Here is a 72,089-nt window from a genome sequence, read left to right as displayed (position 1 = left end):
GCACTGCAGAAATAATCCATCTTGGCACTGCTTGAATTGCCATGGCGCAATGCTATGGAATTCTAGTAATTGTAGTTTTGCGAGGCATTTAGCCTTCTCTGTCAGAGAGCTCTGGTGCCAAAATAATTCCCAGAATTCCATAGCACTGAACCATGGCAAGTTAAAGTGGTGTCAAACTGCATTATTTCTGCAGTGTGAGTGCAGCAGATGTCACATTTTTTGAGAGACACAGAGAGAATAATTATAAATGTTCTCCTTTGCCCACGGATTTCTTTTTTGGTCTGTACTGTACTGACCCACACAACATTGGGTATCCTGAAACAATGAAAGCCATTGTGCACATAGGACAATGCAAGATCATTTATCCAAATGGCTGGGTGGAGGTTTATTCAAAACATCTATCTGCTTAATATAGATGCTTTAGTTCAGGGATGGATGACTTCCAGGGATCAAGGAGCCCCACTGATCTTCCCCCTAAGCCTCTTGGCAGCTATACAGCAGTTACTAAAATCTGGCAGCAGCCATAGATTTTTTGGTACTGTCACCACCATAATGCAGTGGCAACTACAGCGACTCTTCATAATGTAGGAGGACACGAGAATACTCTAGGTCCTGCCTACCCTGGATTGGGACAGCTCAGAGTATCCTGCTTCTGGAGCTGCCTTGACCCTCCTCAATTGCAAAGCCCTCCATTTTGAAAGCAGGCAGCTGCTCGCACATACATCCCACACATCCCCATGCATCTGCCACCAGAGCAGATTGCTTCACTCTGAAATCAGGCCCAGTCATGGTCATATGGCCAGGTGCCTCGATCTGACCTCAGAGTGAGTGACTGGAGGCAGCAGTGGATGTACCAGACAACTCAGTGGGATGTATTTCAAACAGCCACCCATCATCAGAGTGGAGGGTTCCAGAACAACTTGTGAATTTTTAAAATCCAGGTGAGGCAGATAAAACCTAGTTCTGGTGCTGAGTGGGACAAATGTTGTCTGGTCTGTTCGCACCAAAACTAGACTTTGGGCCATTTGTTATCTGGTCTCCCCACCAAGGGAATGGAGCAGAAGCTGTTGTATTTGGCCATAGAGTTCTCAGAGAACAGTCTAGAATGCCTTGTTCCTATCCAAAAAGCAATATACTCCCTTGCTCTCTAGTGGTAGCATATGAAGGGCAGTGGGGCTGCAAAAAAGAATGGGCAGAGATTCTATCCAGCCCAAGAGTTTCATGTTTCTTGTCCCTGCTATGTGGTGATGTACCACCACATTGGCTTCAATTTATGGTCATCTTATGATTGAGAGATCTCCAGGAGACCTTATTTTCAACAGCCCAGCTCAGGTCTTACAAACACAGGGTCAGGGCTTCCTTGAATGAGTCAAGTTACCCTTCTTCCTCTTTTCCTACTGTCTGCTACATTACTAAGCATTCTCATCATTTCTGATGTGTCATATTGCCCCTGTTTTATAGGAAGACATGTTTGCCAATAAGACACAGTGAAGACAACAATGATTGACACTGTTTAGGAGGAAGCATGGGTCTTATCCTTCTAGGAATAAATAATTATAAATTATCAATCAATTCACTGAAGCAGGAGAGCAGAAATAGGTTTTTAATTAGGAGAAAAGCAACATAATGAAGCAGCATAATTGAAAATGAAGCAGCATAATTGAAACAGAAAAGAGTCTCAGTTGTTTCAAGGAATTTGACAAATTTATCAAGGCTGTGCTGTGACTTTGCTTTTACTTGGGGATAGGTTACTATGACTCTTCTTTGAGCTGAAAAGTTAGAATGTGCTGACACAAAAGAATTGTTCCTGATTAGCAAAGGCTCTCAAAATATGCAGTTGTTACAAGAGCAACCTTTTGTGTGTTTCCCAACCACCACAAGGCGGCAGTGTTTTAAAACTCTAATTTCCACTTTGCAATTTTTAAAAATAACCATTCTTTCTCTTTTTGCTAGAAGTGAAATACTAATTATGAAACTTAAGTACAGTTATCATTATTACACGACACTTTTTAAATTTCTGTAGGCTTCATATAATTTTATACTATATTAGTAAGACGGTTTTAATTGTTTTTCAATTTTTATTACAAAGTTTTTAAATGATTTTATCTATGAGCTGACTTGGGCCCCTTTCCAGGAGAAAGGCAACATAGAAATGAAATCAGTAAATAGCATTAACAACGAAATAAGGCAATTTATTAAGGATGTTTTTAGAAAGGAACTCAGTGAGGCAGGGCAGGATTTCTTTAAGGAGTGAGAACTATGAAAATGTCACCATCATGCCACCATCCCCGGAGGAAGACTCTCTTTTATATATACAGTTGGAAGGTTGGTTTTGGACAGCAAGATGCTTGGTGAAATCAGTACTGGTGAATATTACCTAAATAATACTACCTGGTGATTAAATCTTTTGGTAGGGAAATTACTATATATACTTATCTATAAGGCTAAGAATTTATGCTGATAAATTGACCCCAAAATCCCAGGTTGACTTATTTACAGGTCAGCATGGGAATGTGATAGCAGCTCTTTCAGATTTCCCCATGCAGTCAGCAGAGCAGTTCATTTCTCTCTTGCGCCAAGCAGAAAGAGTCCTGAGTGATGTATTGCTGTTAAGCAAAAAGAGACCCTCTCCTGCCCACGCTGGACACCGCTATCTAACTGAAGGCTGAAACCAAAGTTGAAACAAACGCTGAAACAAAAAACCTCAGTCACAGTCTCTCTTGCTGTATGCACACATATACACACTGAAGGAGCCTCCAAGTTTTACCCTCAATTTATCCATGGGTCATGGCAAAATCCATAATTTTGGCCCCAAAACCTGTCCTCGATTTATACATGAGGTCAAATTATAGTTGAGTATATGCAGTGCCCCACCAGGCAGTTAACTTCCTTGTTAGGAGAACTGTAGGTAAATGGCCCACAATGGATTGATCAGAGACGTAGCTAGGATTTTAGGAAGGGGGGTCCAGACTAAGTGCCACCATTATAATGGAGCTTGGGTGCAGTGGCACAGCAGCACACACCATTCATTTTTCCCTTGGGAAGGGGGAGTCCGGACTCCAAGAAGCCCCCCCCCCCCTTGGCTACATCCCTGGATTGATGCAGGAGATTTTCAAAATGTGAGAGACTTTTGGAGCAAAAGGCACCCTTTATTTATTTATAATTTCTGAGCCTGACAGGGCTTCCAAGCACAATGGATAAAAACTTATAAAACAATATGCAGATAAAAATGGTGAAAAACAAACTGGAAATACTTTAAAAAATAAAATAAAACCAAACGGTTTACAAGACATTAAACACTAATGTAGCCACATGAGCTGTTGGCACATGCAACAGCGCCTTCACTGAAGAACTGAAATTTTAGGTAGCTATACATGGGATGGTGTGATCGGGGCAGAAGGTATATCAGTATCTGCTGTTAGATTTCAGGATGCTTTGTAGTAGATCAGACTAGGATGTTTATCACACTATGCTCTTAAAGAGGTACTATTCCAGTGTGACTCCTCTAGCTGCCTCCTGTTGCATGCTGGGATTGGCAGTTTTAAGGAGGGGTATTTAGAATTCTCAGGCAGAGAAGTTCAGCTCCTTAAAACTGCCAATCCCAGCATGCAACAGGAGGCTGCTAGAGGAGTCACACTGGAATAGTAGCTCTTTAAGAGCATAGTGTGATAAACATCAATGTTACTGTCTTCAATTTAGCTACCAGTAGCAAGAACAAAAGCAACACGAATTTTCCTTCTAAATTAGGTAGCTGAAAAAGAATGTCTGGAAGAAAAGTTGATTTTTCTATGAAAGGACTTGTGAACTTGGAGTAGATTTTTTAAAATTCCAGGAATCAGAACACACTCTGAGGCATCCTGTGCATTAATTCTCAGTTTATGTCTTCCGTGCTCAAACCATGGTACAACACCATGTTGTACCTAGATCTGTTTGGTGGGTCATAGGGCTCTAACAAGAAACAGAATAAACTCTACAAGACCACTAATAATCTAGGGGTGTCTGTGTAAGAAAACTGGAGGGACTATAATTTGAATGAGAGGCATGAGTAAAAGTGCACTAAGTTTCACGTAAGAATGGTGTCTGTCTGTGAGACTATTTAAGCTGTTTCTCCACATTCTCCTACCATGTTCATGTTCTCTCTTGTATTGATTGTAGTACCACACTCACTTTTTGCAAGAAAGAGACAGCAACAGAAGGACTTAAACTACCTGAATGGGAGGTGTGCAAATTCAGATGTCACAACATAAATTTGGGGTCTCTATTATTATTTCATTTATTGATATTTATTCATATCCCACTTTTCTCCTATTACGGGGCACCAAACAATTTAGAACAAAAACTGACTAAAACTAACCAGTTATATGGATGGTGTCCGCATGGGTCAGAATACTCTGGGAGCAGCCAAAGTATTTTGGCCCCAAAGCTGCACTGATGTCCTCCCATTACCTGAACATTCCTATTGTGACACCAGGCAGCTGTTTGCACACCACCACTGGCAAGGTTCAGAAATGGACAGGTGGTGGTGGTGGTGGTGGTAGTGGTGGTGGTGGTGAGGATGTTCCTTCTGGCTCCTATAAACAGTGAGTGCAAAGTTACAGCAAAGGAATCACCAGGAAAGTCAGAAATGAAAGTCAGAAATGAAAGCCAGAAAATACCGGATAAAATGTTGGACCAACAATAATTATGACAACTACAGAAACTGATCCCCTTTGCAATGTCTATAGGAATGCTGCTGCATTCAGTTTGGAAGAGATTTCACAGTAAAATGTTCAAGTGAGTGGTGGCCATACTGGATTGGTGGGTTGGATTGGTGGGTTTGAAACTTTGCAATCAACCAGTCCATCTGCACCTCGCATTGCCACCTTCAGCTAAAGGAAAGAAAAAAACCTGGAACTTCTGCATTGTACCATCGACTGCTCAAAAACCAGAAGGAGCATCGCCCACCACAATTATCCTTAATTATATTGTCCCTCATATGTGGATTTTAATTGTGCTGCACTCTGAGATCTAGTCTTGATTTAAAAACAGAGTACAACTATACATAAATATATGATTCAAATAGGGAGGAGAGACATGGAAGATCTAAATGTTAAAAATTTCATGAACTATTGAGGTTTATGGATATATTGAATTATGTTTGAGGCATACTGAAGCACTTTGGACAAAGACAGAAAGCTACTAAATGTAAAACAGATTTTGAAATATGAAAGCCATCTGTAAAAAAAAACAAAAAAAAAATAGAAATATGCTTTCAAGTATTGTGAGTGAGATTTGTGTCCATTTGTCAGTCTCCTGGCTGCTACACTGAGAACTTTTTCCCTTGAAAGTAACACATCTAGGGACTGTTAACATAAAAGACACTGTAGTCCTGGATGATTCACAAACAATATAAATACGGTGATTATAGCAAACCCAATCCTTAGAAAGAATTCCCCCACACACACCAGAAAACAAGAATGTAGCTATTTATTCATTAAATAATGCTGATCCTACATAAATGTACACAATTACCCAATTGTTTGTTATCGTCATGTTCCCTTGTGATGAAGTTAGAGTTAGAAAACATTGGCAGATTAAATTCTCAGCCCACTGAGATTTGAAAACTAGAAAAATGTGCCAAGCAAATGCATCCTTTAAAAAAGATTAATAAACAACAGCTACCACTACCAAATGAACAACAACAAGCAGTTGCTTTATGAATCTGTCAGTTTTCAAGTGACAAACAGAGAGGTGAGAAAACAACTTTGCTTTTCCCAAGCAAGAGCCTTTAGTCTATTAGAAGGTTTCACATTTGATCTGGTGGAATCTCAGCTAAGCCTTCAAAGAACTGGAATCTAGCCTCTTACAGCTCATGATGGAGAAGCTAAGTAATTTTAAATCCTGGACATAATGATCTTACAGGAAGACCCTTGACATGCACATGTGTATTACTTCTCCTTACAGATTTCATGCCACATATTCCCACTTCACAGCTTGCAAATGATCCCACAGTCTCGATGTAGATTAAAACCCCAATAATGTGTGTGTATGTTGGGGACAGACTGAGGACCTCGGCAGTTTCACATTTTAAACTCACTTACATTTCATTTAATACTCAAGCCAACGCACTATAGAAATTAAACTGAGTTTGCTTCTGCTCCTCTGATACTAAACATATTTACTTGAGAATAAGTAGTACCACTTTGTTGTAGAAAAGGAAAATACATGTTAAAGTACATAACAATGAATGAACATTTGGATCCATGTATCAGGTCATGGGTTGTGGGCCCACAAAAATATATGCATAGTGTAAAATACTATGCCAGAACAGATCATGGATATTTTAAAAGGACTGCTGTCTTTTCTCCCTGCATAGCACTTTGTATGTAATTTTAAAATGGTACTACCAGGAAGGGGATAAGGTGTTTCATGGCAACCACGCAGAGAGTTAAATATAGATTTTAATATTAACTTCATCAAATCTAGTTGACCTATAATGTTTAACAACCAAACAAGTACCAACAGCAAATAAAATATCTAAGTGGTTTCCTTTTACAACATCTTCAAATACTTCTAATCATTTATATAGCCCTGTAAGGCTATAAAGAAGTATGAACTACAGACAAAAGGTAATCCTTATCAGTTATACTTCTTAAGTTCAAAGACCTGGACCATGATTAGGTTCAAAGAACTGGAGCACATGGTTCTGAATATAGCAAACAAAATCTGATTAATTGTTTCTGAGTCCTGTTTCATCTGAAGCTTAAACAATAAGAAGAGACTAAAAGGATATTTCAAGTATGACCTCTTTTATTGTAGTAGTTTACAGACAATTCATATATATACATATATATAGTTAATAGTTAATCCAAGCCAGACAATTCTAAAAATACTAGATATTTTGAAGCATGCTTTACTTACAATTGTATTATTTATGGAAAGAGTTATTTTTTTATAAAATTTATAACATTTTTATAACATTTATAATATTTTACTATAACTGTCTTTTAGGTAAAAATCCACACAGATATTGAGAAGCTGGAAAATATCCAGAGGGTGACCAAAATGGTAAAAGGTATAGAAATCATGCCCTATGAGGAGCAGCTAGGGAGCTGGATATGTTCAACCTTCAGAGGTGACATGAGAGTCATGATTAAATACTGGAAAGAATATCATATTGAAGAAGATCAAGCTTATTTTCTGAAGCTTGAGAGATTGGAGTCCAAAACGCATTGCAGAAATAATCCAGTCTGAGACCGCTTTAACTGCCCTGGTTCAATGCTAGGGAATTTTTGGAACTGTAGTTTTGTGAGATATTCTCTGTCAGAGAGCTCTGGTGCCACAATAAACTACAGTTCCCAGAATTCCCTAGCACTATGCCAGGAAAGTTTAAGCATCTCAAATTGGATGATTTCTGCCCTGTGTTTTGGACCTAGGATACAGAGCAGTTGATTCAAACTACAGGAAAATAGAGTCCACCTAAACATTAGGAAGAATTTCCTAATGGGCACTTGGTATCCAAAGGTGTTGGGTTTCAGGATACTCTGTGGATACCAAAATCTGTTGTTATTTATTCCTTTAAATACAGTGGATAGTAAAATGGTGTTCCTTACATAAAATGACAAAAATCAAGGTTTGCCCATTAGGATATATATAATATTTTCAAGCCATGGATGTTTGAATCCATGGATAAAGAATCTGTGGGTACAGAAGGCCAGCTGTAAATACTGCTTGACAGTCAAATACATTGTCTTGGAATGTGGCAGAGTCTCCTTCTTTGATGGTTTTTAAACTGAGGCTAGATGGCCATCTATCAAGAGTGCTTTCATTATGTATTCCTGCATGGCAGGAGGTTGGACTGGAAGATTGTTGTGCTCTCTTTCAACTCCATGATTCTGTTAAAAGGTTTTTAATATTGTACTTCCATCTATGCTCAACCTGTGTGTGTGTAAAGAAACAAAAATACCACAAAATGCCAGTATACTGCCAGTGACTTCACTCTAAATAAGACCACAAGGTTAAGCATTGCACCCCTGAAACATCTGAGTGTTCTGAGAACTGGAGCATGCAAAGCAATATACATTTACTCAGAATTTCAAAAGTCAGCTCTTATAAAATGCTACGTTGGAACTGATCCAACCCTCAGTAGATCAGCCTGCCCATTGAATAAGCAAGGAAATGATCAAATCCAAGTCAGATGACTTCATGTATATTCATAAACAAAATCACATGGATCACCACAGCCAGCAAGATGAAATGCATTGTGGGTAAGGAATCCCAGCTTTTCATAAGCAAGTGGTTTGGGGTGAATCAGCTGTTGTTGTTTCAGTTCAACTCATTACCCTGATCTGCTGCCTTCTTACTCGATTGATTGACTTACCAAAGCACTTTTGTAAATCTCCTAAATTAGCTATTTTTCTTTTCTGCATGAAAACCCCCCACAGTAAATAGCAAATCTCTGTGTACATTTACTGAAATCTATGGAGCACATGATCCATTTATAGACTGCATGGGATTCCTACAGAAAAAAATCAGATCAGACATGGCAACAAAATAATCTCATTCTTGGATCATTCTGTAAAATATAACATTTTAAAAAATCTTTTAAATTTTAAGCAAGAACTTTGTGCCAATATTGATGCTATTTGTGTGTATGTGTGTGTTATTGCTCTCATGTTATATTTGCTATAATCAAAGATTGGCACCTTCCTTAGCAAACACATGAAAAAAGGTGCAGGAGTTTCACAATAACGTAATACAGCTCGGAATGCATTACTTTTGAAAGCTGTCCAACTGGAAGTCAGCCACTATAAAAATGAATATATATTCCAGTCAAGAGAGACCAAATTTACAATCACTAAAGAAAAACACTGTTCTTCACTGTATTTTCAGGGGAATGAGTGGAGCATCCGTACTTTCACTGTTCATTTAATTCCATTAACACAATACCAAAGTGATATAGAATCATAGAATCATAGAGTTGGAAGAGACTGCAAGGGCCATCCAGTCCAACCCTCTGCCATGCAGGAAATCTCAATCAAAGCATCCCCAACAGATGGCCATCCAGCCTCTGTTTAAAGACCTCTAAGGAAGGAGACTGCATTACACTCCAAGGAAGGAGTTTGTTCCACTGTTGAACAGCCCTGTCTGTCAGGAAGTTCCTCCTAATGTTGAGGTGGAATCTCTTTTCCTGGAGCTTGCATCCATTGTTTCAGGTCCTATTCTCTGGAGCAGCAGAAAACAAGCTAGCTCCCTCCTCAATATGACATCCCTTCAAATATTTAAACAGGGCTATCATATCACCTCTTAACCTTCTCTTCTCCAGGCTACACATTCCCAGCTCCTTAAGTCCTTTCTCGTAGGACATGGTTTCCAGACCCTTCACCATTTTAGTCGCTCTCCTTTGGACACGCTCCAGTTTCTCAATATCCTTTTTGAATTGTAGTGTCCAGAACTGTACATAATATTCCAGGTGGGGCCTGACCAAAGCAGAATACAGTGGCAGAACACTAATTCCTGACCGTGGGATCACCCCCAGTATTTCTCTAAGTTTACTGAAATCAGCTCTCCTAAAATTTAGAATGTGTGTCTATGCTTGGTTTCTCCTTTCCACTGTATAACAAACTCCAAGAGAACATGGTCACTTCCACCTAATGATCCCACCACTTATGGTATGGACATTCCAAGTTAAGAGATGTTACACTTATGCCCTGCTACATGCCATACATCTTGTTAATGAAATGAAATGCAAGAAATTAAAGTTGACTTTGCAATGTGATGGAGGTGATGGAAGAGGATTTTGTGATGTGGTGGTGCTGATGATGGAGGAATACAAAGAGAAGGTGACATTTTAAGGCATTATCTGATTACTCACTTTAGTGCACTTCACGCACTAAGGCCATTATCAGAAGCTGACTACATCATTAAGATGACATAATTACAGTGACATTGGCCTGAAACACACAGGCCAAATAAGGCAGCTTCCGGTCACTTTGAGAGCATGGCATTCAGATGACACACACCTCCAAATTGGCTGGGTATTGCTCCTGCACTATGTTCCAGTCTTTTGGCAGTGCCAGTTTGGGACCATGGCAGCAGCCCACTTCAGGAGTGGATTGTGTGGATGCCACAGTCCCAGCCTTATTGTGACTCTTTACTGGCCATGTGCTTCGGTCCATTATTACATACTTTCTTCCCTTTATTTGTGACACAGTTATTGAAGGCTGGCCACCACCAGACTACTCAATAAGGAAACCACAGTGTTGGCATATTGTTTGCTTGCTTTTAATGCATTTAATACTTGTTCTTTTCATATTTTAACACATGGCTGGATGTCATTAAAGGCAGAAAGCACAGGAAGTCATAAAGCCAATGGAGAGTTTGGTTCTGAATTACAGAGACTAGAAACAGCACGACTGTCAAAACCTCCACCCTCAGAAGGGCTTATTATTACCAAAGGTTAACTGGCTACTTCAGCCTTGTGAAGGCTTTTTTTCTGTAAGACTGGCAATATATACTCATGTATAGGTTGACTGTATATAAGCTGAGAGCAGGTTTGGGGGCCAAAATAATAGAATTTTATATAAGCTATGGATGTTGAGAGTAAAACTTAGAGGCATATAACAAAGGATGGAAAGGATGGAACAAAGCAACATGATGCTAAAGACATTACGAAATTATAAAATTCAGGCAGGCACAACTGTGCTCACCCTAAATGCTGGCTGGATGAGGGAGGAATTACAGTAAATGGTGGCTATGAGATGGGGCAGGAGGTGATCATGCATAGGTTAGGCTAAAAAACTGTGCATAAATCCAGAAGGGAGCAAAGGCAAAGCAAAGAAAATGGCAACTACATTAGCAGTGATTACAGCCTTTAACTTTCATGTGAGAACTTGGTCTGATTTCAGCCCAGAAAAGGTGACCATGGCCCGATCCAGACAGGCCTATAGTCGCCCCCGTCACGTGCTAGGGGTTGGCTGAGGGCGCACCGCCCATACGTGCCTCACCCCTAGCACGTGACGAGGGCGTCAAAATGGCGGCGCCCTGTACAGACGGGCGCCACCATTTTGATGCGACGGACGCCTAGCATCCTTACATCCCAGCACCATAATGATGTTGCAAGTGTGCCATTGGCGGACCGTGGCATCATTATGGCAACCCAAAAAGAACCCGCTTTTTGCGGGTTCTTTTTTCTCCACAAGGAAGCCACACGGTTTGTCCGCTGCAGCTTCCTTGAGGAGCAAAACAAGGTTTTGACAGACTACCCTTTTTGGGCGGTTTGTACCCTGCCAAACATACACAAATTCAAATTCTTCAAAGCCCGATTATTTTCAGCACTCATTGGAGGGGAAGCACCAACCAGCTGCCACCGCCATTATTTTCTTGCTCAGGCATTAAAAAAGGGCAGAAGCAATGCTGTGGTAGAGAGGAGCCCTGGTGGCGCAGTGGTTAAATGCCTGTACTTCAGCCATTCACTTGAAAACACAAGGTTGTGAGTTCAAGACCAGCAAAAGGACCCAAGCTCGACTCAGGCTTGCATCCTTCCGAGGTCGCTAAAATGAGTACCCAGACTGTTGGGAGGCAAATTAGCTTACTTGCTAATTAGCTTACTTCCTGTTCACCGATATGATCTTTGGAATAGCGGTATATAAATAAAACAAATTATTAATTATTATTCTTTTAGGTTCTGCCAGGACACACATTGAAAACAATTTAAAATCACCTTAATTTTTTTAAAAAAATACATCACCCACCTATTAGAAGTCTCCTTTTTCATCAGCTAGTCAATTGCTGAAAGTCATCCTGTGTCTTGTGAACAGGATTAGAGAAGCCCTTGGCTACATACCCACAGCCAAATGTGAAATAAAAGGAGCCCTGGTGGCGCAGTGGTTAAATGCTGGTACTGCAGCCACAATATTGTGTGTTTGATCACAGGGCTCTAAAGTTGACTCAGCCTTCCATCCTTTCATAGGTTGATAAAATGAGTACTCAGCTTTTTGGGCGCAATTGGCTTACAGATTGCCAATTGCTATAAAGTGCTGAGTTCACTATTAAGTAGTATAGAAATGTAAATGCTGATGCTATTGCTAAATAATTATAGCATTGCTGAAATCGCTAAAGGACCCCAGTAGATCTGTTGCAATCATTTTGCATTTGGACACAGGAACATAGCCAGATGCTTTCCTAATCCTGCATATCCTCCACAAGGCATGAAATGGCCACGCAGGTGTGTGGGAAGCTTAAAATTATAAAGGTAGTGGACATGGCTCAGCCAAACAGGGGTCCACATGTGGAAATACTATGCTGAGCCATACAGGATTGCAGTCACAGTCTAAAAAGCCACACTTAGACATGACAACCCAGCAGCCCAGTCTTCTTGTTCATTGAGAGGGTAGGGCACCTCCTCTTCCATTTTCCAGTTCAAGGCAACTGGCAGTTAGAGCAGACTGTTCTTTCTAGTGGGGAAAGGTAACTGCTCTGTTGATAGGTGAAGGCTGGTAGATTTTGCCCTTATTGTAATTTTCTTCATGGGAAAAAGGAGTCCCATCTCCCAGTAGCCTGCTGAGTCCCCTTAACAATGGACAACATTGCTGTCAACTTCAGAGTAATGTGCAGTTGCAGCTGTGTATGCCAGCTTCACCCAAAACAAGATGCACAACTCTCAAAGCAAGACAAATTATTTTTAATGTATGAGGCAAGTTATGTCAGACTGAAAACTCCTGAAGGGCCACATATTCTCCACCTTTGCCTTAGGTATAGAACAGAATATATGCTAATGCATTCCTACCACTGCAGTGACCAAAGGGAGATTGTAAGGATGCCTACAGAGAGGGGGAGCAAGTAGAGGTGATTGTTGCCATTATGTCTGCACAACCTAATGCCATCATCCTTGCTACACTGATCAAGGAGACACAGCAAGCTAGAAGATAGCCTGTTGGATGGGTCTATCTCTACATCTCCCTGGTAGGAGCAATAACAATGTGGGGAGAAAGCTTTCTATACCCTGTAATGGACTGCTCCCCTCTTAGAGGCCCTCCTGGCACCAATGCTGCAGTGATTCTAGTACCAAGTCTAAACATAGGTTTTTATTAAAGCCTTCCAGGCTCCACTGATTTTATTCAATTTGCACATATGTTATAGTTTATGTTATTTTAAACTGTTTTATCTGGTTTTAATTGGTTTTAAATTTAAATTAAATTTTAAAATTTTGAAAGGTTTAATATGCTTTTATTCTTTTACAATTGTCCTTAGAGACCTATCACACAGGAAAATAAAGCCAAAATGGAGTTAGAAAGTAGCAGCTTTGTCTGTACTTTACCACATGACATCATAGCACTTCAGTTCTCCTTTGGTGGGAGATGGTTATAAAAGTGTATTTTTTGACGAATGAATTTATCTGGCACAACAAAGATGCTCATTTACAACCATCTCCCGCAGGAAGAGAATTTAAGAGGTATGATGCCATGTGGTAAGGCACAGAGAAAGCCACTACTCTCCAGCACTGTTTGCATGCTATTTTCTCTTGCAATAAGATTCACTTTGTATTAAATATTTCTAAAGTGATTTTGTTATATTCTGCCCTGAGATCCTCAGATATAGGACAGGGCAGAAATATTTGAATTACAGTATTATTATTTTTAAATAGTCTTCCACAAAGAGGGGGCATGAAAGTGTTCAGATGTATGGTGGCTCACTCCCAGAAGGAAACACTTGTCTAAACCATCCTCTCAGTTTTTCTTTTTTTAATTTAATGAAATTCATGTGACAAGAAGGATTGGAGGGAAAAGAAGGGAGTGAGAACTGAGTGGTCAGGGAGGGAATCAACTTCAGCAGCAGTAGTGGTGTGTAATACTGATGCACATCTGGACACCAGTGACACTAGAGCATGTTAGCACTGCATGGAGAGAGGCAAAGGTGAACCTCATTGCGAGATCTTCTCACCAAGAAATCTCTATGATGAAACAGGCTGAAATAGAACAAACGGCAGGACTAGCACACAGAGAGACAGAAAGGGGCAACAGTGGGAAATCACAACAGAGATCTGATCAAGGGCACAGTAGAACTCAAAAGATGGGATGTCAAGCAGCAGACATGTTCAATAATAACATGGTCTGAAGCAGCAATACACGTATTATAGGAACATGGAATATGAGAAGCATGACCCAGGGAAAGCTGGACATAGAAAAAGGGAAATGGTATGCATAAACATAGCAGTACTAGAGGGGAGCAAAATGGGCAGGAATGGGTTATTTTGACTCAGACAACTACACAAATGAGGAATAACTTTTCTGGAAATGAAAAGACACAAAGAAACAGGGTGGTTTTGCTACTAAAAGAGTGCAGTTGCAAAAGGATACAATGCAAAGGATACAATGCAAAGTCAGAAGCATGTCAATAAGGCTTCAGGAAAGACCTATAAATATTACCAGAATTCCATGGGATACAGAAACAGCTTTTTAAAGTGGTGTCAAACAGCATTATTTCTACAGTGTAGACATACCCCATGTTGCTCAATGAGACAGAGAAAGAATGCCACCCACCATTTCTGCTCCCAGGGCCAATCCCAAGGTGTATAGCAGCCTTGTGGCAGAGCTGCAAATGGTGCCTCCCACCCAAAGGAAGGGCCACACACAGAAAACAAGGGTGGCCAAATTGTTGAGGCACCTGAGGCAGAAAAAAGCACAAATGGTTCCATGCCCACCGGTTAAAACAAGGCAATATTCCTCAGTTAAATGACGAGTCACATGATGGCTTTAGAATCAATAACAACATTAATAGCCTTTCAAGTTTTAAATATAAGGAATCTAACATCTCCACTTCCTTCTGTTTTGATTAACTAATGGTTTTAATGATTTATTTTATATTTTATCATTGTTATATTTAGATATTTTGTTATATATGTAAAATGGGGAGATGAAATTATTTGTATTATATTGTACTGCAATAGAGTTGTATTTTATGTGTGTATTGGTTTTTATTATTGTATTACTGTATTGTATTTTACTGTATTTTATGGATTTGCTTTTGTAACTTGTAAACCGCTTTGATCCTTTGGAAAGGCGGTATATAAATAAAATGCATTATTATTATTATTATTATTATTATTGAAAGCTCATTGCCACATTTCTTCCCCCGCTGCCTTCTTGCGTCTGTCCACACTTTCTCTCTCTGCTGAAAGGATGGGCAGAACGGGGCCAGGAGAAGAGAACAGCCTCCCAAGCAGCTGGACCGGCTCTTGTGGTAAAATGCAAACACAGAAACGCTAACTGCAACCCGTGTATGTGTGTGTATGTGTGTGTGTGAATGTTCTCAGAAGCTAGCTAGTGTGCTGCCCTGAAAGGCAGGGCATTTGCCAGCCCTCAGGGGAGCCACAACAAAGAACAACAAGGGATGTTATCAGACAAGGGGAATTGGAAGTATAATCCAACGGCAATCTGAACGCAATCATGGGATTTAACGTTATTGTGTGATAGACTACCACACACAATTTTGGGCAATGGCAAGCTATTTTCAGGCAATGGGAAGTCAGTTCAAATGCAATTCGCATTCATGTAAATTTGCTGAACTAGTGAATTCACATGAATGCATTCTGGCCCCACTTTCTTTTCACTTGAAATGAAGAGAAATTCCTCCCGTGTGATAAACTCCAAGGTCTCCCTGGGGAGTGCCAGGCCTGCTCTGTTGTTGTTACTGTTGTGTGCTTTCAAGTTGTTTCCAATTTATGGAGCTTTTGTTGGCAAGTAGTGTTGCCAACAAGCCTCAAAGATATTCCCTGGAATGTTTTACCAAAATCCAAAAATCCCCGGAATTCCCCAATATTTATTATTATTATTATTCAGTCAAAATCCCCAGAAAGAAATTGATAAAATTCCCCGGATTCTGGGGAATTCCCTGGAAATTGGCAGCACTCCTTTCTTCAGAGGTTTGTCAATGCTTTCCCCTGAGGAGGCTGAGAGCATGTGACTTGGTGGCTTTATTGATTCTATTTTATTTTTATCCCGCCTTTCTCCCAAGTTGGGACCCAAGGCGGCTTACAACACACACACCCCTCAAAAACCTATTAAAACAGCACTTTAAAAACAATTAAAATAATCGACTGAAAACGTGACTGAGTGGTCTCCCCGAGTGCCCAGGCTGGCCAGCCACGCCTTGCTGCCTCCGGGCAAAGGTTGCAAAGGGGCACCACCCTTTGACTAAGCCCTGCCTGTTGGCCAGCAAGCGGTGCCTGAGGCAGGCGAGGCGAGGCTGCTGCTGTTGTTGTTGTGTCCAAGGGAGACCCAGCCCCTGGGGATGGCCGCTTGGGGCCAGGAAGGGCGGAGTCCCAGCCAGTGGCCTTCGCCTTCTTCTTCTTCTTCTGCTTCTTATGCAAGGGCTGAGGCTGAAGCAAAGCTGGTGGGGCGCGCCTTTTCGCTGCTGCTGAGGAGAGAAGCTGCTCCCGCCTGGCCTTTGCGGGGCTCCTCCTGGACTGGACTCTGAGAGAGAGAGAGAGCTCATCCTGGGCGCCTTCCTCCTCGTTCCCGTTCTCTTTCTAGGACCAAGCCTGAGCTGTTCCACATCTTTCCTTGCTTTGGAGAGAAAGGACTTTGCGACCTGTTGCTTCTCTTTGGCACCTACAGCCTAAGCCTCCTTTGGACCTTCCTTGGGGCGCTTTGTGGGGTGTGTGTGTGTGTGTGTGTGTGTGCCACCAGGGTGCCCCTCTCCTCCTCCTTCTCCCTCCTGGTTTTCATTTTTCCCGCTTAGAAGAGAAGACCTTTGCGACCTGTTGCTTCTCCTTGGCCCCTAGACTCTCCCAGCCCCTTCCCTGTGATCTGGAGCTTGGGGCCCTTTGGGTGTGTGTGTGTGTGTGTGTGCCAGGGTGCCCTCTCCTCCTCGGTGCCCATGCTGTCCCCGTGGCCCTGGGCGTCGGGCGTGGCGGCGGCGGCGGCGGGGCTGCTCTCCCTGCACTGGCTCCAGCGGCTGCTCTTCCCTTACTTCTGGCTGGACCTGGGCTTCCTGCTGAAGGCCCTCCGCTACGGGCTGAGCGTGGAGGCCTCCCGGCTGAGCGGCAGGGTCTGCACCGTCCTGGACAAGTTCGTGGCGGCGGCCCAGGCGCAGCCCGACAAGCCCTTCCTGCTCTACCAGGGCCAGGCGCACAGCTACCGGGCGGTGGACCGGCGGAGCAACCGCGTGGCCCAGCTCTTCCTGCGGGAAGCGGCGGGGCTGAGGCCGGGGCAGGCGGTGGCCCTGCTCATGAGCAACGAGCCCGACTTCCTCCACCTCTGGTTCGGGCTGGCCAAGCTGGGCTGCGTGGTGGCCTTCCTCAACTCCAACCTCCGCTCCAGGGCCCTCCTCCACTGCCTCCACAGCTGCGCCCCCAGGATGCTGGTGGTCGGGGCAGGTAAAGGATGGGCCTCCTTTGGATCGCCTGCTCTTCTCTGCCCTGGCATCGAGATGCACCCACACTGCAGAGATAACCCTGTTGGGCACCGCTTTATAACTCTTTGTCTGGCTGTTTGCTATGGAATTCTGGGAGTTGGAGTTTGTTGTGGGGCCCGGAGCGGAGCAAACTCCAACTCCCAGAATTCCATAGCCTTGAGCTAGGCTAGGTTTGTTCACGTTGCCTCCCTCTGAGGCTGAGCGAGTGGCACTTACCCAAGGTCGCCCAGTGCGTTTCCATGGCCCCATGGCATTGATCTTTTTTTGCTTTTCAAACCCTGGTTTAAAAGAGTCATAGTGCTCAAACTTATTATTATTACACTCTCCCCTCCATATTTGTGGCTTTGATATTTGCAGCTTTGATTATCCACAGATTCGATTAATATGTTCTCTCTAGGAAAATCTAGTCCCTCCAGTGCAACTCTATGGTCAACTTTAACCAAAAGTTGCACCCAAGGACCTAGAGATTCCTAGAGAGCATACTCTGCTAGGCATTTGTAGCTCCTCCAGTCCAGTTCTATAGTCAGTGTCTGACAGACATTGACAACAGAGTTGCCCTGGAGGAGCTAGAGATTCCTGGAGAGGTGTCCTCCTCTCAGGTAGAAACATGGTGTTTTTGTTATTTGCCTCACGGGAGTCATGTGCCCCTAACCTTAGTGAATATGGAGGGACAAGTGTATTGTTATTATTGACCTTTATTTATATAGCACTGTAAATGTACACCGCACTGTACATACAATCGATTAAGACAGGTAAAATAGATGAAATAAGCCTGCCAGTGGTGTATGACACCACATTAAGGGAGCTGTTGGCCTTCCAGAATTTCATGCTCTTTGGGGCATCAAAGGGGTATTTTTCAGACAGTGAAAAATAATCTAGGATTAATCCGGGTTGAATCTCCGTTGTTTGCATGCATCCTAAATGCACCCGATTAAGGTTGTTTGGGGGCTTCAAACAGTAGCGTCATGGGGAGAGGGGGTACGGGCCGCACCGGGTGACACACCAGAAGGGGGGGACACCCAATCAGCCCCCCTGCAGCATCTGTATGCACCGCCCCATCCACATGCACACATGCTACCCCCCCTGCCCCACTCACCTCTCCACCTTGCCTGCTTTAGCCTACACTGGCCAGCATGTGCCCACTCCGGCCAGTGTGCGTGCCCAGGAACCATGCATGAAGTGATGTACTAGAAGTCCCAGCCCCTGCACTGGGTGACACACGGTGCAGGAACACCTCTGGCTCAACACCCCCCCCCCCCCCCCCACACACACACTTAATCTGAGATAGATGATGCCAGGTTTTTCCTCAAGTTTTTTTTTTTAAGATCTGTATCATCAGTAGTGTGAATAATTGATGTGAATAGGCCTGGGATAAAACTCTGCATGCCTTGAACGTATTCCAAATGCATTCGCATCATTGATACCATCTTTATTTGAATTCTTGCATGTGTGAGCAACCAAACTTGCAGAGACACGCATTAATGCAGTTACAAACCTGGAATGTTTTTTTCTATTGCTGCAGCCTAAAATCGCACTGGCCTTTTTAGCTGGCGCATCGCACTGTTGACTCATGTTCATCTTGTGATCTATGTGGACTCCTAGATCCCTTTCACACATAGTTTCATTCAGCCAGGTGTCCCCCATCCTAAATCACTGCATTTCATTTTTCTGTCCTAAGTGTAGTACCTTACATTTCTCCATGTTGAATTTCATTTTGTTAGCTTTGGCTCAGCTTTCTAGTCTATTCAGATCATTTTGAATTTTGATCCTGTCCCCTGGGATATTAGCTACTCTTTCTAATCTGGTGTCATCTGCAGATTTGATAACTATGCCCCCAATACTGTCATCCAAGTTATTGTTAATAAAGATGTTGAATAGCACTGGGCCCAGGACACCCCGCTGGTCACTTCTCTCCAGGATGAAAAGGAGCCATTAGGTTCAGCCAGTCAACCAGTTACAAATCCATGTAACAGTTGCCTTGTCTAGCCGCATTTTACAAGCTTGTTTGCAAGAATGTCATGGGGAACCTTGTCAAAGGCCTTACTGAAATCAAGATGTACTATTTACACAGCATGCCCTTCATCCACCAAGCTGGTAATTTTATCAAAGAAAGAGATTAGGTTTGTCTGGCATGACTTGTTTCCCTGAAACCCATGTTGACTTTTTGTGATTATGGCATTGCCTTCTAGATGTTCACAGAGTCTCTGTTTAATGATCTGCTTGATAAGAGTTATGCCATCAGCAACCTAGTTATATCCCTGCCCCAGAGTGTTTTGGACTACATAGCATACCAACCCTAGTCAACATGGCCAGTTAAAGGTTTATGGGAGCTATAGTTGCAACCATCTAGAGCAGTAATTCTCAAAGTGGGCAATATGGCTACCAGGAGGTGGTGGAAAGATCCAGGGGGGCATTGAGGGGGAAAGGGGCAACAGAGAGGCCATGAGAGGAAAAGGAGATGGCAGGGGGGCTTTCAGTCAAAGTATCAGTGACAAGGGAAACCAAACCTCTTTTCACACTGCCTGCTGATCACTTTATGAGGTGTTTTCTCCCACTTTTGACCTCAGGTGAGCTCACTCTCTTAGCTGTGTATTTTGCTAGTAGTGATGGTTGGGAAATTCTCATGGGTACAAGACATTGCTTCTGAGGCTTGGAGCAGTACCATTTTGGGACAGGCTCTCTAACTCGAATGAGGTGTTGGAGTATGTGGTGATAGTGGTGGGGAAAGTGGTGGCAAAATGGAGCTTTCGGATTTGGGATCCTGCTTAAGCTTTGAGAGCTTTGCCAAGACTTGGCTGACAGATTGGAGTTGCACTGCTGTTTCTGCTTTCTTTCATTGGTCAGGCTAAGAGAAGAGGTAGCCAAAGAAACAATTATTTTGGTGTGGGAAGTGAACACTTTAAGCTTTTTGGGGAAGGAGGGAAAGAAATATCTGGGTCATTTCTTGGAAAGAGTCCTTTGTCTTGGAGTGGCAGGTGCTGGGCCATCATGGACGAACGGCTTCTCAACTACTGGTACTTGGTTGCTCTCAGGGTAATCAGGTGGCAAAGGGAGCAGTTACAGAGATTGATTGTTTTGAATGACCTAATATTAAGGGATATGTGGGGGGGGCACTAGGGTTGTCACTCAGGAGGAAAGGGGGCGGTAGCCCAAAAAGGTTTGGGGAACACTGATCTAGTGGGCACTAGGTTAAAGAGAAAGTGGTTTATTTATAGTCACATATGGATATGAACAGATTTATTCTAATACATGATGCTGATTGAAGCAAGCAAGTGGTAGTTTATTCAGCTTAAGAATCTACGTTTGAACATAACATGACACCATAAGTCAATAAATATGCATTCTGTGCCATCAAACCTGTGTTTGCCAAGTTAATGTGTAAAGGATGATATTTATTTATTTGTGGTATTTATACCCCGCCCTTCATCCCTAAAGGCTCTCAGAGTGGCTTACAATTAATATTATATTTAATTAGACAGTTCCCTGCCTTCAGGCTTACAATCTAAAAAGACATGACACAAATTATTTGTAAGTTGTTTGCTGACAAGTCAACTTCAACTTATTGTGTCCTATGAATGAGAGACCCCAAGGAGCCCTGGACATCATCTCTCCTAGACCTGGCAAAATGGAAGGAAAAATTAATGGTTAGAAGGGAAATGCTTGCTATTAATAAGTAATACAGTTGATAGAGATACTACAATTAGAGTTACAAAGCATTTGGGGGGGGCATTTAGTAGTGACTAAGCATAAATGGTTGGACATTGGGGAAAAGCTATTCACTTACCATTTTTAATTTCAGTTGAAGTGCAATCGACCTCCTGCTCAACAATTGATCTACAGTACATGATGCAACTATATCTTCTTCAGCAGCTATACTATCGCTGAAGATGGTCACTTAGCCTGTACATAAATGCTTCCAGAAAGTCTTAGCCACCTTGTGAGGCAGTCTGTTCCACTGTCAAACAGTTCTTACTGTTAGGAAATTTCACCTAACATATAGCTGAAATCAGTTTCTGTCCAGTTTCATCCCAATAGTTCTGGTCCTGCCTTCAGGGGTAGAAAAAAAATCAGCAAATGCTTAGTGAAATGTGGAAGATGATATAGATTGAAGCCTGATGCATTTGGTTTCCTGCCCATCATGGGTTCCAGATCCATCCATAACCTCTTAGGAATGCTTCTTGTGAAGTCTGTAAATCTGCAAAACATTGGTTACACCATATGCATGTCTTGGCCTATTGCAAAATTCTCAGGCATAGATAGATGAGTAGAAACTGCTTTACAGCCTTTTTACCCTTCATGCGTACAGCCATTTAAGAACTCTTTCATTTTCATGGGTAATATGTTTTTCTGACATAGTTGACAAATGTTGATAATTTCATATTGTCAAGCTATCATTTAGTAGTCATGCAGAGAACTGTAGTTAACAGCAGAACTTTTTTATTTTAGCACCCATAGGCAAGGCTCTCTCAGAGTTTAAGTATATTGCATTTCAGTTATCCTGATCATCTCTCAGAATACTTCACAGAAGACTCATTTTCAGTATGGTAGTTCATTCCATGTCAAATGTTGTTAATTTCATGTGCAATTCTGTGTGCCATTTGTTGGCCATGGTGAATGAATATGTGCCTGTTTTCTATGTGTACATGTGACAAGAAATGAAAAATGGATGGTGAATACCATCTGTGTGAAACAATAAGTTATAGATTCCTTCTTGGAAGTACACATCTGCATGATTCTTAGTGATTTGAGTCAAAGTGTTTAAAAATAACTTAATGGGTGCCACATATTATAGGTATTAAGAAGTTCAGAAACTAAATGTAGAATAACTTTGAATGTTCTAATTAATTTATATATATATATATATATATATATATATATATATTTAAAAAGTACAATTTAGCTAAATGGATTTACCCAAAAAATACTGGAAATGGTTTTATAACATCACTGTTGGGGTTATTGCATCTGAAATTTATACTGAAACTGCAGTATAAATGAATGACATCCGGAGTACTACTTGAACCAGCTATTCTTTTACAGTTATTAGTTCATTTTAAAAGCTTCAGTTCTTCCTTTTAAAAGCTGTACTTGCCTGCATCTTACCAGATGAATATAACTGTCTTAAATTAAAGCTTGATGGGAGGAATTTCTTCCACTGATGAATTTCATATTGTAAAATCAAGGAGATGTTCAGTGCTTTCTAATGTCTGTCAAAAATGAGACTAAATAAACGAAATGTGCTCTGAAGCACAAGTATTTATATTCTTTAGGAAGTGATGTGTGCTATAGAAATATAATGACTCTCTTGAATTGTCTGATGAGGTATCAATAAAATTTAATGCCATGGTTAGGAAGATAGAAACTACTATTAATATCTCTATGAACTGGCATTCTTTTTATTGTTAAACAATGCATAAGAGTATTTCATTGTTAAACAACACATAAGAGGGTATGATTGGCATTAAACCTTTGTAAATAAATCTGGTTGTGCACTGTATTGCACTGTAAACATCACTGAATTTATTTAACCAAGATATATGTAAAGTATAAATAAATACAGCCGTTTCATGTGTGAAGTTAAATCAAAGCATAGGATGACAGGAGTGCTCATGCTCTCCTTACTCCTTCCACATACACAAGAAGATTGGAAACATCTACTTCTGGTTTTAAACTACCCACATCTTCTTTTATGTCATGGATTGGGGGCACTGTGGTTAATTTAAACTATGGTTAGTAAATTATTTGGTCCTGGATTCCTGCAATAAATAATAATGTCAGCTAATTAAGGTTGATCTAAGTTTGGACACAAAAATAGAATTCTGCTTAGGCAAAAAAGTGTGTCTGATTTCCTCATGGCCAGAGCAGTGCAGAGAGAAAAGTGTATAGGCTTGAAATTTACTGTGTCTCGTTTCCTTACTGCAGTGTTAGGAATTGTGTAGCCTGTGGTGTGCATGTGACCTGTGGAGGGGCTCCAGCCTCTCATCACCAACTAATTTTGGCCAATAATAGTTAATTGGATCTTCAGGGACATAGTTCTCCATGGAATTAACTCCTTTCACCAAGAATTGGCTGCAAACAGCCCTTTATAAAAACTGGAAGTGACCTTCTGCTTTCTGGAAAATGCCTGGATGTGCCCTGTGGGATTCAGGGGGGTTAAAATGAGGCAGTTGTTGCTTCCAGACCCTTTGGTCCACCCACCCTGTCTTAATGTTACAAGGCAAAGTGAGCCATTACTCTTTTCCTCCAGTCCAGAACAGCCTTCTCAAATAGCTGTGCTATCTAGGGATGGAATCAATTGTTCAACACATCTAGTGGGTCCCAAGTTGAGGAAGGTGTCTCTGGCACAATCAAGAAATGTTACTGCACAGGACTAGGATAGGGTTGCCATCATGGAGGACCTCCAAACCGGGACAAATGTAGGACCAGGTTTGAAAATGTAGGACTTTTTTTTTTTTTAATTTCCTGGCTAGGAAATTAAAAAAAAGTCCTACATTTTCAAACCCTGTCCTCCTCCTCCCGGCTTCGGAGGACGCCTAGGCTCTCTCCCAAGCCGGGAGGAGGAACAGGGGCCGCTTGGAATCGCGCCGCGGTTCCAGTGGCCTCTTCCTCCTCCCGGCTTCGGAGGACGCCTAGGCAGCCTCCCAGGCCGGGAAGGGGAGCGGGGAAGCTTGGCACCGTGGCGATCGCCACAGTGCCAGGCTTCCTCCTCCTCCTCCCGGCCTGGGAGGGAGCCTAGGCCGGCTCCCAGGCCGAGAAGGGCGGGGGGAAGCCTGGCATCGCGGCGATCGCCTCGGTGCCAGGCTTCCTCCTCCTCCTCCCGGCCTGGGAGGGAGCCTAGGCCGGCTCCCAGGCCGAGAAGGGTGGGGGGAAGCCTGGCATCGCGGCGATCGCCACGGTGCCAGGCTTCCTCCTCCTCCTCTCGGCCTGGGAGGGAGCCTAGGCTGGCTCCCAGGCCGAGAAGGGCGGGGGGAAGCCTGGCATCGCGGCGATCGCCTCGGTGCCAGGCTTCCTCCTCCTCCTCCCGGCCTGGGAGGGAGCCTAGGCTGGCTCCCAGGCCGAGAAGGGCGGGGGGAAGCCTGGCATCGTGGCGATCGCCTCGGTGCCAGGCTTCCTCCTCCTCCTCCCGGCCTGGGAGGGAGCCTAGGCCGGCTCCCAGGCCGAGAAGGGCGGGGGGAAGCCTGGCATCGCGGCGATCGCCGCGGTGCCAGGCTTCCTCCTCCTCCTCCCGGCCTGGGAGGGAGCCTAGGCTGGCTCCCAGGCCGAGAAGGGCGGGGGGAAGCCTGGCATCGCGGCGATCGCCACAGTGCCAGGCTTCCTCCTCCTCCTCCCGGCCTGGGAGGGAGCCTAGGCCGGCTCCCAGGCCGGGAAAGAGGCGGCGGCTGCTCCTCATCGCGGCGATCGCCGCGGTGGGAAGCGGCCTGCTCCTCCTCCCGGCCTGGGAAGAAGCCTCGGCCGGCTCCCAGGCCGGGAAGGAGGCGGGGGCCGCCCCTCATCGCGGCGATCGCCGCGGTGGGAAGCGGCCTCCTCCTCCTCCCTGGCCTCGTGGAGGCCTTGAGGACCCCGCGGCCGGAGCTCCGACCGCGGAGCTGCCTCGAAGGCCTCGCTGGGGCCCGGGAGGGAGCGTCTCCGCGGCTGGAGCTCCAACCGCGGAGAGCCTTCCCAGGCCTCAGCAAGGCCTTGGAGCCGCCGCGGGGCCTGAGGTGGCCGCGGTGGGCGGGGCCGTCCCGGTTTGGGTGCCAAACCGGACCGGGACCGGGACAGCACCGCCCAAACCGGGATTGTCCCGCCCCCCGGCGGGATATGGCAACCCTAGACTAGGAAGATCAGGGAGTTAAAGTGGACTGCGTCCTTAGTGACTCCTTTTGAGTTTTGTTGAACAAAATAATGGATCTGGCCTTCTTCTCCTCTCCCTGCTAATATTACCTTGGCATTGATAGCCTTTTACTCTTCAGATATAATAGCATAAATGTATCATATGAATCTGACATTATATATAATCTGTTGTATTTTTTGTTTGTTTGTTTCAAAGATATGCTTGAGACCTTAGAGGAAATCCTTCCAAGCCTCCAAGAGGATATTAGGGTTTGGGTGATGACAAAAGAATCCAGTTTGCCACGTGTTGAGACCATTTTAGACAAGCTGGAAGTTTCGTCTGATGAACCTGTACCAGATAGTCTGCGTATTGCTAACAACCTAAAGGATCCTTGTCTCTACATTTTTACCTCAGGAACAACAGGTACAACATTCTACAAAGTCATCTAGGTTTGAAATGTACAGTCAGTGTATTAAGAAGAAAGGACCATGTTTTTCTGTACTGTATATAGCATTAACACATAGTGTACACTGTGGGTGCTATCTGGGGGGGGGGGGGGGAAGGATTTCTAGAAAAGAACAACTTCCTTCCAAGTGCAGTTGTCTGATGGATCTTTCTTTACATTTTCTCTGGATATTATATTTGCTCACTTAAAAATTAACTTCATTTTTTAAAAACTTAAGCACTGTGGAAAACTATTCACTTTACTTTGTAGTCATTGTTTATTAATGCTCAGACCATAAGCCATTCACATAAAAAAAACAACCCAAGCTGGTATAATGAAAAAAAAGTTTTACTTTTTACATTTTATTGTGTGCACTGCAGGTATATTCTCCAATTATGTAACATACATCTAGATTATTATTATTATTATGATTATTATTAAGCTTTATTTATATAGCGCTGTAAATTTACACAGCACTGTAGAACAAGGCTTCATGAGCTTTACAGTCTCCTTTCTTAACATGTTGTTATACATTTGTTATGAAATGCTTGTTGTTCAAGCTTGCTTGGTTTACAGGTCATTGTGGAGGATGAAAATAGGATTAAGGTACTAATTAGTCTTTTAGTTTTTGAACAGATGGCTAGGTTTATTACCACAAGTACAGAAGCTAAGATGCTAAGATCTTTTTTTTTTCCCATTTGGAAACATGTCTTATCAGAGGAAATTAAAACAGAACATCATCATTAGTAATTTCTCACTAACTCAAAAATCCATGTGATCCATGGAAATTGGAGTATTAAAAAATACTCCAGTTTCACAGCATTAATTAAATTGTTAATTAATTTTAAATAATGTATAATTAATATAAAATTCTCTGTTCTCATTAACCAAGATACTGGTTAAAAAGAAATCCAGACATTTTCAGAAGAAAAATGAAAAATGCAGTTTAACCCCCATCCCTCAAATTGAAAATAATTTTATTATTTTATGAACATAAACGTCATTACATATGTGCTTGGCATAAAATTATCATGACTCGTATATTAAATTAGAGTTTATTCACAATATAATTACAGATCAAACTTTTTTTAATTTATTATTATTATTATTATTATTATTTTCTACCAATCGAACTACAAGATAAGGAACACTTAAGTAAAAGGGACACTTAAATGATAAGAAACTTTTTTTGGTTTTGTCAATATATAGAGATGCCAGAAACCCCTCCCCCCAATAAAAACAGAAAGAACCATCAACATCAGTAAAAAATAATTTTTTTTGTCTCCACTAGTCTCTGTAGTGTCAAGCAGACATAACATACTCATTTCCATAAAATGTAGTGCTAAAAGGAAACTAAGGCCCGAAAATATAGTGATCTTGTATTTACATAGTTTTACATAAAAGTATTCATCTTACATAGTTTTTGAAATGAGTTCTCAGTAGTAAATACCTTGAACATCTTGTCTTAAATATTTTATTCATCATTCATTATTCTAAAAGATAGCATTTTTCTAGAGGGGAAATGGGCAGGTATATTTTCCCCTAAATCAGTGGTTCCCAACCTGTGGGTCGGGACCCCTTTGGGGGTCGAATGACCCTTTCATGGGGGTCGCCAAAGACCATTGGAAACCACCTATTTAATTACAGTTATGAAGTAGCAACAAAAATAATTTCATGGGTTTGGGTCACCACAACATGAGGAACTGTATTAAAGGGTCGCGGCATCAGGAAGGTTGGAAACCACTGCCCTAAATGTTCTCTTTTTTTTTTTTTGAGGCCTTCATATCTCTTTATATATTTAACCCTTATGCACTAATCCTCCGGAGTCAAGTTTTGTTGAATAATTCATATAGAAGAAGAGTTACAGTGCAGGCATTCTGCCATATTATCATCAGATCGGTTGTATATATTGTTCACAACTGTCAGGCATTTGCTATTACAGCATTCTTTTATTGTTGTTGATGTTAAGGCCTTCAAGTTGTCTTTGACTCATGATGACCCTGTGGATGAGACATCTCCAAGATTCCCTGTCCTTATCTGCCCTGTTCATGTCCTGTAGGCTCAGGCCTATGGCCTCCCTTATCAACTCTAACCATCTGGCATGTGGTCTTCCTCTCTTTCTATTGTCCTCTGCCTTTCCCAGCCTCATTTTCCTTTTTTAAGGATTCATGTCTTCTCTGTAAAATTAACAGTCTCAGTTTAGTCATCCTGGGAGAGTTCAGGCACGATCTATTCTAGAGTCCATTCGTTTGTGGTTTTGGCCATCCATGGTATCTCAGCACTCTTCTCCAGCACCACATCTCAAATTAGTTGATTTTCTTTCTTCTTTTTCTTCGTAGTGAAGCTTTCTTCACTGTTTTACATGGTGATAAGGAATACAATGGCCTAGACTATGCTCACTTTAGTGTTCAGAGTTATACAGTCAGCCCTCCTTTATATTCTTTATATGCGGATTCAAGGGCCAATGCACCGTGCTGGCGGCGTACTAGGGTTAAGGCACTGCGCGGTAACCACAGTTTCCCTAACCCTAGTACGGCGTGGCACTATAACAATGGTGACACCCCATGTATACGGGTGCCACCATTGTGACATGATGGACACATAGCGTCTGCACATTGCACTGTGCTAGTTTTGTCATGAGTGCGCCATTGATGCACTCAGAAATAACTGGTGCAGCACAGGGCACCGCAGGGCAGCCACACGGTTTGACAGCTGCGGCTTTCCTGCGGCGGGGGGGGGGGGGGCGCTGGCAGGCCTTCCTTTTTGGGAGATCTATTCCAGGCCCATGGTTTGAAAATATTTAAAATAAGTATAAAATCCAAATAATATAACTTGATTTTGCCATTTTATATAACGGACACCATTTTACTTTGCCACTGTATTTAATGGGACATGAGCATCAGTGGATTATGGTACTGAGGTGGGGCCGTGGAACCAAACTCCTGTGGATAACAAGGGCCCACTATATCTTTTCCCTTTAGGATCTTGTCCATTTCTTTCATAGCTGTCCTTCCCATTCCTAGCCTTCTTCTGATTTCTTGACTGTAGTCTCTGTTCTGATCAATATTTGATCAAATTGCTCCAGGTCCCTGTTGCTTTCTGCTAGTAGTATTGTGTCATCTGCGTATCACTAAAGTTAAGAATGTTCCTTCACCTTTTTCCCCCCACTCCTCCTCTCTCTGACTCTAAACCTGCTCTGAGAACAATACTTTCTGCATAAAGGTTGAATAAATAGGGTGAGAGTATGCAACCTTGTTTTACCTCTTTGCTAGTTCCCAGAATTCCCTAGCATTGATACAGGGCAATTAAAGGAGTCTCAAACTGGATTATTTCTGCAGTGTGTTTTGGACCTCAGACAACAAATTGTGTTGTTAATCAATGGAATGTAGTCATATCTCAAGTTTTGTGGCTAGTACCCATATTCTACACACTGCAAAGAAAGTATTCTGAAAACATGTTTATATCTAAATCCTAGAACATCAGCAAGTTTGAAATATATAAACATGCAATTGTGAATGTGACTCAGCTCAGGTTCAGCAACTCAGGAGTTATGGGATGGCTACCATTTTCTTCACAAAATGCTGGGAGTGAAGTGTTGGGTTCTTTTTTTTTACAACCCCCATGTTAGCTATTATACCAGTCTGAATTGCACTTGAAGCTTCTATGAACCATGCAAGGATAAACATACAGCTGAATGTGTTTATATAAGGAAAGTACCATAGGGGAAAATAACTTCATGGTCCAAAACAGACAAGCTGGAAAAACTGTGGTGGGGCTGCGCTGGTGCTGTTCACATGGAGGCCTCAGCAACTGCACATGCCCAGTCCCAGTCTGGGCCACTGTTGCTGTTTTGAACAAGGCAGGCAAAAAGAGAAGTTTTTTATCACTCCTTTTTAGCCTGGCTCTTTTCCGATGATATGGTTATGGCATGGTTTCCTGCCGCAATCATGGTGTGCGTCATCTAAACACTTTGTCCCAAACACAGTGGGAAACTGCCTCATTTGGTCCACCCAAATCATGCCCATGAGAAACATTCATGGAACTCACAAGTACTTTGTCCTTGCAAAAAATTCTGATTGCACTATTATAATAATTAATAATTTGTTTTATTTATATACTGCTATTCCAAAGATCATAGCGGTGAACAGCAAGTAAGCTAATTTGCCCCCAACAGTCTGGGTACTCATTTTAGTGACCTCAGAAGGATGCAAGCCTGAGTCGAGCTTGGGCCCTTTTGCTGGTCTTGAACTCACAACCTTGTGGTTTTGAGTGAATGGCTGCAGTACAGGCATTTAACCACTGCGCCACCAGGGCAATCACTATTGGGATATACAGTACTTCATGCTAGAGAGCCAGCATGGTGTAGTGGTTTGGGTGTTGAACTAGGGTCCAAATTTCCAGTCAGCCCTATGCACTAGGTGACCATGGGCCAGTGACATGCTCAGCCTCAGATGAAGGCCTTGACAACCCCCCCTTTGAACAAAGCATGCCACAAAAACCCCATGATAGGTTTGCCTTAGGGTCGCCATAAGTGGAAAATGACTTGAAGGCACACAACAACAATACTTCATGCTATTCAGACTTTCCCCCAATACATCACCTTTCAGACAGTATCAGGAATGACAGAAGGCCAGTTACAGACCGGCACTTGGGACGTCCACAGGACGTCCCATTTTAAAAAAGGGGCGTCTCTTCTAGACGCCCCTGGCTCTAATACGGACTCTGTCCGTACAATATGGCGCCAGCCGTTCCACACAGCCGGCGCCATCTTTACGTATCGGACGCTGTGCGTCTGAACGTGTCGCGGCGCCTGTGACGTTGCGAGTGCGCCAGCGGTGCCTCGCGACGTCATTAGGGCGCCGCAGAAAGAAGCTCCATTTTGGAGCCTTTTTTTTGCTCCGCAAGGGAGCTGCATGGTGTGGCTGCGATGGCTCCCTTATGGAGCAAACGGCGGCGGCGGCAGACCGCCTCAAAGCGGCGGTGTATAACCCGCCTGAGTGTTGGAAGAGACCACAAGGACCTTTTAGTCTAACCTCCTGCCATGCAGGAATACACAGCTAAAGAACCTTTGACAGATGTTCATCCAATGTCTCTTGAAGGATCGCCAATAATGAAGAGTTCATCACACTCCAAGGCAGTCTATCCCACCATCAAACAGCAGTTACAGCAAACATGTTTTTCCTAAAGTTTAGGTGGCATCTCATTTCTTGGCATTTAAATCCATTAGTTTGTTTTCTAGTCTCTAGAATGGCAGAAAACCATCTTCTACATGACATCCCTTCAGAAATTTAAAGATAACTATCATGTCACCTTTTAGTCATCACTTCTGCAAGTTAAACATACACAGATCTTTTAGTCATCCCTTATAAGGCTTGGTTTCCTGACCTTTGATCATCTTGGTTACCCTTCTCTGGACCTGTTCCAACTTGCTGAGATCTTTCTTGAAATATAGTGCCCAGAACTAGACACAGGATTGCATGTAATTGATTAAATTCTCTTTCATCCATTTTGGGGAACAGTTATATATGGCGGCTGTTTGCATTGTTTTTTCTATTGGGTATTGTATAATATTGTAATGTTTTATATTGTTTTATGCTGGTCATCGACTGTAATAATAAATTTCATATATATTGCAGCTAAGATATTCCACTGATTAATTGTTTCCAAAGCAAACTTGACATACCTGATCTGTATCCACTTATTAGTGCAAAATGTGAAAAGCTAGCTATTGATTTCAGATAGTTAAACAGTTTTTACTTCCTTTGATAGTAAACTTTTTTTAATGTGTTCTCTTTCAGGTCTACCAAAGGCTGCAGTTATCAGTCATTTGCAGACCCTTAAAGGAGCTGCTGGACTGTGGGCATTTGGTGCTACTCCTGATGATATCATTTATATAACTCTTCCTCTTTACCACAGTGCAGCTTCTCTTCTTGGCATTGGTGGATGCATTCAATTGGGTAAGGAAAGCAGTCTTTGCTAACACTTTACTTTAGTAATGGAGATTGTATATTATGGAACTTTATTTAAAAAGTACGGAAACAGAGCATGGAAATTTCTTTCTAAAATGTAATTGATATGTAACTTATTGAACGAACGTGTTATTGCTAATGTAAGGTTTTTTTTTAAAGTAACCTGTTATAATACTCATTGTGTTACTCACTGCTTTCCTATGACTTCTTAGCTTCTATGTGTGGGAGTCCCATCTTCAAGAGAGGGGGGAAATGGCCTAAAATTGTGGTGGAAATTCTCTCAAAAATATCCCCAAAGCAACTTTTTGCTCCCCCAAATGTAACAAGAAAAAGTCATATAACATTATATGAGCAAACATGATGATGCAACCATTTGTTATGTTTATTTTACAAAAAGAGTATTGTTAGGTCCTTTGTTATCCTGTAAAATAATAGACGTAGGATCTTCATGTTCTATGACTGTTTCTAAGCTGTAATAACAAATGTAATAAGGATGATAAGTGGACAGTTTAAAATGAGTAAAAATGAAAAAAATGAAAACAAATTCAGTGCTCATAGCAGCCATTGCTGGCCAGATTCTTGATGAAAATACAAATGATACTCTGAATAAGTGTCAGTTCCTGGGACACAGCCTAATTGCCAGTTTACCCCTCCTGCCCCAAGCTGGTACTGTTCACCCAGCATGAAGGTTTCGTTCAGTTATGGGTTGCCAGTAGTGTTGAAGCAACAATATTAAAAAATATATATAAATTCCAAAAAGAAAACCTTGATTTTACCATATATATATATATATATATATATATATATATATATATATGACACAACTTTACTGTGTCACTGCATTTAATGGGACTTGAGCATCCACAGATTTTGGTATCCATGGGAGGTCCTGGAACCAAACTCAGGTGGATACTGAGGGACCACTGCAAATCTGATAGACTTTAAATCATATGCAACAAACTTTAGACATCAAACTACCAAGGTTCACCAGCCAGAATTGGAGCAGTAGACAAACACTTTAAAATGCTGAACCCAGCAATTTGGGTTGACTGTAAGAATTGAGTATACTCCTGATTACTTTTATAATATTCCTTTCAGCTGTTAAATCAGGGCAAAAGAGAAATAATTTCATTGCCCCTTCTTTACACCAGAGTGAGTCAGCAATACTTGCTGATCTACTTCAGAGAACTATCAGTGCATTTAGATCTACCTTCTATCCACTCCTGTTTCAGTATATTAGTATCCTTTTCTGTTTTTACTGCAACAGACTAGAGGTAGCCTTCCTTTTGTCAACAATTTAGTCACTCAGAGGTAAAGCAGACAGGTGGTTAGGAGCAGCCTCTGGCTTTGATCGGCCCAGGACTGCTGTAACCGGCCCACTCCTGAAGTGGGCCACCACCACAGTCTCACAGAAGTCACTGGCAGGAGCAGTTTTTTTACTGCTCCTTCTGCCGGTGGCTTTGAGCCACTTTAGGGTGCCTCAGAGCTTCTTGCAGCCGCTTCAAAAGTATGTGTCATCTGCATGCCATGCCCACGAAGTGTCCAGAAGCTGCTCTGTTTGGCTTGTCTGTTTCAGGTCATAGTCATTGAGCCCATCCTACAGAGAAAAATCATGGCAACAGAGAAATCAGTAGGGCTAGACATAGGAATATCCATAACCATATACTTATATACTTGATTACAGGTCAAACTCATGTCTAAGTTGATGGCAGTTTGGGGGCCAAAATTATGAATTTTGATGAAATCACTGGATAAGTCGAGTGAAAAACTTAGGAGCATGTAACAAGGGATGAAAGAAAGTTAAAAGCATGCCACTTTTTCCCCACCCCAGACATCCGAAAGGCCAGAAGTGGTGCTTCAGCAAAGAGAATAGAGGTGGTTAGTGCTTTTTTAGGTTTCCCCAGGACAAAGCTCTTGCCTTTCACCACTCAGAAAAGGGGATGTTTCCTCTTTTGATAAAAGTTAAGGTAGGGATTCAAAGGCTTTCATGGCCGGCATCCATAGTTTTTTGTGGGTTTTTCAGGCTATGTGGCCATGTTCTAGAAGAGTTTCTTCCTGACGTTTCACCAGCATTTGTGGCTGGCATCTTCAAAGAATGGCATTCTCTGAAGATGCCAGCCACAGATGCTGGCGAAACGTCAGGAAGAAACTCTTCTAGAACATGGCCACATAGCCCAAAAAACCCACAAAAAAAACCCCTAAGGTAGGGAACTTATATTGGCCCATGGATAAGTTGACCCACGTTTTTGAGGTCAATTCTTTTGACTAAAATTTCCACACTTATACATGAGTATAGACAGTTTATGTAAGTGTATATCAAATAACTCCAAATGTATATACTGTACATTGTTTTCATACCAGACCTAAGTAGGTTTGCTAGTTGTTACAGTAGAGATATTAAACTAATATAATTCTGAAAATATTACTATGTTTTTCTCAAGGTGCAACATGTGTTCTAAGAAAGAAATTTTCAGCTAGTCAGTTCTGGAGTGACTGCAAAAAGTATAATGTTACAGTTATTCAGTATATTGGAGAGCTTTGCCGTTACCTTTGTAAACAGCCTGTGGTAAGTCCAATCAAAATAACACCAATGCTAGCTTGTGTTTTTGGCGGAACTATGATTGTTATTAATCTCTGTAGTTTGATTAAAATATGTTTGTTTATTAGAAAGCAATATTGCATATTTTTGTTTTCCACACAAAAAAAAGGTGGTTCAGGGGTAAAAGTGGGGTGGAAGCAACAATATTATTGATTTTGCCTTTTTAAATATAAAAGACAGATGTTTACTATGCCATTGTATTTAAAGGGACTTGAACATCCACAAATATTGGTATCCATGGGAGGTCCTGGAACCAAACCCCAGTGGATACTGAGAGTCCACTGCAAATCTGGTAGACTTTTAAGTCATATGCAACAAATTTTAGACATAACACTACCAAGGTCCACCAGCCAGAGCTACTGCAGTAGACAAACACTTTAAAGTGCTGAATCCAGCAACTGGAGTGTGTTGTAAGAATTGAGTAGTCTTGAATCCCATTGTGGGAGAAAGGTGGGATATAAATCCTTGAAATAAATAATGATAAGATAAAAGACTATGTGGCACTAGAGCATGCCAGTAGTAATACTTCCAGTTCAGTCTTCATACGTTAATGTTGCTGTTGGGTGCTTCTAAGTCATTTCCAGTTTATGGAGACCCTAAGCCAAATCTATTACAGGATTCAGAGGGAGGTTGCCTTTGCCTTCCTCTGATTCTGAGAGTATGTGACTTACTCAGGGTCACCTAACTGGCTGAGTATGGAGTCAAACTCTAATCTCCTAGATTCCTAGTCTAACACTCAAACCGCTACCATGCTGGCTCTCCAAAACCCCATTTATCTCAAATTTAAGACCTTTTAAAAATCTCTCTTGTTAATTTACATGCCAGTTCATGATGAATTCCCTGTCTGTGCAGATATTTGCCCCCTCCCCCAATTTTTGTATCCCAAATGTGTCCCTTCCTCCTCCAGATTTTTGCAAATTTTATGAAAAATTTTATGCAAAGTAAAAATACATATAAGATGTTCAGTTACATATTGTGATGTTCTAGCATTATAGCAATAAGCAATAAGGTGATGTAAAAAATTATTCATAAATTTCAATAAAAGCACACAAAATATCTCAGTAACAATCCATTTATAAGTTGCATCAATATGTAACTTTTTCAAATGTTGCAAGTGTTGTTACATCTTTTATCCAATGTACCAAGGTTGGGAATTGCCATCTTTTAAATACACTGGAATATCAGTCTTTTAGCAGTCAAGAGGGCACAAAAGATCCTTTTTCAATGACCATGTGTTATGTTCCTAAATATGGGTAAATAATTAAATAAATATGTACACAGATAAATATCAGAGAACTTCCTTGTACCGAGTTGATTTGTATAATTACCTCAACCCAGAATGAGGCAACTGTGCAGCATTTCCAAAACAAATGGGGTTAGAGGAGCATTAGCAGTATTACATCTACAGCAGTTAGCTGATTTAGATGATTCAGCCTTTACTAAAAGGATGTTGTGATGACCAATACATATACTCAAAACAACAGCTTCTGTTTATGACGTAATCAGAGATCTATAGCCAGTCTTGTTACATATGTTAAAACAGAGGACCATGGATTAGTCCAAGTTCCTGGCTTAGGTACTCGGTCAGCCTCATTTAATATTTCTAATAATAAAGGAGCCTCAAAAGCACTAAGAGCTGTAGGAGAAAATCTACCCTATATACTCATCTATAAGTCGAGAAATTTATGCAAAAAAATTGACCCCAGAATCAATACAGGTCAATGTGGTATGGTAATGCATATGATGGCAGCTCATTCAGTGACAAACACACACGCACATACACCTTCCTCCCCACTTTCCCTCCATGCCTAGGAATGGGCTACTGGAAGCAGAGAGAGTGCAGGGCGATTTTTATTTCTATGGGATCAACAGCTGATCCAGTCACAAACACACACACACACCTTCCTCTCTACTTTCCCTAGTCCAGTATGCACACACACACACACTTTCTCTCCCTCCCTGCCTTAGCTCCTTTTACATTTGGCTCTTCCGCAACTGACTCTTCACCCCTGCCTCCTCCTCACCCTCTGTGACAAGACAAGCTGGCCACTGCAGACACCTGCAGGCAACTGTGGATGGGCCAGCAGTAGAGAGCTCCCATTCTGGGGAGAGGCTACTGTAAAAGTAGGTTTCTTGAAGGGATTGAATGGGCAGAGGGCGCTTATGACTATTTAACCCCACTCCAAGGAATATATGGCTGCAACCAGGGCTCTTTGATGCTTCCTCACTGAGGCAGAGAAACAGCCTCTGTCCAGTGCCTGGGAAACCCTGAAGAGCCACCATGGACCTGAGGAGCCTAAAAGTTTTACCCTCGACTTATCCATGGATCATACCAAAATCATAACTTTGCCCCCCAAACTTGCCCTCAACTTATACATGAGATCGACTTATAGTCCAGTACATATGGTAGATTGTAGCAAGTACTGGAAGTATTGCCAAAGGAAGAGGAAATTGATCTTGCAAAAGTGAGGACAGAATCTCATCATCAGCACCAAATAATTGGTTTAAAGGAAAAAGTCTTCTTTTCTACAGCTTAGGGCAGAAAATGTTATATCTCTTATCTCATTTTCTTTTTGTCACCTGTCATGCAGTATTCAGGCCTCAAAGTGCCAACCTTCTGATCTTCCAATTGTCAGAATTGGCATCTCAACCACTAAGCTACTGCATCCCTATGTAGAGTACATGAGCTAAATAAGACGACCAAATTTAGGATTTCCATACCTTTGTGTGTGTGCATGAATGCATTTGTAAGAGCATCAGTTTACCTCTTAAGTTAGTTTTTTCTAGAATTCCATGTTTATTTTAAAGGGAAATAAATACACATAATCGCTCCTTCTGTAGCTGTGTCATTTTTAAGTCATTCTTAAACACTAAAATGGATCATTACATGCATATCTTTTTGTGAGGGATTAGGAGATCTCATTATTCATATTCTGGATTGCTGTTTATGAAAACATTCCAGATTGCTTACTTTCACAGTAAATATTTGTATACTGAACCACTCTGAACAATCCTCTGTCAAAAAGTACATGTGTACATGTAAGAAGGAAGCAGGAATGCTAACCCTTTTGAATTTCTCCTTAAGATTCACTACTTTTGTTTCCATGGTGATGGATCTATGCATTTTAAAAATCTGTCATGGAGAAATTGGCTAGAAGTGGTGTAGCAAGTAATTAGCAACGCTTGTGACTCCTCACTGTATGCCTGAACATGTAGTAAATGTCAAATTCTTCTTGAAGAGCTGCTGTGTTTACAGTTTTGATATAGTCAAGTTGATTAACTCTGTCAGTATGAAAAAGGAGATCTCTTGTGTGAAACATAAAAGAAGCCAAATAAATAATGAAAATGTCTGCATTAAAGCAGATGAAATATCAGGGGCAGATTATTTTTGGCTTATTATTTGATTTCCATTTGAGGACCTCCACATACGGTGCACAAATTGGCTTGACTCATATCAGGATATAAGAAACTGGACACTATGTTTGTTTTTCTAATGAAGGGATATTATAAAACCTGCTGAAACTCTGGAAATCTTCACCTTAATTATCTCAAATTTGGTCTTTTCTGCCTTAAGAAATCTTGCATACTAAATTTGCATATTCATAGGATACACCATTTTAATTTTATAGTTACAGTTATCATGGTATTATAAGATAATACTCTAAAAAACTTTCATTTAGAGCAATCATCTTCTTCATGGTGCCTTCCAGTTTTGCTGAACTACAATTCCTATCATTTCTGCCAGAGAGAATATCACCTGATGTTAGCTTGCCATGCAAGTTTACTGGAATTCATTCATTCTTTTCTTCATTTATTTCATTTGTATTCCACTGTTGTTCCAGAGTGGGACCCAAGACGGCTCCCAGAAAGCATCAACTTTTAAAAATTCATAATAATATATTTTTAAAAAATTACAAATGTTACCATGTTAAACAGTATAAAATCATTGAAAAGACATACACAAGTTAAAAAATAAAATAAAAATAGTTTGGTGATTGGGTCTCGTCATTATGTTTCTCTCCCTCTCAGCCTATGCTAGTGAGGCTGGGAAAAATTAAGGACAGGATATAGACAATCAGACTTTAGAAAAGACAGGAAGTCTCATTGTTCAATAGTCAATCTGATTCTGAACTGGAAGTATAACTTGTCCTGGATGGGGTTACACTCCTGTGACGGACCAGGTATCCACTTAGGAGTGCTTGCCTTGGATGCAACACCCGAATCTCCCTTTCCCCCCACTGTTAAAGTTGGCTCCCAGACTTGACTTGAAAATATCTTGCAAGGATTTGAGGCTCGACTTGAGGTAGAGACTTGATACTTGGAGTAAAAGACTTGAATACATTATTGCTGGTTGGATATAAAGAGACTGTAAAAAAGAGCTTCTTTGTCAGAGGCTTTGTTAACTGAGGTGTGCTTGTACTTTTCTCTAACTTTAGAGTTAGAATACAAGACTTCTTGGATTTGGTTGGGAGTGGATGACAGTTCACACAGCACAATGTGGATTAGGTTTCCATGATACAGTCACATATAGAATGGGGGCTTGGTTATTCTCTACAAAGTTCAGAAATGATTAGTTTCATTTTAAAGCATCTTTACATTTAAAAAAATATTTTGCAGAAAGAAGGGGAAAGAAATCATAAAGTTCGCATAGCAGTTGGTAACGGAGTAAGAACAGACGTCTGGAAGGAATTTTTACACCGCTTTGGTGACATCAAGATGTGTGAATTTTATGGTGCGACTGAAGGAAATATTTGCTTCATGAATCACACAGGCAAAGTTGGATCTGTGGGACGAACAAATTTCTTTTATAAGGTGACTATTTACAAACACATGTTGTGTGAAAAAAATGTATGATTAACTTTTTTTATTTGTTCTCTTCAACAGCCTGAACACTCTGGGTGGTTCATAAAATGGAGAAAAAACCAGGAAAAGAAGTATATAATATAAAATGTAGAACCAGTAGAAGAACCACAAACTGTCAACAGCTGTAACTTTGATTTCTCCATACTTTGTTGTGTTACAGGCTGGAACTGAAATGGATTCAACAGCCATTGTTGCCACTTCATGTACACATGCTACTGTGAAGATGCAAAATACTTTTATTGTGGCATGAAATCTAAGTAAACAAAACAAGATGGCACTTGTTGGTTTTATAATTATTTACCACCAGTGAATCATTAATTGATACAAACATTTAGAACAGGCAATTTGTACAAGCAGCAACAGTTGTAAGTCTTCTTAGCTAACTCTCTGTCAGCTTTGCGCATCTGGATGCTTTGATTTTTGCCCATTCTTCTTAGCATAATTGCTTCAGCTCTGTTAGGTTGGATGGAGACTGTTGGTGAACAATACTTTTCAAGTCTTACCACAAAGTCTCAATTGGATTTAGGTCAGGGCTTTTACTGGGCCATTATAAGACATTCAGGTTCAAGTTCTTAAACAATTCCAGTATTACTTTAGCTGTTCATTTAGGGTTTTTGTCCTGTTTGAAAGTGAACCTGGCCCAGTCCCAAGTCCTGTTGTACTCAGAATTGCCCTGTATTTGGCTACACCCATGTTGCTCTTGATCCTGGTAAGTTTCCCAGTCCCTGCTGAGGAAGAGCGTCCCTAGAACATGATGCTACTACCATTAAGCATCACTGTGAGGATAGCATTTTCAATTCAATTAACACTTTTACCTTCATGCTAGAAATCAGATCTTGCAGCTTTTAAACCAAAAAACCTTTTTGCACCTTTTTTCTGTGTCTCCCACTGTTTGTTTGTTTGTTTTTGCAGACTCTTCAGAGGCTTTGTAGATTATTACACTCCATTCTCAGTGTTGCTATTCCACTTTTACTGCTCAGGCTGCCTCCTGTTGCATTCTGGGCTTTGCAGTTTATTGAGGCCTAAGAGCTGGCTGAATATTCTAATGCCCCTCCCTAAACTGAAGATCCCAGAATGCAACAGAGCAGTTAAAGTGAAATACCAATACAGTGGTACCCCGGGATACGAATTGATCGCGTTACGAAATTTCCGGGGTACGAAAAAGTTAGATTGGAAAAAACTGTTCCGGGTAACGAAAGATTTTTCGGGTTACGAAATTCATTTTGGCGCGAAATTTAAATGCGAAGCGCGGCTAGCGGCTTTCCAGCGCTAACGGAAAGCCTTTTCGGGTTGCGAAATGTATCGGGTTACGAACGGCGCCGCGGAACGAATTAATTTCGTAACCCGAGGTAGCACTGTACTTTAATAGTGTAGTGTGATAATCTCCTTTGACATGAATTTGTTTCAGCAACAGCTTTCTTCTTTTTAGATTTGTTAGCCGCCCTACTGGGAGAAAGGCAGGATATAAATAAATGGAATACTGACTTAGGGTGACCCTAAGAAGAACCAATCACAGGGTTTTCTTGGCAAGATTTTTTCAGAGGTTTTCTATTGCCTTCCCCTGAGGCTGAGAGCATGTGACTTACCCAAGATCACCAGTGGGTTTTATGGCCAAGTGGGGGATTAGACCCTGCTCTCTAGAGTCATAGTCCACAATTCAAACCACTACACCATAGTAGCAGAGTTGCCATTGAGCCATATTCTTTCCACTTTCTAATGATGGATTTAACCGTGCTCTGGATTTAATGCATCACTGACTGATGATTCTGCACAGTTGTATCCTAGACTGCTTTAGTTACTTCTTTGATCTTCTTTGTGCTGCTTAAATACGCTGTACAGTAAATTCCAGGACATTCCAGAAACAGGTATATTTAATGTGAGATTATGTGGCACTAGAATTGCATAAAACTGGATTCTATTCAACTGCTTATGTGACTTCTGGAGAGTAGATTGCACCAAAAGTTGTTTAGGTATGTCAAAGCAAAAGGGGTGAATACTTGTGCAACCAGGTGACAGTTTGTTCTTGTTTACTTATGTTTTGTGCCACAATAAAAATATTTTCTTCCTTTATAATGTTGAGTGTACATCACCTGACAACCAATGGCAATGAAATCAATTTAGATTCCAGGTTGCAGTGCCACAAAATGTACAAGAGACAGTGTGTGTATGCTGATTCAAATATATTTTAATCTTTGCCTTGTATTTTTACCTATTAAGGAGACCTAAATGTTTGCTTCCCTCTCTTACCTGACTTGACCAGTAGCCTTTCATATAAAATCTTCGTTGCCAGATTACATTATTTTATAATTTTGCTGTATAAATATCCTCATAAATATATCAACTTTTAGCACCTCTCTAACCTTCTTGTGGGTCAACTGTAGATGGATGAATCCTTGCAGCAGCATGATCACTATGGGCTGAGTTACATACCAAGCAGTCTATAGAAAGATCCCTTTGTGTGGGAACCTGAATACTGAATGCAGTCAGTGCACACATTAATGTTAGCCTAGCAAGCAGTAAACAAGCCTAATTTATAACAGCTCATTGTGAAACTCTTTCAACTGCAGCTTACAAAACTAATTTGTTTTTATGTTATAATGACTAACAGGGTGATACTGTGGTCTTATTCTGCTGGCAACTGGTATGTCTGGGATGATACTGATGTTATGTATTCTAAATTTTATGTATTCTCAAATGCAAGATAAAAAAATTGTAACAACAATAACAACGAAAACTAATGTAGTAGTATCACTAGTGGCTCTGTGACAGCACTGGGAACCCCAATACCATTTGTTAATTAGAATATTTGTATATGTACATTGTGTGTGTATGTGAGCCTTCAAATCACTTTTTGATTTATCATGATCCCATGAATTTCATAGGGTTTTCTTAGTCAAGGAATACTCAGAGGTGGTTTTGCTAGATTCTTCCTCTGAAATATAGGGGCTGCACACATGAGATGAAAGGGGTGGCCAGAGCCCTCCCCTTTCTCCCCCAGATCGTTGCCGAAGCAACTGCACAGGCACGGCAACGATCTCCAAAAAGGAGCTGCAAAATGTTCCTTTCCACACCACTGCCAAGGCACCATTAGCACCCTGGAGCAACGGTGATGTCCCTTGTGCGCTGCACCATTTGGATGCAGCGCACAACGCACGTCATCAACGTGCATGCCGTCTGAAGGCACACACACCAAAATGGTGCTGGGAGAGCACAGAGCGTGCGGATGCTCCACTCTCCTGAGCCCTAATTTCGGCCCCAGGCTGCCACAAAGCGGTGGTCTGTATTGGGCCATGGTATATTTGCAGTTGCTTTTGTGTGATGGGAACCAGCATTTTATAAGGGAGAATAGCCAGGTTCATATAGATATTTATTCATTTTATTTTTAAAATATCTTTATTATTTTCATTATCCTGGACATTTATGTCAAACATTTCTGAAAGTCATAGGAACTCTGGGAGATGAATGACAGCAACATTATATAGGACCAGATCACCTCTTACATAGTGGTTGTGTGAGGGCAGGACTTTGAGAAGAAATCTAAGGTCCAAAACACACTACTGAAAAATGCTACTTGAACTGCCCTGGCTTTGTGCTAGGGAATTCTGGGAATTATAGTTTATTGTGGCACTAGAGCTCTCTGACAGAGAAGGCTAAATGGCTCACAAAACTACAGTTCCCTGAATTCTCTAGCATTGAGCCAGGGCAGTTAAATTGGTCTCAGACTGGATTATTTCTGCAATGTGCTTTGGGCCTAAGTCATTACACACTAGAAATTGCCTTGTGATTCCATTATGTTCAGTCTCAAATTACCCCAAGTACACTTATTTGATCACTAATTTTAAAAGTGTGTTTATCATCTGAATGTTTTTCAACTCTACATGCCCCAGCTTAATGTTTTTCCTTTGGCTGTTCTTTCAACTGTTGTTCTTACTATTTTTTAAAGTTGGGATTCTTCTGTTGAGCTAGGTAGATGTTGCTCTCATATAGGACTGTAAGTGTCTGTAGTAACAGTTGTGTGCACTTTCCCCTGGCTCTAGTCAATGATAAGTTGTGTTTTGTCAACATATGGAGTGTTTAGTGTTCATTAATAAAAAGTGTTATCGGTGTTGTAGTCTAAAATGTCTAAATGGCATCAGTTTGCCTACTCTTGAACAATACAGTTCTGTAAAGGAACATCATCAAACTTCACATAGTATAGTGCTGTTAGTATGACATAATGCTGGGAAAGATAGAGTGTAGTAGAAAGAGAAGAAGACTGCATGCCAGATGGATAGACACAATCAGGGAGATAATGGGCCTGAATCTACAGGACCTAAGAGAGCAGAGGAGGATAGGGAGGCTTCCAGATGTCTCATACACAGGGTCACCATGAGTCGGGGTTGACTTCAGGGCAGTTAACAAATAGAACATTAAGTTTGCCAGAGTTTTGGACTTCAAATCCCAAACTCCAGACAGCAAACCAAATGATAAGGGAGTGTGAGAGTTGTAGTCCAAAGTTTTTCACCTTTAGTTTAATAGATTAGTAAAAACACTGTCTTCCATTATGGTCAGAGGAAGAGAGTAGACAGACACAGGGTGGTTGAGCCTTGGTCTTTCCATTGCCACTGTTTGCAGGCAACCCATTTAAAAAGCAGGGGCTTGCCATCTGCCGAAACGCAAATCCATGGAAGGCAAGTCTGTGATTGGCAAGACTGCACTGTACTAACTAGCTCAACTTCAGAATGGGATCTGCTCCCATTACAGTTGGCCTATGCTGTGTTAGTGCTTGCCCATTAAAGAGTGGAGAATCTGTAGCATTCCAGACATTGTGGGAGTCTACTCCTATCACCCAGGCCAATACAGTTGATTCAGAGATGAGGGGAGTTGTAGTCCAGCAACATCTGGTGGAGTACAGGTCACACATCAATAATAATAATAATAATAATAATAATAATAATAATAATAATAGGTTTGCACGAAGGCCATCCCAAAACAGAAATAACTCAAGTCCATGTTAGGCAATCTTCCATTCATCCCAATCTGTGGAACACTTCCAGAATTCTTCTCTTTTTTTCTCCTCCCTGAGGTATATGTTCAGTCAGTCTGTTAACCTTACCCTAAGACCATGCTCCACTTCATTGGACCCCCTTCCAACCTATTAGGTTATTTAACAAGATTCTAAGCTTAGTTTTAATTAATTAATATATACAAAATTGGATTTTGTAAATTATTTTTTAAAAGTGAAACCCTAGCCTGCAAAAGCTTTTTGATCCAGCTGAGAGTGTTTTGACTTTAAAGTAGAAGGCAATAGTTGCCACAGATTCTCCCTTTATCTTGTAGCCTTTATCCTCCCTACTCCTCACCCCCCCCCCCCCTCAACCGCTTCTTTGTGTTCCTCAACAATTTGGAGCAGAATTGAGGGCGAAGAGAGCTGCCAAAATCATTCTCCACCAACACCACTTCCTTTCATAAAAGAATTGGCTGCATCAAAGAGTTTTTTGTAAATGGTACAGAACTTCTGAATCTAGTACACAACATTTGAAACTTAAGAACATCAGATTTAATGTTTTTAATTCTAATATATTTTAATTTAAAAAAGGATTGATCTTTACATGCCTCACAATATTTGATTGCAATTATCAGGGAGAGAGCATAAGATTCATTGTCTGACAAGGATGTTATAGAAATTGGCTCATTTTTGTGAAACCTGAAAGACATTGTTGGTCCAGCAGAAGTTTCTTTGTTGTTTTGTCTGTGTGTCTCATAAGAGAACTGAAAATGGGTTACTGAATGAATCTGTGACATGCTTAACATTCTGGCAGTCTGAGTTCTTGAAATCCTAAACCTCTTTTGAGCATAACTGCTCTTCTCACTTCCTTTTTGGATCCCTTCCCAGCTAATGGAGGTCGTTTTATGTAGTGATTGACAAGTTCTGGAAATGTAAAAGGCACAGTAATTATAGAGCTTGAGAGTCATGGCCTGATATCAGACAATCGTTGCTCTCTTTTAAGACAGAATGAAATCTGAAAAGGCCTGTATGTTGTGGACAAACATGCCAGTCTAGTAAATTTGAATTCGTTGCCCTACTGATCTTTTAAATTCTTTGTGGAAAAAAACATGTAATAATTACCGTATATACTTGACTATAAGTCAACCTCATGTATAAGTCGAGGGCAGGTTTTGGGGCCAAAATTATAGATTTTGATATGACCTGTGGATAAGTTGAGGGTAAAATGTAGTCGCATGTAGCAAAGGATGTAAAGACTGAAGTAAAGGAAAATGATGCTCAAGATCATTAAAAGTTTTGACAGGCACAGCTATTTGTGCTCAGCCTAAAAAAGGGATGGATGAGATAGTAGAGGGGACGTCTTGTAGGTGCTCCGAAAAGAGATTAAGCTCTCACCTTTCACCAGGGCATGGCTCCTTTTTTTATACGAATTAAAGTACAGTACTTACATTGATAAGTGGATAAGTCGACCCAAGTTTTTTGGGTCAGTGACTAAAATTTATATACTTATACATGAATATATACAATAAGTTACATTTAAACAATGAAATACATGTTTAGAAACAAAAGAGCACAAAATCTAAAAAGGAAAATATGTACCCTTGTCTTCTCCCCTTTTCTTAGCTTTGCATGTGTTTACTGATGTACAATCTGTATCTATTCTAAATTTTGTCTTAGGGAATTATCACACAGTTAAATAAAGCATCTTACCACTTACCAGTGCGGGTCCCTGAACTTGCTTCGGCGTCCATTTTTCAGTCAGGACCGACTTTGAAAATAGCCACTGAAGCAAGTTCAGGGACCCGCATTGGAGCCGGGCTGTACCCAGATGGCAGTTTTGAGGAGAAAAGCCATGCAATAACACCAGTGTGCAGCCCAAATGAAAATCGAATTTTGCAGTGGTAAGACGCTTTATTTAGTTGTGCGATAATCCCTTTAGTTTTAGGGAGAAGGTGGGGTATAAATAAAGTCATTAATGATTTATCACATAGGAAGCAACAAACATTTTAGAAACTAGTGTGCTTTTACTTACAGAAAGACGTGTTTAATATATATGGTCTTACTATACTTTGCTATCTCAAACAGCACTAAAGTTCTTTTCTTAAATGTATTCTCAGTGCAAAACAGCAACAACATCATAACAACATAAGATGAAAAGGAACCCTGAATAGGAACATTTCTGCTTGGAAGTGAGGGGGGATGCTGGAAGACAATGTTATCTGAATTGTTTACTGTATCAATAGAGTTTCTAATGAAGTTACAGTACAGTCCCATGTATGTTTATACCCATAAGGTCTATATCCAATTATGTTACAGCATAAGTGCAAGGTACATTGTTCTAGAACAGTGGTTCTCAACCTTCCTAATGCTGTGACCCTTTCATACAGTTCCTCATGTTGTGCTGACCCCCAACCATAAAAGATGGATAGAGATGCGGTGTCCCAGTTCCTAAGACCATTGGAAATATGTGTTTTCTGGTGGTTTGAGGTGATCCCTGTGAAAGGGTCATTCAACCTCCAAAGAGGTTGTGACCCACAGGTTGAGAACCGCTGCTCTAGAGGTTGTGCATTTTCAGAGTTAGAACAAGGCTGATGTCCAATACAGTGTTTATTGTTCAAGCAGTTGAGCACAATCATTGTGGAACTGGTTGTGCAAGAGATTTTTACAACTGCTTTGCATACCTATAGCAAAACAATATGCTCAACTGCTTTGGGACAACTACTTGTGTGTGATGTAGCCAGACCAAAATGCACTAGCAGGTAGTTTTATAATATTCTCCTTTTCTTGCTTTACAGATTAATTAAATAAGTTTCCCACAAACATTGTTATAACAACTTGCAGAAGTGTTCCGTGATTTTTTGGGGGGGGGGGGGGTCTGTAGCAATTTTTACATTTCCAGTTGTTCAAAGATTCATAAAATTCTTGAACAAAACAAACAAAACAAATTATCCAGTTTTATTCTAATGGTGCAGACTTTTACTATGAGGAATAAAACATCATTTCTGTGAGAGGTTGCATTCTGGAAGTTAAAGTGCACCTTTGGATCCAATATAACTTTTCCATTTTGCAGAATTGATTTCAAGCTATAGTTTCTTTGAATTATACAGAAAAATTATGAGAGCTGGGGCTGGAGTGAAGGCCCATAGGGCCACTTCAAACTGTATAATTCTATGAAATTGTTAAGACACATACGTGGGTACATACCTTATTGTTGTTCTTGTGTGCCTTCAAGTAGTTCCCAACCCATGACAACACGAAAGCAAACCTATCACAGGGTTTTCCTTGGCAAGATTTGTTCAGGTGTTTGCCTTTTCCTTCCTCCAAGGTTGAGTGTGACTTGCCTAAGGTCACCTAGTGGATCTCCATGGTTGAGCAGGAATTCAAACCCTGGTCTCCCAGTCTCCTAGTCCAACACTCAAACTGCTACATCAGGCTTTATGTTGTTAATATTAATGTCTAAAACATGTGCAAACATGATGTGTGAATCTAATTTCCTCCAGTAAGCTTGGTAAGAAATACGAACAGCCAATTTGTTTCTTGATTTGAACCTGTTCTGTTCCTTTTACTCTTAATATTACTTTTTTAAAGATTTGCACTCTGACGTTTGGGAAAGTTTTGTCAACATCTCTCTTTTGATAAACATGTTAGAATTTTAAGTGGTAGTGAATAAATTTCTCTTTTATAGCTACTTATGTCCAAAGCATTAATTTTGTTTTTCTTGGAAACATCACTGTTAAATATATGCATTTATGCATGCATATTTATTAAAAAAAATACAATTGTGAATACAGTAGAGTCAAACAAAATACTTAAAAGTAATTTATTCTACATTACTGAGTACTTCCACCAGGTGTCACTGTATAAACATTATTGACTGAATTTTTCTTTCTGTTTTAAGCTCTTTTTCCCTTTTGACTTGATTAAATATGATTTTCAAAAAGAGGAGCCAATCAGAAATAAAAATGGGTGGTGTGAAAGAGTTAAGAAAGGTAAGAATTGTATTAGAATTTCATCTGTATTGTGTTGGCAATTAATAATGTGATAGAAGTGTATTTGATGCTTCACTGAAATGAAAATATATGGGAATATGTTTTCCACCTTGAATCCTTTATTGGAAGAAAGGCAGGATAGAAATTGAATTTAAAAAATCAAATAAAAATAAAATGTTAACAGTTCAGTCCATTTGTGGTTTGTAGTAATAAATAATCACAATATGCTTGCTTGCTAATTAGCTTACTTGCTGTTCACCGCTATGATCTTTGGAATAGCGGTATATAAATAAAACAAATTATTATTAATTATTAATTATTATGAATAGAAAAGTGCAGAAATAAATATATTACAATTAAGATACTGTACAAGCTTAACAAATTAATCATACATCATTTTAAATACTGACACAGTTACATGGATCCTCTCTAGTGGTAAAAGAAGGCAGCAATGGACCAAGAAAGTATATCAACAAAATACTGGAATACTATAAAAACATTTTAGTCATATTAATCACTATACATTGATCTACCAGGGGAAAAATATTATAAGAGATCTGGCCATCTATGTAATTCAGGCTGGACTTCTCATCATAAAACTAACTGCAAGAAATTGGCTTTTCTTAGCATGCTATTCTTTTTTTATTTTTATTTTTTACTTTTAAAACAATATTAAACTATTTTCTTTCTATAGAGAGTTTAGAACCATTTTAATCATAATTTTAGGTTTTTTTAAATATGTTTTATTTGTGTTTCTTTTTATCCTCTAAACCATCTTATGTCCCAGTTTCAGGGGAAAGGAAAGTATAAGTAAAGGTATGGAAGAGAATAAATATACACACACTAAACTAAGTCGCATTTAACTCAACAAAGCTTCTTTCTGGGCAGTCATAAGGAGTATTGTACAGTTAATTTACCACTATTAGTAAAAGTTAACGTGTGTAATGTAATAAGCATCTTGTTATCTGATACAAATTTCTACTCAGCAGATTCTCACTCTCACTGTAGGCTTCATCACATTGTAAAGCATTAAAGAGTTCTGTTCCCAAACAGATAACTATGTTAGGCTGTTAAAGCTGAAAAGAGCAAAGAGTCCTATAACAGCGTAAAATACTTTCTGACATTGGCTATACACAAAACCTCAGCCATTCAAAACATTTAGTTGGCTGAGAAAAAGTTATTCTGATTCAAATCTTTGGTGACAGATGAATGAAACAGATGGGCAGGAAGGAGTGGTCAGAAGTTGCTCCCAGCCTGATTTCCCCGAGGCTGCAGAGAACACATGCTGCGTTCCCCAGGGGGACTCCTGCTGTGGTCCCAAATGGACCGTGGAAAGGAGCAAAAGAGCTGGTCCTTTTGAGCCACTTTTGGGCCATCTTGGGCAGCCCTGGCACAGTCCCAAAGTGGCTTCCAGCAGGGACGTAACCAAGGGGGGGTCCTTGGGGTCTGGACCCCCCCTTCCATTAGAAAAATGAATGATGCGTGCTGCTGTGCCACCATGTCCAAGCCCCATTATAATGGTGGCACTTAGTCTGGACCCCCCCTTCCTAAAATCCTGGCTACGTCCCTGCTTCCAGGGATGTGCATCATCTAAATGCCATGCCCCCAGAGCAGCTGGAAGCCACCCCCATCTGCCCGTCTATTTTGGGCCAGACTGTAACTCCCTATGCAAATGCAGCTTCACAGTTCATCTCTTTAATCTATTTTTGAATTATTTGCACTTCCAGATAGATGAAAGATTGTCTTGGAATACTGAGTCTTCTGCCACAGGATGTTTTTGATAGCTTAGTGTATTACCTTTTCTGATAGCAGATTTGTGTCACTTTATTCTTTTGTATAGACATTGGTCTGTTTTCTCTAGTAGAATGCAGAAAGGCACAATATCAAATACAGAAGGGTGCTTTCTCTATGTAGAATGTAGGAGGGCATATATCACATTGGAAGATGAGGAAGTAAATGAACTCTGATATATTGAAAATCCTGAAATGGTGCTGACAATAGATAAGGGGGTGTTGACATCTGTATAAAAGCATCATTTTTGTGTTGCCTTTTGTGTTTAATGAGTAGCTATGAAAGATTCGGAAGTTGTTTGTAAGCAAGTGTAGATCTAAAACCCAGCCCTGTAAGAGGGAAATGAAACTATCCAGGATGAGTTGTAGCTCATTCCTCACATTTGGGTGTTTTCAGGTGGAAGTTTTCATCTTCTCACTCCTTTTAATACCTCTGTCACGTAATGGGGGATAATAGGATCATAGCCTCAACAAGGTGGCTGAGAAAAAGGGGGCATGTTGGGGTTAACCCTGAGGTCTGGAGAAGTACAAAAAGTATTTAAAAGAAAACAAATCTAAATGGGAAAGGAAGAAAAAAAATTCAAAAAGCAGGCCAATGAAGCTACAGAGTATGGGTGACTTGCAGTGCAGAGCAAAAATGGATTTGGATGAATATATGGATGGAACACGGCCTACTTGCATGGGGTGATTGCCTGGAAGCTTGTAAAAAGAGCACTTGGTAAAGCGATACAGACTGTACTGAGTTAACTCACATCTTTAATTTTACATATAGGTGAGCCTGGGCTTTTACTATCCAAAGTGAACTCAAAGAATCCTTTCTTTGGCTATGCTGGCAATAAACGAGACACGGAGAAGAAGTTACTCTGTGGTGTGTTTAAGAAGGAAGATTTTTATTTCAATACAGGAGATCTGCTTGTTCAAGATCAAGCTGACTTTCTTTACTTTTGGGACAGAACAGGGGATACATTCAGGTACACCTGGTAACAGCATTAGCAATTAAACCACCTACCTAGTCAAGTGTGTGTGAGAGAAAAAGACAGTGTTCCTTTTATTCTGCCTGCCCAGTCCAGAACAGTTGGTTTTGATATATTTCTGCTAAGTTGATCTCAAAGGACACCTTGAGGAATTTCAAGGGAAACAAGATCCCATATCTAATTGCAAAAGGAATGTAAAGCAGAAAATAGAATTACAAACAGAAAATATCTGATTAGCATTAAAGTTTAAAAATCGAGTTTCTAAATAACAGAGAATTAACTCCAAGACTACATTTGTACATAGCGATAAAACAAATGGTTTATTGTTACATCAACATGAGCTTCTGTGCTCCCTCTTTTTAAAAAATGAATTTAAAAATTGCTTCCTTTTTTAAAACTAACTGTGCAAAAGCCCAAAATGTAGATAGTCTTTGATAATCTTTTTAATGATCATGCACTGGGACAGGGCGTTTTAGTCCTCCAGAGTCATGTTTTACACAAAACTAAAGCTAAAATGTGGACATTTTGTGGCATTATTACCTGAACAGTGGTAAACAAATTTACCAGATTTCAGCCACTTCCTATGAAGACATCAACTATGTGTGTGTGCGTGTGTGTGTTTTAAGCAAACATCACAACAGCTGGGACAAAAAAAGTGTCCCAAGAAATCTGTTGCTTTTTGTTGTATTGAACCTTTTCTTTTGGTCCTAGTTGATGTAACAGAATTGGAAAAAAAATATTCCTAATCATTTTAATATGTTATTTTTTGCTGAACAATGATGCAGCAAGTAGAGATTATGTGCTACCTCTGTCAGGAAATTGGTCCCATTTGGCATTTTAGTTGGTATCAGGACATACAAGAATTGTCCAGTAAATCCTTACCTTGCCTAAACCTGATCCTCAATACAATAGAATTCTAACACTCTTCAACTCACTCACTGTAAAGAGTTTGAATCTGGGTTACTGAAACAGAGCAGCTTCAAACATTGGTCTATGTGGCTAGCTTGCTCTGTCAAACTACAATTAAGGTTAAAAATAGAGTTTGAATATAATGGTAAGCTGCTGTTAATTGAAAAGAGAAGCAAATGCGTTCTTTTTCTTCCAACCAAGATAGAAGAAGGGCAATGAGTACATGCGCCCAAGGCTCATTCATGGCTCATAAACTATTATTTATGGCTATAATCAAATTTCAATTGAAGCAAAATATGCGTAGAACAGTCAATAAAAGAGTCAGTTACAAATTGAAAACTGGATTCCTCAGTTTTCCCAAGATGCCATACATATATATCTGCACATATTTCATTTTAGATGGAAAGGGGAAAATGTTGCCACTACTGAAGTTTCTGATGTCATTGGTATGTTGGATTTCATACAAGAAGCCAATGTTTATGGGGTTTCTGTGCAAGGTAAGAAAAATATGTCTTGTATGTAAATATAGCCAATTACTTCAATGGGGCTTACTCCCATCTACATATATAGAAAATGTAGCTATAAGGTGTCCAGGGTGGTAGTGGGAATGTATGCATTAAAAAGAAAGAAGGCACAGTCACAGATGCAGTGCATTTTCCATTCATAAAAGAACAAATAGATCTCTTTAAAACTAAAAACAAATAGTTGCTCTTTAAAACTAAAGAAATAAACTCACACATAGTGGCATTATTGAAAATAATTAACAACTAGTTTGCATCCCCAGCTTTCCTCCGTGGCTCTGGGTGATCCATTCCTTCCCTTCCTCTGATCTTCTTGCCTCTCCCTGCTCCCCATCTACTCTAGTTACTATCTTCTCCTCCCCGTTGTTACTCCTTGCTCCTCTTTTAACCTCATCAGTTGTTTTAATAATTTCAACAACCAGTTCCAGTGAACCAGTGAAAACCACTGCTCACACACATACTAAAATGTAAATAATGTAACTTGTAATTAATAGCAGCATAAAACACCCAACAGGTAAGATGTTGTAATACAGTTTAATTGGACAATCTATGCTGGTTTTATGTGGAGTATTTTCTTTCTCCTTAAAAAGAAGGAGGCAATTGGAGCCCTTTCAAGATGGCAGTTTTGCATCAAAGTTAGCCATTTCAGCATTAAGATCCTAATCATCCAGAAGTGCACGAACAAGAATGGGGATATGCGTTTAATGTAACTGCACTCTTTAGCTCTAATATTGAAATCTGGATTGTCTGGATAGACATTAAGAATCAGTTGGAGGCAAAAGAGAGAGTAAACTGTGCATATAGTTGATTTTACAATGAGCATGGTTTGAACATTGATACAGGTATGCTGCATGGTGGCAAGAATCGATCTAATTAGGCTACACCAATTCTTGAACACAACATTATGGCAAGGGTGTGGAAAGTATGGCCATCAAACCACTTTTGCTCCATGCCTCCCAAAATGTGGAGGTTCAAATCTGCCAATAATGTCCCCCAAGCCTGCATGTGGGCACTGCTGCCACTTACCCGCATGCTGCTATTTAGAGGCATTGGGGATGTTATCTATTTTCAGTTCATCCAGATGTCTTATTTTCCTGAACAGGAAGTGCCTATCCAGTCCCTTCTTTCTTGGAAAAAAACCCCCTTATATAGCCCCAAACAGGTGAAAGGATAGTAAAATGTCCCAAATTCAGGAAAACCACCAGTAGTTGCCCCATCTATTGGCTATTTTGGATGGAAGTTAGATCTAAAATTGTGGGTGGCAGAGGTGAAAATGTTGGGGTGTGGTCCTCTAGGAATCTGGGGAAACGATATCCTCACCATTCACAGTTGCTCACTCCTTGGTTAAGTTTGGAACTGAAGAGAAACAGGTTACCACATCATGATTTAAAATAATAGAAACACTGAGAAATACTAGAGAATTAGAAATCTATGACTCTTAATGGATGCAGCATTAATCCTAAAATATTTTCCCACAGGTTATGAAGGGAAAGCAGGCATGGCCTCCATCATCTTAAAGCCGGATAAATCCTTAGATGTGGAACAACTTTATGAACATGTGGTGACATATCTGCCCAGTTATGCTCGTCCACTATTTCTACGAGTCCAGGTAATATATTCTATGCTTTGTGGACATGTCTTCAGGGCCCTTCATTGCCAGTGGAAAATCAATTCAGTGATCTACTAAGCCACATATACTGAAAATTAAGTGATGACTTCAGAGGGATCTCTCTAATGGGTATTTCAGAGATCAGTCCTGCTTACTGTCTCCATTAATGAACTGGAATTATACGGTATACTAATGAAAACTACAGATTATACTAAATTGTAAGAGTTATGTACCTTGGGGAAGATAATATAAAAGGATTAGCGAGATTAGAAACATGGACTGGGAATGACATGAAATCTAGTTTAGTAAAGAAATAATGTTGGAATGTAGGGATTCTACATCTGGAGTGAACAGTACATTACAAATTACAATTGCGTGTACTTTTGCTTCAAAAAACAAGTTAGTTATACTATTGTGTTTATAATAGTGGGTTCTTACAGTATTCATTTTTTGGACCCAGAAATGCCAAAATACATATATGCCATCTTCTCCTAATAAAAACTCACATTTCAGCAGCCATCTTGGAATACAGCTAACTAGGGCTGCATCCACATTGCAGAAATAATCCAGTTTGACACCACTTTAGCAGCCATGGCTCCATGTTATGGAATTCTGGGAATTGTAGTTTTGTGAGCCATTCTGTCTGAGGTCTCTGGTACCTTAATGAACTACAAATCCAGGATTCCATAGGCTGGATACATGGTGGTTGAAGCAGTGTCAAACAGCATTAATTCTGCAATGTAGATGCCATTGAAGTTTTCAATAGAAATGCATGAGCTAGTATGAGAATTTGATATTAGGAGTCTACTATTGCTCAAGGGTAAACCTGAAAGGTACTTAATAAGAATGGAGCATTTTGAGATTCTGTCTGATTCTTTCTTCTCATAGGGTGAGTAAGAGTACAGTATACACTTCTGAGAAAAAGTTTGTGAATCCTTTAGAACTGTTACATGTTTCCATCATAAAATGCTGTTAGCTTTTAGTTAACCCCATAATTCTAGATAAGCACTCAATAATTAGATTAAACAAATATCATGTGTTTTCAACATTTATTTACGCACAACAGTTTTATCAGTCAATATCTATATATGCAACTTTTAGATTTGGTATGTGAGCCTTTAAATTTGATACCTGGTGGCACCCTCTTGAGCAGCAATTACTATAAATAAGCATTTCCTGTTAACTGTTGCTCTCACATATGTTTTGAAGAATTTTGGCCCTTCCTCCTTATAAAAGCTAGTTCAACTCAGTTGCATCTGAAGGCATCAACAGCTTTCTTCAGGTCCTGTCAGAACAATTTGATTAGGATTCAGTCCTGACTTTGGTTAGGTCATTGTAAAACATGTTTAGAATTACTGTTGTGTTGCTTGACCCACTTTTGATTCAGTTTCAGCTCTTGGATGGATGGCCTCAGATGCTCCTCATCAAACCATCACATTCCTACTAACATGCTTCATGGTTGGGATGAGGTTATTCTGAACAAACATAGTTTTTGTTTTTTGGCAAATGTAACATATCTTGCTGAAACCAAAAAGTTCTATTTTTAACTTGTCTGTTCAGAAAACATTTAAATGTTTTAGGGTTCCTCTGTGTCTGTGCTACTCAAAGTAGTGGTCCCTGGAACAGTGGCAATTCCTGAGCTGGTCCCTAATGAGTTTCCGGAAAGGGGGGGACAGTTGTAGACAGTGGGCAGAAATGTGGTGCCAATCCCTAGAAAGACAATGGAAAGCAATAACTGCCAGTCACCCACATCAGATAGTGGCTTTATCTGAACACAGTGAACTTCAGACAAACTGCAGTGTTCTTTTTTAGACAGCACTGCTTTTCTTGTGGCTATCCTCCAGTTCTTTTCCTGGTTGGTGCCTCACATTAGCCAACATGAGAGGGGCCTGCAGATTCTTGGATGTTACTTTGTTATTGTTGTTGTTGTTTTAAAAAAATGATTGCCAGGATGATGATCTAGTTTGTTTGGAAAGATTCTGATAGCATTCCTAGGAAGAGTGGTTGTGGTCTTAAACTTTCTCCATTTTAGATTGTCTGTCTGACAATGGATTGATGGAGTTGCAATACTAGGAAATGCCTTTGTATCCCTTTCTAGATTGAGGAACAGCAATAACTGCTTTTCTAAGGGCTTCACATATGTCTTTTGATTGTAATATGGCATGTTTCCACAGACCTATATGGTGAAGACCAAGATCAAAAAGCTTCTTACCCTTTTATAGTGTAGGGCAACCAAATTCACCCCTGAAGACCTTCCTAGGCTGCATCCACACTGCAGAAATAATCTGGTTTGACACCACTTTAACTGCCATGGCTCATTGCTATGGAATTCTGGGAATGGTAGTTGGAATGGTGCTACAACTATCATTCCCAGACAGAGAATGACTCACAAAACTACAATTCCCACAATGCCACAGTATTGAGTCATGGCATTTAAAGTGGTGTCAAACTGGATTATTTCTGCAGTGGATGCAACCCTAATTACTTGAATACTTGATTCCAATTATTCTCTTTAAGTGAAGTGATGGGACCGAGGGTTCCTTATGTTTGGACCTAATGTGACTCATATATACTTCACTCCAAACCCAGCGAATGTGGAAGGACCACTGTATTAGGAAAAGGACTGGTTTTGACTCACAATTCATGGTAAAACTATGGCATTTCTGATATTATGATCAGGATTCACAAATGTTTTCTTGTTAGTGTACTCACCGTTAAATATTGCTTTCACATACATTTCTGTGTGTTAATTCCTCAATACTTGAGTAGAATTAAGAGTGAGCATTTTATAAGAGCTTGAAAAACATGATATGACTACAAGATACTAGAATATATAAACCTTGTTGTTCCTGCTGGAATCTCTGAAATATCTATAAGCTGAACAAAGCAAGAAAAGATATTGATGATAACTGATAAATAATAATAATAATAATAATAATAATAATAATAATAATAATAAATTTTTTATTTTTATACCGCCCTTCCATAGATCAGGGCGGTTCACAGCAAATATCAATAAAACAATTAAGAATACATAAAAACACCCCTCTCTCACTGACCCCTCCCCCCTGGTAAAAAGCCACCACAGCGGCAAGATAGTCCTCTGCAGTTCTGGGGAGCTTCTTCCCAGGTGACATGGGGGGGGGCAGCGGCAGAAGTAGTCCTCCACCAGCTCTCAGGCAGTCCCCGATGTTGCTGGGTCTGCCTGATGGCTCCCTCTGAGGCCGAGATGACAGTTGAAGAGGGAGGGGCCTCTTCCTTCAGGCAGTCCCTGATGTTGCTGGGTCTGCCTGATGGCTCCCTCTGAGGCCGAGATGACAGTTGAAGAGGGAGGGGCCTCTTCCTTCAGGCAGTCCCCGATGTTGCTGGGTCTGCCTGATGGCTCCCTCTGAGGCCGAGATGACAGTTGAAGAGGCAGGGGCCTCTTCCTTCAGGCAGTCCCCGATGTTGCTGGGTCTGCCTGATGGCTCCCTCTGAGGCCGAGATGACAGTTGAGGAGGGAGGGGCCTCTTCCTTCAGGCAGTCCCCGATGTTGCTGGGTCTGCCTGATGGCTCCCTCTGAGGCCGAGATGACAGTTGAAGAGGGAGGGGCCTCTTCCTTCAGGCAGTCCCCGATGTTGCTGGGTCTGCCTGATGGCTCCCTCTGAGGCCGAGATGACAGTTGAAGAGGGAGGGGCCTCTTCCTTCAGGCAGACCTTGATGTTGCTGGGTCTGCCTGATGGCTCCCTCTGAGGCCGAGATGACAGTTGAAGAGGGAGGGGCCTCTTCCTTCAGGCAGACCTTGATGTTGCTGGGTCTGCCTGATGGCTCCCTCTGAGGCCGAGATGACAGTTGAAGAGGGAGGGGCCTCTTCCTTCAGGCAGTCCCCGATGTTGCTGGGTCTGCCTGATGGCTCCCTCTGAGGCCGAGATGACAGTTGAAGAGGGAGGGGCCTCTTCCTTCAGGCAGACCTTGATGTTGCTGGGTCTGCCTGATGGCTCCCTCTGAGGCCGAGATGACAGTTGAAGAGGGAGGGGCCTCTTCCTTCAGGCAGTCCTCGATGTTGCTGGGTCTGCCTGATGGCTCCCTCTGAGGCCGAGATGACAGTTGAAGAGGGAGGGGCCTCTTCCTTCAGGCAGTCCCCGATGTTGCTGGGTCTGCCTGATGGCTCCCTCTGAGGCCGAGATGACAGTTGAAGAGGGAGGGGCCTCTTCCTTCAGGCAGTCCCCGATGTTGCTGGGTCTGCCTGATGGCTCCCTCTGAGGCCGAGATGACAGTTGAAGAGGGAGGGGCCTCTTCCTTCAGGCAGTCCCCGATGTTGCTGGGTCTGCCTGATGGCTCCCTCTGAGGCCGAGATGACAGTTGAAGAGGGAGGGGCCTCTTCCTTCAGGCAGTCCTCGATGTTGCTGGGTCTGCCTGATGGCTCCCTCTGAGGCCGAGATGACAGTTGAAGAGGGAGGGGCCTCTTCCTTCAGGCAGTCCCCGATGTTGCTGGGTCTGCCTGATGGCTCCCTCTGAGGCCGAGATGACAGTTGAAGAGGGAGGGGCCTCTTCCTTCAGGCAGACCTTGATGTTGCTGGGTCTGCCTGATGGCTCCCTCTGAGGCCGAGATGACAGTTGAAGAGGGAGGGGCCTCTTCCTTCAGGCAGTCCTCGATGTTGCTGGGTCTGCCTGATGGCTCCCTCTGAGGCCGAGATGACAGTTGAAGAGGGAGGGGCCTCTTCCTTCAGGCAGTCCCCGATGTTGCTGGGTCTGCCTGATGGCTCCCTCTGAGGCCGAGATGACAGTTGAAGAGGGAGGGGCCTCTTCCTTCAGGCAGACCTTGATGTAGCTGGGTCTGCCTGATGGCTCCCTCTGAGGCCGAGATGACAGTTGAAGAGGGAGGGGCCTCTTCCTTCAGGCAGTCCTCGATGTTGCTGGGTCTGCCTGATGGCTCCCTCTGAGGCCGAGATGACAGTTGAAGAGGGAGGGGCCTCTTCCTTCAGGCAGTCCCCGATGTTGCTGGGTCTGCCTGATGGCTCCCTCTGAGGCCGAGATGACAGTTGAAGAGGGAGGGGCCTCTTCCTTCAGGCAGTCCCCGATGTTGCTGGGTCTGCCTGATGGCTCCCTCTGAGGCCAAGATGACAGTTGAAGAGGGAGGGGCCTCTTCCTTCAGGCAGTCCCTGATGTTGCTGGGTCTGCCTGATGGCTCCCTCTGAGGCCGAGATGACAGTTGAAGAGGGAGGGGCCTCTTCCTTCAGGCAGTCCCTGATGTTGCTGGGTCTGCCTGATGGCTCCCTCTGAGGCCGAGATGACAGTTGAAGAGGGAGGGGCCTCTTCCTTCAGGCAGTCCCCGATGTTGCTGGGTCTGCCTGATGGCTCCCTCTGAGGCCAAGATGACAGTTGAAGAGGGAGGGGCCTCTTCCTTCAGGCAGTCCCTGATGTTGCTGGGTCTGCCTGATGGCTCCCTCTGAGGCCGAGATGACAGTTGAAGAGGGAGGGGCCTCTTCCTTCAGGCAGTCCCTGATGTTGCTGGGTCTGCCTGATGGCTCCCTCTCATGTTAGTAGAGAAATGCGGTGCTATAACTAATATGCCATCCTTGATTTCAGTGACAACTACATGAGTCAGAGAAAACCTGTTTAGCAAGCTAAAAGGATACCCTTCTGTAATACACCTGTATCCAAAATGCTTGGAACTGGAAGTATTTCAGATTTAGGAAATTGTTGGATTTTGAAATATTTGCCAGCCTTCCACTTCAGTCTTGCAAATGAACATCCAGGACTGCTGCCATTGCCTCGAAGGCAGAAGTGGATGGCTGGAGGGCTCCCTGGAGATCTGTATAATAATCAGGTCCCTTATATAATATAAAATGTCTAGTATTTGTGGGCTGCAGCGAGAGGGGGGAGGGAGGGATGAGGAGATTTCAAAAAACGTTTTTTAAAAATGCATGAAAAATACAGCAAACTTTCAGGCAACTGGGGCTGTAGGGGGAGGAGGCAAATGCTGGCAAGTGATAGGACCCAGGAAAAGCAGCCTTGTCAGCAGCAGTGGCATATTTCAGTTGCTTAAATTTTATTCACCATAAACATTTTTAAGTTTTATTTTATTTTATCTCTAGGAAATAATGGACATTACAGGAACTTTCAAGCAACAAAAATTTCAGCTGGTGGGTGAAGGATTTAATCCATCTTCAGTCAGTGATCCACTTTATTTTTTGGACAGTTCTAAAAAGGCTTACATATTATTAACTAAAGAACTACATGAAAATATCGTATCTGGCCAGATGAAACTTTGATGTTTATTTATTTGCAAGAATTAATGCAATCTACTGCACAAAATATAACTTTAAATAAGGTTTTTTAGTTAAATGAATGAAATTTCCAGGGTGAAACTTCTGCACTGTATTAATTGTATTGTTGATTTGTTTGTATGGTCAAGGGATTACTTTTTATTATCTTTTGCTCATCCGTTTTGTACCTTTTCCCACGCAGTCTTATGTCTGTTATATACAACATTTTGGACTGAACTCAAAACAGAGAAGCTCTTTTGCTCATTCTGGGCCCCTGCACTCCATTTTTGGCAATTATCTCTTCTTGCTGTAGCCTTGCCTTTGCCATATGCTGCCATACAAATCATGTAGCCCACTCTCACTATTTCTTACATTGTACAGTAGTCTAACAATTTCTGGAGGGCCACAGCATTGCTACTCTTACCTTATGCCATTCTTGCCCAGAAACTCCCCGTTCTCTAACGTTCAAGTGCCATAGGGGCCTTCAGAATGAGAAAGGTCCCTAACAATAACATTTCCTAAAAAAAAGACAATACCTATAAACAAAGACACAAATTTTACACACTTCCATGGAAGTAAGCCTCTTTGAACTGACTGAGCTTGTATATAATTCCATTGTAAGACAAATTGCAGCACATCAGAGAAAGAACTACCACAGTGGTTCTCAACCTTCCTAATGCTGTGACCATAAAATTGCAGTGTCTCGGTTCCTAAGACAATCAGAAATATGGGTTTACTGATGGTCTTAGGTGACCTCTGTGAAAGGGTCGTCAGGCCCCAAAGGGGGTCAGGTTGAGAACTGCTGAACTACCATATGTTCAGTAAACTCTTAAATGTCCAGGGATTTCCAAGTCAATGTTGAATAAAAATACAACTTACATAAATATTGCTTCTTATCTTAATTTCAAGCAAGACAATCCTCATTTAAGAGGATGTAGCTATGGGAGGAAGAGAGCATTGATTCTCACCAAACAAGAATTCTGCCCCCTTTTCCATGAATTTTTCCTGCAATCCCCAAATTTTAAGCATTGCAGAGAGTGCATTGCAAATTCCCTTTGGTAGTAATAAAAGAGAATGCATGCCCACATATCTGTCTCTGCCATAATTCCCCAAAACCTGGTTGCCTGAAACCTGGCATGGATACTAAGGGGAATCTGTGTTGCATTGTGTGTCTTCAAGTCATTTCCAAGTTACGGCAACCTTAAGGTGTAGCTATCATGGAGTTTTCTTGGCAGACGTTGTTTAGAGAGGGTTTGCCCTTGCCTTCCTCTGAAGCTGAGAGAATGTAACCTGCCCAAGGGCTTCCATGGCTCAAACTACTATTCCACACTGGCTCTCCAAGGGAACCAAGGGACAGATTACTTGGCTTTTAAGGTGAATTCATTAATTCCAACCCATTTAAATCCGTGATGCCTGTGACCTCTCTGCTCTCCTTTCACTGGCAGGTAAAGATTTTTTTATTTAAGCAGGCATTTGATGATTAATTAGTTGTGGGAAGTCTTTGATGATGAAAATGTCCTGTATGTTTATATTTAATATTATGTTTTCAAACAATTTTACTGTCATAATTAAGAACCAGCATGGTGTGAAAGTTAGACTAGGATTCTGGAAGACCAGAGTTCAAATCTCACTTTGGCAAGGAAACTCATTGTGATCAAGTCACATTCTCTCAGCCTCAGAGTAAGGCAATGACAACCCCCTCCCAAAAAAAATTGCTAAGAAAACCCTGTCATAGCTTCACCTTAGGTTCACTACAAGTTGGAAAGGAAGGCACACAGCAAACTTATCATAATTAGGTTTTTAGGTTTATGTTATTTTAGGCTTTTGAAAGTTGGCTTGGGTTCCATTTTGGAAGATATAAATAAAAATAATAAAAATAATGTTTGTAGTTTTAAAAATGGTTTTAACTTTTGCTTTTAAAATGTTTTAACTGTTAATATGTTTATTGTTTTTATCTTATTCAAACTATTTATGTTTTTTGTCTGGAAATGTTTTAAATTCTATGTATTGTATGCTTCCCTGGGAACATGTGACAAAGGGTGGATTATATGTATTTAAATAAATAAATAAATAAATAAATAAATAAATAAATATCACACTTTTAGTCACTAGTCACCACATATCTATTCCACATAGCTATTATTCTGGTCAAAGGCACTCATTACAAATCTTACTCTGATCTGTAAGAGACCCACTCACCAAACAGTGAAACTACAGTAATAGCAAGTGAGACTACAAAGCTGCAGTGGCATCACAGGGTGTGTGTTGGGATGGTGGTGCAGACAGAGGAGTGGTGACACCAGGTTGGGCCCTCCTCCTTCACAGAAAGAAAGGCAAACGTGTCCTTCCCAGCTGCTCCATTGCTGGGATTTCTCCCTGGGGAAAAAGCCCAGTGACCGAGAAGAGGGCGAACGCATGTTCTTCCCAGATGCTCTGTTGCCAGACTTCCCAGGGAGAAAGCCTGGTGATGGAGCAGCAGGAGGGGTGAAAGTGCCCCTTCTGTCTCCCACCACTGCCTCACTTGCCCCGTCAGGGCATCGCAGCAGCTGGGGAGGGAGGAGAGGTAAGGGAGTCTGCCAGTGGCCCTCCACACCAGGTGACACCTGAGTTGGAAAGATAAGAAAGACAAAGTAGTAGAAGCTGCATCTAGAGCAGCTAGAGAAGACTCCGTAGCAACAGTTTGCCAAGGAAACCCATTGGGATCAAGTCACATTCTCTCAGCCTCAGAGTAAGGCAATGGCAACCCCCTCCCAAACAAACATTGCCAAGAAAACCCTGTGATAGCTTTACCTTAGATAAAAAGCAAACAGATAAGGCATGACTCCATCCATAGTAGCAGAACTTCCAAAGCAAAAACTTGGAAGACAAAAAGCAGAGTTGCAATGATTAGAGCCAGGAACCAGGGGAAAGTAAACTGTAATCTCCCCTTGTATTATGGTTCTAATCCAGTAATTCTAAAAAAGCATAGTATCAGCTTCTTGCGCCCACTGCCAGGCTGTGTAGGCTCCTACAAGAATGTTGTGGTGGTGACAAAGTTCAGTTAACCCAAATCGATGATTCTTTTCGTCCTCTTCATACACTGTTATACTTGGGTAAGTAGGGAGAGAAAAAGAACACTTTGCTATGCAGGAGAGAAAGAACATTAAGGTAAGTGGGTGGTTAAATGGAGGCTAAAGCTATGTGGGTGGCTGTGTAGGTAAGGAAAGAGGGAGAACATATAAGTGGGTAGGAGGAAATGGGAATAGAAGGGAAATAATGAGTTTTCTAGCCTTGGCTAGGTTAGGAAATATGGGCGGGATACAAACCGCCATATAGTACGTATAGGATACGTACTAGGGTTAGGAAGGGGCGGTGCTTCCGCACCCCCCTAACCCTAGTATGTATCCTATACGTACAAGATGGCGGCGCCCCTTCCACATGGGCGCCGCCATCTTTACGTACTGGACGCATAGCGTCCAGACGTGTCACGTCCTTTGTGACGTAGTGAGTGTGCCCCTGGCGCCTCGCTCCGTCGCAAACGCGACTCCAAAAGAAGCTCCATTTTGGAGCTTCTTTTTTGCTCTGCGCGGGAGCCGCACGGTTTGGCTGCTGCAGCTCCCGCGCGGAGCAGGCGGCGGCGGGGAAGCGCCGCAAAGTGGCGGTTTGTATCCTGCCATAGATAGTTATTTAACTGTTGACTGCCCCCATCTCAACCTCAACTCATGGTAACCCTGAGAATGAGACACCTCCAATCCCCAGTCCTCAACCACTCTGTTCAAATCCAGAAGGCTCTCCTTTCACTGGCAGGTACAGATTTTTTTATTTAAGCAGGCATCTGATGGTTAATTGTTTGTGGGAAGACCTTTTGATGAGGAGAGCCATGGCTTCTGTGATTGTGTCTAACCATCTGGTATATGGTCTTCTTGTTTTCCTATTGCCCTCTGAAATCATTGGTACTTAAAGGTACTGAGGTTTGGCTGGATCATGCCTGTATCATTTAGTTAAACAGAATCCTAACATCCATGTCCAGGATGTCCAGTAGTATATATTTAATGGATTTTTACCTGATTGCTCCATTATGACAATAAACAGAAGCTGAGAGATAATCTGTCTGATTTATATCTAGCACATGAGATAATTGTAGAGATACCATACCGGATATAAATCGCCTTTGTAACAATCTCTTCTGTTAATGTTTCATTCAGTTCTAATTTATTTTTAGAAATTTTTTTCTGGGAGTGACCATGCTTGGTGAAAACAGCAATAGATAAGAATTTTTCAGTTTTAAACTAAATGTATATCAATATGAGAGGAAAGATAGAAATTGAAGCTTAACCTTCACATTCCAGCCTTCCCTTTTGTTACTGTTGTGTACTGTGCCCCAAAGAATATAAATGATGACATATCTGTAGCTAAACGCTAACAATAAGAACTGGTATCAAAATGATTGGATGGATGAACAAATGGAAACTCAGAATACTGCACATCAATACATCAGCTGGTGACTATGTCTAACACTGAACAGACACACTCAGAAAGCTGCCAAACACATGCAACATTTAACACAGTCTGCTAAGCAGAAATATGTACTTAAAAAGTAATTCAAGTTCACGAGCTGATATGAGTCAGCAATTCATCTTTCTACACAGAATCCCTAAAGCAATTACCCTATTGCTCCCAATTATAATATAAGCTTAGAGGCAAGAAGCCTGCTGTCAAATTTAGAATTTCATTTTCTACATATTCAAAATAATACGTTTTGCTTTCATGCTTAAAATGATGCACATAATTTAGAGACACATCATTTCAGAAACAATTTTGATTTCTGAACTAGTTCAGTCCAATTAGACTATGTGCACGTGCGTGTGCACACGCATGCTGTACACCTAGGAGGACTAAAACCAAAAACAGGACAGGACTCCTGGACCTTTAAAATGTACAGATCAGGATGCATTAGTAGTTGTAGCTGACACTTTTTCTGACATTCTCTTTTCCATACAATTACAGGTATGGGAGAGTCCCATCTCCATTGCCACCAACCCTATCCTAGGCTTACCTCAGTTTCTCTATTTCAGGAGTGGCTAAATCTGCCCCTTCAGAAATGTTTAGATGGCAACTGCCATGGGTTTTTTTGTGGTTTTTTTGCCGCTTTTAAGCCACCTTGTATGCTCAATCTAGTGTGCAATTTAAAATAACAAAAGCGAATCCAACCATACTGAGGCTTAAAAAAATACCACATCCATGGAGATGAGTACTTACCACACTTTACAGCAGATAATTAAGGACATTTTTTTATTTAAAAAGATGGTTCTCACTGCCAGTAATTGCCCTTACATGGGGTTTTTATTGGATGGAAAGGCTAATATGGCTGTAGCCTCAAAACAGAGGCCAATAAAGGGGAGGGGGGCAGAATGAGAGTAAAAACTGACAAATGCATAGAAATAACATTGCCTGGAAAATATGTTGAATAAGTTGATAAGTTCAAACGGCTTTAGAATAGAGCTACTGGTGCAAATGTAAAGACAAAACTGGCAGGACAAATGTTAGGTAACTTGTTGGGTTGTCATAGGCATTTGAGAGATTATATAGGATTTGAGAAAATAAACTCAATAGCAATGCTTTATATAACTCACTTCTGTATCATCAAAATTCAGGACACTGAAGAAACTGGATGAAAACCTCTTTAGCAGAGCTAGGCTGGCTGGGGAAAATCTGACAGGCCACTAGAGAATGCAGACAAAATAAGGATATCAGTTCAGACCTCAACTGACAATGAATGGTGATATAAGGAATGGAAGGCTACAGTGGTTCAGCCATAGATAAGTACAGAATAGTAAAGACTCGAATCTAGAAATGACTGAGGAAAGCAGCAAAAGGAAAAAGAAAAGCTAAGAAAAGCTGTCACTGTAAAGAATGATGGTCTCTCAACAAAACTGAACAGCTTCTTCTAGCTCTAAGAAATCAAATGTGTCAGTCAGAGATGTCTTTCACAGCATAGCTTTCTTTCATAGATATTTCTTTCATATGGGAAAGGCATATGTTCTGTGTGTACAGGAAATATCTACTTTTAACGTGTATATATACATGATAGGAAAACACATTTTCTCATTAAATAGGCAGATGGCAAGAGTAACAAGAATGGCCGTGCTTTCATGTTATGCATGTATTTTTCTATAAAATGGGACAAGGGTGGCCAGCATTCCCTTCATATGTTGTTAGACTGTAATTCCCAACAGCTCTACATGGTTAAAGGTGTGGAATGCTGAGAAATGCAATCCAACAACACCTGAAGGACTGCATGATTCCCACCCCTACTATGATGGATTTTGTGAGTGAAGCAGCCTTTATTTAGTTGTGCACTAAACTGTCAGCCAGACACAATGGATGATGCTCACCTCTATCTTTCCTGTCCATCAATCCGGGGGTACTTTCACACTATACAACTACAGCACTATAACTCCACTTTAACTGCTACGGCTTGCACTAGGGAGGGGCACTAGGATGATTCAGTTAAAAATTCTGAACACCCCTTTCTAAACTGCAAATCCCAGGATTCCATAGGATGTTGCCATGGAAGTTAAGGTCGAATCACAGTGCTACATCTGCTTAGTTCAGCTGCCCCCTGGTTTTTTTGAACAAGTGCCTGGATTCAGGACTGGACTGGATTGGACAAGGACCCATAAATTGGGACCGGATAATATAAGACTGAAGTACAATTATTACTTGATATTCTGTGTGTCAGCTGAGTGACATTAAAACTGCTTTAGAGATCTTTGCACTCTAAAGTCAGGTTTGCAGTTCAGAAGTACTTTTAGATCCAAAACTAGATGTGTTCGGGTTTGAATGAATCCATACAGTAGACAGCGCCTAGAGCTATCCCACTCCATTGCCTCTTTCCTCATATGGAAAGTGACAAGTCTGAAAAGGCAGCATTCCTATTCACATGGAAAGTCTTCACACAAGTAAGAATACTTGCCCGCCCCCCTCCGAAGTATTTGGTCACTTGGAAAATCTCTACATGAACAGAAACATCTGCTCTTCAGATTTCCTTCAGATGTGAGGAAAGGGTTATGGAGGGTGCTGGGGCAGGATGGTTTTCTCGTCACATATTGATTCAAGCCTTGTAAGTGATGCCTGCATAGGGCTCTTGTTCCCAGAGTCACAGGTAGCTTAAATCACTTTTGGCTAATCAGCCAGGTGCAATTTCAGGATAGAAATAGTCTTACTACAATTATCCACTCTTTAGCAGTATCTTGTTGGGATTACTTCAAGGTATTCTGTGTGAAAATGACCTTAAAATACTCCCACCCTTATTATTTCCTTTATTTTTATAGTTTAATAAAATAAACCAATACAAAACACAGCAGCAGCAGCAGCAGTTCTGCCCTACATGGCCATTCTGTTTTATGTTTGTTGCTCTAGGTTTGTAATTATGCCTGTGTTGTTCTTTTTGTAAAGATCTGTTAACAACCGATAAAGCCAGAGTCTTTATGTCATGTTTGATTGCCTCTCCCTAGCAGATCCCTCACTGGCCTAGTTTCCCAGATTTTTTATTGCAGTCTGGAAAGTCTAGTCTCCTCATCTCCCCCCTCCCCTTTAAACCATTCTGGCCTCAACACATGTTGCCTTATATGTGTTTAGCCAGATAGCTAACCTCTCATCATCCCATTCTTTCCCCTCATTCTTTAATTTACCTGAATACCTTTTAATCTTAAGTGTTTGGTTAGTTGCTATTCTTTAAATTTAAAATAAAGTCAAAATTTTATTTATCTAATAGTTGGATATGGATTTAGATACCAAGCCAGATTCATACAAGGCAATGGGTGTTGATGCCACAATAGCTCTGCTAAACATTTGATATATATTCTGCCAAGAGGTAGTGTGGTATAGTGGTCTGAGTACTTGACTGTGATTGTGGAGATCAGTGTTCAGTTCCTCATTCAACCATAGAAACCCATTAGATGACTTTGGGCAAGTCACACACTCTCAGCCCAAGGAAGCCTTGTGACATGTTCACTTTAGGGTCACCATAAGTGAGAAACAGCTTGAGGACACACAACAACAACAACAACAACAACAACAACAACAACAACAACATATTCTGCCTGTTTTGATCACTGCCCTGGCTCCCATTCCATTCCTGGGCTGAACTGAACTAACTGCAAGTATTAATCTTTAAGCCCTAAATACTGTGGAGCCAGCTTACCTGAAGGACTGACTCCTTCCATATATACTTGCCCAGCTCATATCAGGAATGTTAGAAGTCCTTCTCTAGGTGCACTGACCAAATTATGTAAGGCAGGTGGCTGCAAAGCCATTTCAGTGCTGGTGGAATGCCCTCCCCAGAAGAGCTGCCATGATGGTAATGGTGTAATTGTTTGACCCAGTATTTTTTGCACAAAATGTGTGTGGCCATTTTGTTATCCATTTTGCAATCCTACACTCATCACATCAAAGGATCTCTCTCATCTGGAGAGACCTTTTTGATGTCCTTTTCAGTTTGCTTGGATTTTCTTAAACCTTTTGTGCATCCACAAAATGAGCTCACCTCTGCCTTCATGTCACTTGTCCATAAATTAGATATTTTAATCTATCCACCCATATCCTTAGGATACACAACTTCTCCACTATCAAAAAATCAGACACTGCCCATTTATACTTAGTCTCTTCTTCCAGTTCACTCATTAATTTCTAATCCATCCTATGACTGCTAAATTTACTCTGCAGCATTTAATGAGAGAATTAGTTAAAATATTTCTTGGAAATCCAAGCAAGCAACTTACTTTGTTACTGCTATGCATATCCATGTTGATACTCTGCACTCCTAAAGATCTGTGACAGTGAAAGACTTTACCGAAGCCATGCTGATTCTTCTAGAAAAGCTACGTCTACATCCGCTTGACTTAGAGACACATAAGCAGACCAGATGAAAGGGATTCCTGGGCTGGGTGACATGGGTTAGAATAGATTACCCTTATGTTTAATATTGTTATTACCCTGCCTCCTCTGTATGTTCTTTCTGCTCATATCTACTTGTTTATTTCTGCCTCAAACTGCTACATGTAAATGTGTAACATCCTTGATTTGTTGGTATACTGGTGGATATATTACACTATTCCTATACGCTTTTTTTTTACATCATGTACCTTAGGACTTAGAAAGTGACTGACTATTCAAATTTTGCTGGCAAAATCCAAAACAAAATGTATTTCATAGCATATTCGCAATTTTAAAACCATGAAGAATTTACAATAGAATTGTAAAACACTATAGAATGAGCGCTAAACGACACTTTGATTTTATAGTTGTACTCACATGGCAAATTAAGACTGATTAAATCAAACCAACTAAATAGGATTGACACTATCGCTTGTCATTTAAGAAACTGGAATCAATTCAAGTTGCTTAATGACTGGCTCATGCAATTGATCATTTTGGGAGCTTCTGCCATAACAGCATTAAATGACTAGATGCATTCATGAATGCAACCAGCTTTTAGATAAGCCTTGATGAGTAATTAAAGTTGTGGATAATTGGCCACTGAAAGTTGGATTCATTTGTAATAGGGCATTAGGGCTTTTATTTTTATATAGTACACATTTTCCCACCCAAATTCTTATTTGTAAATGAACTATAATAGTGTGCTGTGCTTGATCTTTCGAGATAAGGGGTATTATCTAGAAATGACAAGCTTGAGTATTTACAATCTAGTGTTTCAGTTTGGGCATGAAAAGCAGAGCTTGAGATAGGTTTAGGTTGAAGCTATTGTTTAGTAACCTCTGTTAGACATATATTTTAATCCAGTAAGCTTCAGCAGTATTGCAAAAGTGGTACGTAGTATTAAATGTGCACATTAAACATAAATCTTCTTGAAAGCAATCAGTGTAAAGGGTCTTTGATCTTCTTTCTTTCATGAAACTCAAAACATTTCTTGCAGTTTGAATGGATACTTTCTCACAAAAACAATGGGAAGCAGTAGCCCTTTTCACAATTGTGCTAACATTGGGATTCTGTTTAGCATGAACAGCATGGAAAGGTTACATCTGATACAGAAGACCAATGTAAGAAGGAAAGCAGGAAGGGAAACTTGGGCCCGTTACAGACTGCTGAGAAGTGGCGGTCTGCCACCGCTGCCGGTTGCAGCGTCCGGGAACCGCAGCAGCCAAACGGCGCGGTTCCCGGACGCTGCAGAGAAGAAGCGCGATCGCACTCCTTCCTGGGCCCTGGAAGAGACGTCATAGTCATTACGCGCAAGGGGCAAGGCGTGTCAGGAAGCGCCGTCCCTCGCGCGTAATGATGGCGCAAAGACGGTGCCTCATGGGCCCATCTGTAACGTGCCTTGATGTTATTATAGGTCTCATCACTGATGTGTAAATGATGGTAGATGGAAATGTAGCTCATATAAAATCACAGATACATAAAGCATCTCCTCCATTCTTCTTGAATGCCCTCCATTTTGCAGTGCCTAGTTGTCCTCCTTGATGGTGAGGACCTCTGGACACCCTGCTTGAGTGGCTCCCTCTTGCCTTCATCATTGCAAACCTGCAGGGTGACCAGAGGTCCTCACCACCAAGGAGGACAAATAGGCACAAAATGCAGGACATTCCAGAAAAATAAAAATTAAAAACACTCCTTATAAATACAACTTCATGCTTCTTATGCTCAAAATGGAGGACACTTTTGAAACTCCTCCTGGACAGAAGGCTGAAATGGAGGCAGGGTGACCAGACATGCCCTCCTTCTCCAGGACCTGTCCTCCATTTCAACCTCCTGCCCAGGAAGAATTCCAAAACGGCCCCTGTTTTGAACAGGATGAAGAAGCATGACTTTATTATTTAGCTTTTTCTTGAGTCATGTCCTCCTCTGTCATTTTTCTGGAATGCCCTCCACTTTGCAGTGTCTTATTCAGGGCAGATACTTTTCATTACGTATCAAAGTGTTTGGTCAGTATTACTAGTGTGGTTACTTACATAATATTGCAATTATCTCTGATAAATTGTTGAGTTTTTGTTTTATTCCTTTGGGACAGGGGTAGGCAAACTTTTTGAGCCGGGGGCCGAGTTGCTGTCCCTCAGACAACTGGGGGGCCGAAGCAAGCAAGCAAGCAAGCAAGCAAATAAATAAATAAATACATAATAAATAAATAAATAAATAAATAATAGAGAGTTATTCTAGCCCAGTGATGGCGAACCTTTTTGAAACTGAGTGCCCAAACTCAAAGGTATCTCTTCACTGGGTGGCACTGGGTGCCAGGGGCGGGACTTCCTCCCTCTGGGGGCAAGGCTTCTGGGGAGGGGCATTTGCCCTCTAGGGAGCAGGACCTCTGCCTTCTGGGGGTGGGACTTCCAGGTAAAAACCCAAGGCACACTCTCTCAGCCTCAGACTAGCAATAATAAATCCCCCTGATGAAATTTGCCAGGAAAACCACAGAATAATTTCTGCTTAGGGTCACCATAAGTTGGAAGCAACTTGTAGACACCACACACACAAGTCACACTCTCTCAGCCTTCAGCAAACCCAAACCTCATGTGAAGAAAATCAGGGTTGCCCTAAGTTGGGAAAGACTTGAAAGCACACAAAAATAGAGGCAAGCCACACTCTCTCAGCCTCAGAGGATGCCATAGCAAAAAGGAAAAAAAATACTTATAAAACCTTGTCAAAGAAACCCTTAGGTCACAGTAAGTCAGAAACAACCACAATCCTGCTCAAAATCAGGGATCTTTTGGACAGCCTCCTGGACAGAAAAGCCACATATAAACCAAATAAAATAAATAAAATACAAACAAATAAATAAATTCCTGTTGGTTATTCCCAACTAAGGGAAAAAAACCATTCAATCAATTGCTGAATGAATAGTGAATGAACAAGTAGGAGGATTCCATCAATTCAGTGGCTCTAATGTAGGCTGCAACTACACTGTAGAAGTAGCGTTGTTTGAGACCACTTTAACTGCCATGGCTCTATCCTACAGAATCCTGAGATTAGTAGTTCTATGAGGCA

General features: G+C 41.2%; 1 protein-coding gene across 1 annotated transcript; it reads left to right on the top strand.

Annotated features, from left to right (window-relative positions):
- Positions 1-16,857: 16,857 nt before the first annotated feature.
- Positions 16,858-62,147, top strand: LOC149323718 (long-chain fatty acid transport protein 6-like). Its single transcript, XM_089491320.1, has 10 exons — positions 16,858-17,356; positions 25,424-25,630; positions 31,451-31,609; positions 34,063-34,187; positions 38,838-39,032; positions 47,969-48,059; positions 50,622-50,820; positions 52,132-52,229; positions 53,732-53,862; positions 59,940-62,147. Exons 1-10 carry the CDS (start codon positions 16,858-16,860, stop codon positions 60,114-60,116), a joined length of 1,881 nt encoding a protein of 626 aa, XP_089347446.1. The 3' UTR covers positions 60,117-62,147.
- The last annotated feature ends 9,942 nt before the right edge of the window (positions 62,148-72,089 follow it).

This window comes from Sceloporus occidentalis, unplaced genomic scaffold (assembly GCF_023333645.1).
Source record: "Sceloporus occidentalis isolate IW3139 unplaced genomic scaffold, rSceOcc1.0.p SCAF_1, whole genome shotgun sequence".
NCBI classification, from domain to species: Eukaryota; Metazoa; Chordata; class Lepidosauria; order Squamata; family Phrynosomatidae; genus Sceloporus; species Sceloporus occidentalis.
The sequence above is the reverse complement of the archived record's forward strand: the minus strand, read 5'-3'. Positions and strand labels throughout refer to the sequence as shown.

What these genes read in the sequence shown, in the direction of transcription:
- LOC149323718 (XM_089491320.1), top strand. Translation starts at nt 16,858, where the DNA reads ATGCTGTCCCCGTGGCCCTGGGCGTCGGGCGTGGCGGCGGCGGCGGCG. An exon ending in TGGTGGATGCATTCAATTGG is followed by an intron (nt 31,610 to 34,062) that starts GTAAGGAAAGCA and finishes GTTTTTCTCAAG; the next exon opens with GTGCAACATGTGTTCTAAGA. An exon ending in GTGTGAAAGAGTTAAGAAAG is followed by an intron (nt 48,060 to 50,621) that starts GTAAGAATTGTA and finishes TTTTACATATAG; the next exon opens with GTGAGCCTGGGCTTTTACTA.